This window comes from Lissotriton helveticus, chromosome 10, assembly GCF_964261635.1.
Source record: "Lissotriton helveticus chromosome 10, aLisHel1.1, whole genome shotgun sequence".
Classification (NCBI taxonomy): domain Eukaryota; kingdom Metazoa; phylum Chordata; class Amphibia; order Caudata; family Salamandridae; genus Lissotriton; species Lissotriton helveticus.
Genome location: NC_136071.1, coordinates 466,698,965 through 466,771,053, shown reverse-complemented (window position 1 = coordinate 466,771,053; position 72,089 = coordinate 466,698,965).

Genomic DNA, 72,089 nt, shown 5'->3' with positions numbered 1-72,089 from the left:
CATTTGGCTGGTGATGCAGCTAATCGGGCCGTGCCTTTAGTAAAGACTAATGAACCGTTGCTCTCCACCTGTAATGCTTTTCGCTGCGATTTCGAAAGAGTTTCGACAGACGAGCCACTACGTTCAGTGCTGATAGACAATTGTTGGAGTTAAGAGGGGGAAGCATGATTTAGTGACTTATCTAAATACTTTTAATCGTTTAGTAGCAAAAACAGCGTGGCCTGAACAGAAGAGGATGTCACAGGGACTGCAGGATGAAATGAATGACATACTAGCCCAAATTTAGCCTCAACCATCTCGTTGTGCAGATTTGATGAATCTAACATTATTTGGATCATCAATTAACTGAGAGAGGGAGGGGATAAAAAGAAAGGAGATAGTTTGTATGCAACATTTGACAGAGGTATTAGAAGACCATTAGTAAATAGCGAAATAGGTACAGAACCCATGGAAGTGGGGGGAATTAAAGCTCCTCTGTCGAGGGTAGAAAGAGAGAAGTGCCGGATACATGGCTTATGCATGTATTGCGGAAAGAAAGGCCATTTTGTAACAGAATGTTCTTCGAAACCAAAATGTCAAGGCCCCTTATTGTCTAGTAAAAATGTGGTGGTCTCTGTTTTGCATAAAGAACCAGACCCATCCGATGTCCAAAGGTCTTTACCTCTAATAGATCATGATTGGAAAATCCCTTTCCTATCCATACCGGATCTTAACTGCTTAACCGCGGTGCTAATTCTGCCACGGTGCGGCAGTTTGAACAACTGGGCAGGGCCGCGTCGACCAACAGACATGCGCAGCACTACCGAGGTAGTACTCGCGACGGCCGTTGGCGCAGTGAAGGGGTTAAGAATACTGAATCACACATCTTGCTTACCATGAGTCTTAAAAGTAACCATCAACAACATCAGGTGTAGGTTATGATTGATTTGGGAGCCTGTGGTAATTTTATTAATTGTGGTTTAGTCCAACAATTAGCTTTAAGGGACATTCCTTGAGAGGTTCCGTAAAAGCTTTTGGCCGTAGATGGCAAACCACTGAAAACTGTTCCCATCACCGAACAAACCGAACAGGTGGGGTTAACAGTGACAGATTACCAACAAAGCAAAATCAAAGGGGATGATAGACGAAGTGTTGAACATTGCAAGCACTCACCCCCAGTCAACTGATCTGGGTTTAATCCATCATCATTCTTTAGCTCACTCCGCCACCGCAGTTCAGACATGGCCATATGCAAATCAGTCTGACCCTGTGCCTCATGGTTACAGTCCAGCCCAAACTGCAAAGCCATGTCTTCCCTGGACCGGAAACAAGCATCATGTGGTTTCTGGCTAATCAGCCGTTATCAACCAGGCTAGCTTGAATCCAGTGGCAAAGTGAGCAAGGGACCCATGTCTGGGCATACCATGCCAACTTAGGGCAAACAAAGCAAAACCAAAGGGGATGATGGACAGAGTGTTGAACATTGCAAGCACTCGCCCCAGTCAACTGATCTAGGTTTAATCCAACATCATTCTTTAGCTCACTCCACCACCGCAGTTGAGACATGGCCATATGCAAATCAGTCTGACCCTGTGCCTCAGGGGAACAGTCCAGCCTGAACTGCCAAACCATGTCTTCCCTGGATGGGAAACAAGCATCCTGGGACCGGTTTCTAGCTAATCAGCCATCATCAGCCAGGCTAGCTTGAATCCAGTACCGTAACCAAAACTAGGTCTGGGCTCACGGGCAATAAGGACAAGCCTCACTTACTAGAACAAACCAAAAAGAGCACCAATATTGCCAACTTATTTCAACAAAGGGTTACATTTTCCCTCGCAACCAACTGAAATTGAACAGTGAGTCACAGGACTATATTTTACCTGAATAAATCAATTCTTTTTAATTTAATATTTCAACAACACATTTTAAGAAGATTTACATTATAGATGAACATTGCTTACTTCACTCGACATATACTCACAATCATGAATTTACAGACACTTCAATCATTCAATCAAACATCCACGAGATACAAAACATAAAGGTTTCATCAATTAATACAAAACATTATTTACAAACATAATTTCAAACAAAAGCATTGGGAATAATTTCAAATTCTGTCTATTTTTTGTTTTCACAATAATACTCCTAATGCGGTAAGAAAAGCAAGGTCTACGCGTTTCGAAATCCCTTAATTGAAGGGAGATCTCATCAGGACCACGTAGCTGTGAATGAAAAAACAGGCATGTGTCAGTCTGTTAGAAAGACCACCCCTGTGTCACTTCAAAATAAAGAAAAAAGGGGGGGAAACCTAGTCCTACCTCCCAAAGGTGCTTAACTTCTTTTGGTGTCGGCTCTGAAACATACAAAGCAACGTGGTGTCAAACCTTAGCCTCTACCATTAATGTCAGGCAAGTAAAACCAGTATTTCAATCAAAAAGTGTTCCACTACAAAGTACTGACATGCGCCGCTTTGACTCTGCACTTTGTTTCGTGTCAGAAGGTGGAGTGTACAGTCTGAATGAAAAGAAAGCCGTGTGTAAGTGTCAAACAGCCCTAATTTTGCCAATGCGTTAGAACATGAGTTAGAACCACACAATCCTTACTTTATCGTTGGCGTCGAAATCGTCCAACAAAAGATAAGGGGTACGGCAGGGGAAGATGAATTCCTGTCGGGTGCAAGAGAAAACGTGTCAGCTGACAAACGATATTGAGCCGGTTATTATATCGCGCTAGCTTAGTACGAACCAAGTCCGATGTTCAGTTTATGTTCTCACCCGCGTATTTCATTCGAGGAAGTTCTTCAAAGCACTCACACCGTCTCCTTCCGTCAATGTTTACGGAACGCTGGCGCCATTATCAAAGCTGCTGTTTTAAAGACGTGACGCGTGAAGTTACTTCCTGGCCCTCAGAGTTCTGGGAATTGTAGTGTCACAATCCACGATGTCCTTATTATCGTAGTTAAAAGTATCAACTACTTGGATTCGGAGAAGGTTTACTTTGCAAGGGTGGAGCATCATTTAAAAGGAGATGATTTTCCTCTTGGACTCTAAGCACCCAACTGGAGTGAACCTTGTAATGCATCCTAGGGGACTGAATGGATAGATGGCAATTGTCAAAGAAGTATGGAACAAAAATCCTGGGTTTGCGGATCGTAAAGCCAGTGGTCAATTGTGGTCCGTCTACAGGCGATATAATTGTGAAATTTCATTTAAGCCATCAAGGGCTGCATTGAATTTGATAATTAGCATCGCTTCACTGCGTGATAGTTTCTCCTCGATATCACCGCCTCTTCCATCTCTTTCAATTTTCGCAATTACAGTCCATTTCAGGTCGTTCAAACTATGGTTGCTGTTCTTCCAATGATTTACCAGAGGTGCAGAAATGACATTATTTTTTATCTGTGATTTATGCTGCGTGATACGGCATCTGACCTCTTGGTTGGTTTTCCCAATGTATAATTTTTCACATGGCCATTTTATGCCATAAACGCGATTCACAATTTGAAAACTTTTCATGTTTCCAGTACACCTGCTTATGTTGGAAAAGTACGCCTTCTTCTGTGCTCGAGCAACATACACACGAGCCGCACTTGTGGTGACCTTGTATGGGTGGTAACCCCAACAGTAAGCCCACTGTTGGGTGTTTTTTGTTTAGTGCTGCTCGTACTAGATGATTTGAAACACTTTAGTCCTTTTTAAAAGCAAAAAGCGGTTTTTCTTTGAGCGATACATCCACATTTTCAACCAGATGCCAATTTTGCAGTATTGTCTTTTTTAATTGGTTAGAATTTTGACAAAATGTAGATACACAAACCACTCTATTAAGTGGTGGTTTTTCTCTTTTTTCAAGGAGTGTATCCCTGGGGACCCACCAAGCTCTCTTCATTGCCCCCTTTAGAAGTTTTTTAGGGTAGCCTCTAGCTAGTAAATTTTCAGTGAGATTGTTAGCATGGAGGATATACTCGTCTTTGAAATGGCAATTTCTTTTAATCCGAAGATATTGAACAAAGGGCAGATTTTCTCTTAGATTACGTGGGTGGTTGCTCCGAAAGTGGAGGGCCTTATTCCGATCAGTCTTTTTCTTGTAGAGGGTGGTGACTAGGCCCTCTTCCATTGGATAAACTTCTACGTCCAAGAAAGCTATTTTTGTTTTGGAAAAGTTTAGGCTAAATTTTATCTCTTGGGTTCTGGCATTCAGCCAGTCATGGAATTTTTTGAGGGACTCCTCATTCCCCTTCCAAGTCATAAACACGTCGTCAATATAGCGACTCCAACTTGAAATTTGCTCTAAAAAGGGATTGTTCTGGTAAATAAATCTTTCCTCGTAGAGAGACATATAGAGTACCGCCAGCTCTGGGGCAAACGGGCATCCCATCCCTACGCCGCTTGTTTGAAAAAAGAATTCCCCATTGAAATTGAAATAATTTTTCTTTAGAGCAAATGATGCTAACTCCATTATAAACTCTGTTGGAACTCTTGTTGCTTTTTCTCTTTCCTCCAGGAAATATTGAATTGCTTCAAGTCCTTCGCTTTGTGGGATCTGTGTATATAGCGCCGTCACGTCTAAGGTGACTAAAAGATCTTGGTTTTCCTCAAAGGGGATAGTGGGGAGTTTGTTGATGAAGTCCGTCGTATCTCTTAGAAACAATTTTACTTTCGGGAGAAATGGTTTTAAAAAGAAGTCCAAGAATTTTGATATTGGTTCTAATAACGACCCACAGCCGGAGACTATGGGTCTCCCAGGTGGTATATTTGAGTCCTTATGGATTTTAGGAAGGAGATAGAATAGAGGGGTTCTTGGATTTTTGCATTTTAAAAATTCATGTTCTTTTTTACCAATCACTCCATCTTCAAATCCTTGGTCCAGAATCGCACTCAGTTGTAGTTGTAATTCAATGGTAGGGTCTTTTGGGATTTTGCAGTAGCATCTGATGTTATTTAATTGGCTCATCACTTCTGTGGTGTATTTTTGTGTCTCCCAAATCACGATTGAGCCACCCTTATCCGCTTGTTTTATGGTCACTGACATATCTTTTTTAAGATCCTCCAGTGCAGCCCTTTCTGGTTGTGATATATTAAATTTGGTCCATTTTCTTTTTTTCTCCATCTGAGCAATTGATGATAGAATGGTTTTCTCGAAGGTGAGAATTTGTTTTGCTACTTTATTGGCTGGTGGGCAAAATACTGATTTTTTTCTCTAGGCTAGTTACTTCAATCGGTGGATTATATGCGTTTTGGGAAAAGAAGGATTTTAATTTCAATTTTCTACAGAATTCCAATGCTTCTGTCTTCAACCTAACAAAGTTGGTATGTCTCACGGGAACAAAAGTAAGCCCTTTTTCAAAAATGCTTGTTTCAGCTGGAGTAAGGATTTTGTTTGAAAGGTTAAAGATTGGCGACAGTACCAATTCTTGTAGTTTTGCCTGCTCGTGGACATTTCCCATGGTTGGTTGTACCGCGGGTGTCCCCGAGTCTGTTGTTGACCTCTCCCTAAAAAAGGCGCAGAGAATGGGCCCGGTTGCTGTTGGAAGGATCCTCTCTTATTTAGATTTCTTCTCCTATCACCTCCCTCACCCTCACTGCCACTTGAAGATGATGAGGTGTCGGAAAACGTAATGAACTTAGTGCTAGATCTCCCTTGGTATTCCACTAGGTGAACATCTGAACATCGGACTTGGTTCGTACTAAGCTAGCGCGATATAATAACCGGTTCAATATCGTTTGTCAGCTGACACGTTTTCTCTTGCACCCAACAGGAATTCATCTTCCCCTGCCGTACCCCTTATCTTTTGTTGGACGATTTCGACGCCAACGATAAAGTAAGGATTGTGTGGTTCTAACTCATGTTCTAACGCATTGGCAAAATTAGGGCTGTTTGACACTTACACACGGCTTTCTTTTCATTCAGACTGTACACTCCCCCTTCTGACACGAAAAAAAGTGCAGAGTGAAAGCGGCGCATGTGAGTACTTTGTATTGGAACACTTTTTGATTGAAATACTGGTTTTACTTGCCTGACATTAATGGTAGAGGCTAAGGTTTGACACCAGGTTGCTTTGAATGTTTCAGAGCCGACACCAAAAAAAGTTGAGCACCTTTGGGAGGTAGGACTAGGTTCCCCCCCCTTTTTTCTTTATTTTGAAGTGACACAGGGGTGGTCTTTCTAACAGACTGACACATGCCTGTTTTTTCATTCACAGCTACGTGGTCCTGATGAGATCTCCCTTCAATTAAGGGATTTCGAAACGCGTAGACCTTGCTTTTCTTACAGCATTAGGAGTATTATTGTGAAAACAAAAAATAGACAGAATTTGAAATTATTCCCAATGCTTTTTTTTTAAAATTATGTTTGTAAATAATGTTTTGTATTAATTGATGAAACCTTTATGTTTTGTATGTCGTGGATGTTTGATTGAATGATTGAAGTGTCTGTAAATTCACGATTGTGAGTATATGTCGAGAGAAGTAAGCAATGTTCATCTATTATGTAAATCTTCTTAAAATATGTTGTTGAAATATTAAATTAAAAAGAATTGATTTATTCAGGTAAAATATAGTCCTGTGACTCACTGTTCAATTTCAGTTGGTTGCGACGGAAAATTTAACCCTTTGTTGAAATAAGTTGGCAATATTGGTGCTCGTTTTTGGTTTGTTCTAGTAAGTGAGGCTTGTCCTTATTGCCCGTGAGCCCAGACCTAGTTTTGGTTACGGTACTTTAGCAAAGGCCCCTCTGCAAGGTCTTTTGAGCGTCCTAGTGGAGCTGGTAGAGTTAGTTGTGGTTTGAAGTCAGTTAGGTTGATATAAGTAATTATTGTTGAGTGTTAAGTTGTGTACAGTATGTCAGAGAATCAAACATTTGCTTACAGTGAGGAACACATTCAAAAGTTGTTAGCAGCACCACCACTGTTCACTTCAACCACCTTAAGTGAGTCAGCAAGAAATCAAAATGAAACGGATAAATTATTAAGACTAAAGAAAAAACAAATCCGAACGGATTTACACGGTCACTTCCTACTCCAGCACTTAAGAGCTGGGACAATCCCTGGGGGATTACAAATTAAAAACGTACCTGTCATCTTTACGGAGGATCCCATCTATAAAAAAAGGTTATAGTTACATCGAGACCAAGTGCAGTCGAGACCTAATGGTCTTAACGGTAGAAACAGCCCAAAGGATTTCGATACAACAACTAGAGGAAATTAAAACGCTGGAACTGGAAATTCAACAAAATCAATTAATTACGGACGCAAAGTCACTACTGGAAAAAGTAGAAAAAGACATCTTGGAATTCAAGGACTTTACCATAAACCAAAAAGAAAACCAGTTCGAAAAAGATACAAAGAACTTTAATTTGGAGAAAATATATCCATATTTACAACCAGAGTTCTATTCACGACCAGACTCTAGAAAACACCTAGTGGAATACCAAGGGAGATCTAGCATTAGTTCATTACGTTTTCCGACACCTCATCATCTTCAAGTGGCAGTGAGGGTGAGGGAGGTGATAGGAGAAGAAATCTAAATAAGAGAGGATCCTTCCAACAGCAACCGGGCCCATCCTCTGCGCCTTTTTTATGGAGAGGCCAACAACAGACTCGGGGACGCCCGCGGTACAACCAACCATGGGAAATGTCCACGCGCAGGCAGAACTACAAGAATTGGTAGTGTCGCCAATCTTTAACCTTTCAAACAAAATCCTTACTCCAGCCGAAACAAGCATTTTGGAAAAAGGGCTTACTTTTGTTCCCGTGAGACATACCAACTTTGTTAGGTTGAAGACAGAAGCATTGGAATTCTGTAGAAAATTGAAATTAAAATCCTTCTTTTTCCCAAAACGCATATAATCCACCGATTGAAGTAACTGGCCTAAAGAAAAAATCAGTATTTTGCCCACCAGCCAATAAAGTAGCAAAATAAATTCTCACCTTCGAGAAAACCATTCTATCATCAATTGCTCAGATGGAGAAAAAAAGAAAATGGACCAAATTTAATATATCACAACCAGAAAGGGCTGCACTGGAGGATCTTAAAAAAGATATGTCAGTGACCATAAAACAAGCGGATAAGGGTGGCTCAATCGTGATTTGGGACACACAAAAATACACCACAGAAGTGATGAGCCAATTAAATAACATCAGATGCTACCGCAAAATCCCAAAAGACCCTACCATTGAATTACAACTACAAATGAGTGCGATTCTGGACAAAGGATTTGAAGATGGAGTGATTGGTAAAAAAGAACATGAATTTTTAAAATGCAAAAATCCAAGAACCCCTCTATTCTATGTCCTTCCTAAAATCCATAAGGACTCATATACACCACCTGGGAGACCCATAGTCTCCGGCTGTGGGTCGTTATTAGAACCAATATCAAAATTCGTGGACTTCTTTTTAAAACCATTTCTCCCGAAAGTAAAATCGTTTCTAAGAGATACGACGGACTTCATCAACAAACTCCCCACTATCCCCTTTGAGGAAAACCAATATCTTTTAGTCACCTTAGACGTGACGGCGCTATATACACAGATCCCACAAAGCGAAGGACTTGAAGCAGTTCAATATTTCCTGGAGGAAAGAGAAAAACCAACAAGAGTTCCAACGGAGTTTATAATGGAGTTAGCATCATTTGCTCTAAAGAAAAATTATTTCAATTTCAATGGGGAATTCTTTTTTCAAACAAGCGGCGTAGCGATGGGATGCCCGTTTGCCCCGGAGCTGGCGGTACTCTATATGTCTCTCTACGAGGAAAGATTTATTTACCAGACCAATCCCTTTTTAGAGCAAATTTCAAGTTGGAGTCGCTATATTGACGACGTGTTTATGACTTGGAAGGGGAATGAGGAGTCCCTCAAAAAATTCCATGCTGGCTGAATGGCAGAACCCAAGAGATAGAATGTAGCCTAAACTTTTCCAAAATAAAAATGGCTTTCTTGGACGTAGAAGTTTATCCATCGGAAGAGGGCCTAGTCACCACCCTCTACAAGAAAAAGACTGATCGGAATAAGGCCCTCCACTTTCGGAGCAACCACCCACGTAATCTAAGAGAAAATCTGCCCTTTGGTCAATATCTTCGAATTAAAAGAAATTGCCATTTCAAAGACGAGTATATCCTCCATGCTAACAATCTCACTGAAAATTTACTAACTAGAGGCTACCCTAAAAAACTTATAAAGAGGGCAATGAAGAGAGCTTGGTGGGTCCCCAGTGATACACTCCTTGAAAAAAGAGAAAAACCACCACTTAATAGAGTGGTTTGTGTATCTACATTTTGTCAAAATTCTAACCAATTAAAAAAGACAATACTGCAAAATTGGCATCTGGTTGAAAATGTGGATGTATCGCTCAAAGAAAAAACGCTTTTTGCTTTTAAAAAGGACCAAAGTGTTTCAAATCATTTAGTACGAGCAGCACTAAACAGTGGGCTCACTGTTGGGGTTACCACCCATACAAGGTCACCACAAGTGCGGCTCGTGTGTATGTTGCTCGAGCACAGAAGAAGGCGCACTTTTCCAACATAAGCAGGTGTACTGGAAACATGAAAAGTTTTCAAATTGTAAATCGCGTTATGTCATTTATGGCATGAAATGCCCATGTAAAAAATTATACATTGGGAAAACCAACCAAGAGGTCAGATGCCGTATCACGCAGCATAAATCATGGATAAAAAATAATGTCATTTCTGCACCTCTGGTAAATCATTGGAAGAACAGCAACCATAGTTTGAACGACCTGAAATGGACTGTAATTGCGAAAATTGAAAGGGATGGAAGAGGCGGAGATATCGAGGAGAAACTATCACGCAGTGAAGCGATGCTAATTATCAAATTCAATACAGCCCTTGATGGCTTAAATCAAATTTCAGAATTAAATCGCCTGTAGACGGACCACAATTGACCACTGGCTTTACGATCCGCAAACCCAGGATTCATGTTCCATACTTCTTTGACAATTGCCATCTATCCATTCAGTCCCCTAGGATGCATTACAAGGTTCACTCCAGTTGGGTGCTTAGAGTCCAAGAGGAAAATCATCTCCTTTTAAATGATGCTCCACCCTTGCAAAGTAAACCTTCTCCGAATCCAAGTAGTTGATACTTTTAACTACGATAATAAGGACATCGTGGATTGTGACACTACAATTCCCAGAACCCTTAGGACCAGGAAGTAACTTCACGCGTCACGTCTTTAATACAGCAGCTTTGATGATGGTGCCAGCGTTCCGTAAACATTGACGGAAGGAGACGGTGTGAGTGCTTTGAAGAACTTCCTCGAATGAAATACGCGGGTGAGAACATAAACTGAACATCGGACTTGGTTCGTACTAAGCTAGCGCGATATAATAACCGGCTCGATATCGTTTGTCAGCTGACACGTTTTCTCTTGCACCCGACAGGAATTCATCTTCCCCTGCCGTACCCCTTATCTTTTGTTGGACGATTTCGACGCCAACGATAAAGTAAGGATTGTGTGGTTCTAACTCATGTTCTAACGCATTGGCAAAATTAGGGCTGTTTGACACTTACACATGGCTTTCTTTTCATTCAGACTGTACACTCCACCTTCTGACACGAAACAAAGTGCAGAGTGAAAGCGGCGCATGTCAGTACTTTGTAGTGGAACACTTTTTGATTGAAATACTGGTTTTACTTGCCTGACATTAATGGTAGAGGCTAAGGTTTGACACCAGGTTGCTTTGTATGTTTCAGAGCCGACACCAAAAGAAGTTAAGCACCTTTGGGAGGTAGGACTAGGTTTCCCCCCCTTTTTTCTTTATTTTGAAGTGACACAGGGGTGGTCTTTCTAACAGACTGACACATGCCTGTTTTTTCATTCACAGCTACGTGGTCCTGATGAGATCTCCCTTCAATTAAGGGTTTTCGAAACGCGTAGACCTTGCTTTTCTTACAGCATTAGGAGTATTATTGTGAAAACAAAAAATAGACAGAATTTGAAATTATTCCCAATGCTTCTGTTTGAAATTATGTTTGTAAATAATGTTTTGTATTAATTGATGAAACCTTTATGTTTTGTATCTCGTGGATGTTTGATTGAATGATTGAAGTGTCTGTAAATTCATGATTGTGAGTATATGTCGAGTGAAGTAAGCAATGTTCATCTATAATGTAAATCTTCTTAAAATGTGTTGTTGAAATATTAAATTAAAAAGAATTGATTTATTCAGGTAAAATATGGTCTTGTGACTCACTGTTCAATTTCAGTTGGTTGCGAGGGAAAATTTAACCCTTTGTTGAAATAAGTTGGCAATATTGGTGCTCTTTTTGGTTTGTTCTAGCTTGAATCCAGTGGCACAGTGAGCAAGGGACCCACGTCTGGGCATACCCTGCCAACTTTGAGCGAACAAAGCAAAACCAAAGGGGAAGATGGATGGAGTGTTGAATATTGCAAGCACTCACCCCCAGTTAACTGAACTGGGTTTAATCCATTATCATTCTTCAGCTCACTCTGCCACCCCAGGTCAGACTTGGCCATATGCAAATCAGTCTGACCCTGTGCCTCATGGGAACAGTCCAGCCCGAACTGCCAAGCCATGTCTTCCCTGGACCTGAAACAAGCATCCTGGGAAAGGTTTTTAGCTAATCAGCCGTCATCAGCCAGGCTAGCTTGAATCCAGTGGATAAGTGAGCATGGGACCCACGTCTGGGCATATCCTAACAACTTAGGGTGAACAAAGCAAAACCAAAGGGGATGATGGACGGAGTGTTGAACATTGCAAGCACTCACCCCCAGTCAACTGATCTGGGTATAATCCATCATCATTCTTTAGCTCACTCCGCCACCACAGTTCAGACATGGCCATATGCAAATCAGACTGACCCTGTGCCTCATGGGAATAGGCTAGCCCGAACTGTCAAGCCAGGCCCTCTGGAGTAAGCTGAAGAATGATGATGCTTTTAACCCAGATCAGGGGGTGAGTGCTTGCAATGTTCAAACTGGCATATGGCATGGTGAGCAAAAAAACAATGGATTTAGACCCAGATCTCTCTTCTGGGGTGAATGTATGACATTGTTCTGCATTCTGTCCATCAACTGTTGTTTTTGCATTTGTCACCCTGAGTGGGACGGGTATGCCTAGACGTGGGTCTGTGTTCTCCGTGCCACTGGAATCAAGCTATCCTGGCTGAAGAGGGGTTAAACCCAGAAACCCGTCCCAGGATGCTTGTTTCCAATTCAGGGAGGACCTGGTTTGGAGTCCGGGCTGGACTGTTCCCATGAGGCACAGGGTCAAGACTGATTTGCATATGGCTGGGTTCACCCTGGAATGGCATTGTGAGCAAAACAATGATGGATTTAGGCCCAGATCTCGGTACTGGGGTGAATGTATGACATCGTTCTGCATTCTGTCCATCAACTGTTGTTTTTGCAGATTACAAACAAAGGCGTATTGAAAGTATCTCGCTAAAGATAATTGAGGCACCTCAATACGAGATAATTTTGGGAATGCATTGGCTATGGCAACAAAACCCTACCATAGAATGAAAGTACAAAACAGTGAGTTTCTTGTCAGATGATTGCAGGAAACACTGTTTGCAAGACGCCTTTTCTCAGGCATCAGAGTTAGCACATCCTTTTCACATTGCCTCTGCAGCTGAGAAAGATGTAGTCTTACCTTTGGTTTATGAACCATATTGCAATGTTTTTAGTGAAAGAGGCCCTATTTACACCAAATTATATCTAAGAGGGGTCTATCACCTGGTAAGAATAGGAGAGGGGGATAAGTGGAATCCAGCATTCAAAAAACTATATGGTCTTTTTGAACATACCTTAATGCCTTTTGGGCTATGCAATTCTTCTGCAGCCTTCCAGTATTTTCTGAATGACATGCTTAAGGCGTATTTGGACAAATTTGTGATAGTCTATGTAGACAACATTTTGATTTATTTCAGCAATAAAGAGATACATGAGAGTAATTTGTTCTACAAATTGAGAAAATGTGAGTTTCATGTCTATGAAGTTGAGTTTTTAGGTGTAATGTTGTGTCCCTCAAGGTTTGCTATGGCTGAAAGAAAGGTGCAAGAGGTAAAAGAATGGTAGATTCCGAAGAATGGGCAGGATGTACAATGATTTTTGGGTTTTGCCAATTACTACAGCAGATTCATAATACATTTTTCACAGGCAGTGGCTCCCATCACGAGACTGCTAAGAAAGAGAGTACCCTATGTTTGGACCAGTGATGCCATGGAAGCGTTTTCTTTCCTAAAAACAATGTTTACCACCGCTCGGGTATTGAAACACCCACAACTGGAAATCCCATTTATAGTAGAACCAGCTGCTTCGGATGTGGCTATTGGAGTTGTTCTTCCCCAAAGAGACAAACAAACCGGACAGCTACATCCAGGGGCGTATTTGTCTAAGAAATTTAATACTGCCGAGATGAACTACATCATCGCAGAAATATAACTGCTGGCTATTAAAAAAGCCTTCCAAGAGTGGAGGCAATATCTGTGGGGGGCTTCTCACCGAGTTACTGTGTACACTGACCACAGACATTTCCAATACATGAAAATAGCAAGACAGCTCTCACAAAGACAAATGAGATGGATGCTGTTCTTTGCTGAATTCGACTTTATCTTTACGTTCCATCCTGGAACAGAAAACAGAAAGGCGGGCACCTTATCCTGGCAAGACTCCAGTGATGGTCCAAAGAAAGGAGTCATTGAGACAATCATTAGTCCAACTAAGGTACTGTGTGTGAGAAAGGTGGAAAACGTCTTGGAGGAAGGAAAAAAGCACAGGCCAAAAACATTCTGGGAGAAATTGGCAGAACTAAATATCCACCGAATGCTGAAACAAAGATTACATTTTCATAAAACCAAGCTGTACTTGCCTTCTCAGGAACTCCGATTAAAGGCATTTCATTTTTGCCATGAATCCGTCCTTGCAGGTCACACAGGGTATTTAAAAACTAAACACTTACTACAACATCATTTCTGGTGGGATTTTTTACTGACCAACGTGAAAATGTGGGTGGCTCGGTGTGAAGTATGTGCCAGAGCTAAAGGAGAACAAACAAAGACAAAAGGGAAGCTCATACCTATGCCCGCCCCAGTTCAATGCTGTTCAGCATAGGTTTCATCACCTGTTTGCCCATGGATCAAGGCTATACTGCCATTCTAGTGGTGGTAGATAGCCTTACCAAACTGAGACACTTTGTACATTGCAAAACTACCCACAGCTGGTGAAACCACTCACTTGTTGTTGGCTCACGTAATTTGATTACATGGACTCCCAAAGGTATTTGTGTCTGACAGAGAACCTCAGTTCGATTCTGGAAAATGTGGTGTAAAGTCTTACAAATCAAAACTGCCCTGTCTACCAGCTTCCATCCACAGAAAGATGGACAAACTGAAAGACTCAATCAAACCCTCAAAAAATACTTAAGTTGCTACACAAAAGAAGCCAACAAATCATGGGTATCATTGTTATGGTTGGCAGACCTGGCATATAACAATGCTTGGCACATTTCCACTGGAGTGACCCCATTTTTGGCAAATTATGGTTTCCATGCAAAGTTAGTGGCCATATCTATATCTAGGGAAGTGGTGGACCAAACAAAAGTAATGAGGCACTTCAACTATATCCAAGCAGTGCATAAAAGAACATTTAAACCAGGCCAAACAGGATCAACATCACAAAGAAAATCCCCAATATCAACCTGGAGATCATGAATGGCTTTCAACTAGAAATATCCATTTTAGGTTACGCAGTATATTACATCCTAAATATATTGGTCCCTTATTGTGCTCAAGAGAATCAATCCAGTAACATACAAGTTAAAATTAGCTGCCAACCCCAGAATACAACGTGTGTTCCACTACACAGCATGTCGACTACAACTCCAAAAGCCTGACCGCACTCTCATGGAAACAACAAAAGCAATCTATGGCAGAGCTTCCGCCTACAACCCTTGTGACGGCAATGTGATACAGGCTGATAAATACAGACAAAACATAGAAGAAATGAACAAAACCTCCCCCTCTCCCCTGTTCATTCCTTTGATTTTATGAAAAAATGTTCAGTATAAAGGGCAACACTAAGCATATATGGGTGTAACTGGTGCACTGAATGGCAAGATTAGGCTACACTTCAGGGAGGGTTACACCAGGAATCAGACATAGGACCTGCAGCTATATATCAGGTATTTTAACTCTTAGAATTCAGAAGAAAAAATGTAAATAAAGGGGACCCATAGATCTGAGTAGGAGGGCTAGCCTGGAGTTGTTGCTAAGGAGAGCTCTCCATCTACAGGATGAACCATAGCTTATATAACTATAGGGTATGGCCTGGAGACTTGTTTGTGCACCAGAGAGAGAGTATTTGTTGATATGCGGCACCCAGAGCCAGGTTTACTGCCTCCCTCTGTTAGAACATATGGGCTAAGTCAGAGGGTACAGGGGTCCCAAAATTGTGCATCCTGGAAACCTTGAGATGGTTCGTGCTAAAAGCTGAATCAATGTCATCTAAGATTTGATTCCAGTATCTATAGAGCTTCGGGGAGTGCCACAGGAGATGAAGTAGGGTCCCTTTATTTCCTAGTATATACACAACCACCCAGCAATCCCTGGAGCATCTGCTGCTCCATCTACTGAGTCTCATCGGGGTGAGATACCAATAAAAGCAATTTCATAAGCAGTTTCACTACTGGCCATGGTGTGAGGTGTGTGATGTACCAGATAAAATATATCTTCTTATTCTTTGGCAGAAAGAAATCTCCCTATTTCAATATCCCACTTTAGCTCCCCAGGATTTAGCCTCGGACCTCTTGCCCTTCAACAAGGTGTAAAGTTCAGATATCATGCATCTATCATCCTCCTTAAGAAGTAGCTACTTCTCAAAAGAGGTCATCGGTCAGACTGCATTGCGCAGCATCCCTGAGCTCGTCAGCCAGTTTCACAATTGTAGATAGGCGACGTAGTCTGTGTCAGTCAAGAATGGTCAAACCTAAGTTGGACAAAGGGGATGAGATGGTGTATATCAAAAAGGCACCCACTTGCTTGCAGTCCCCATCTATCCATCGCTGGGAGAGAAGTCGGGATTGGCAAAAAGGGGAGTCAATGGGGATGGGAATGTGGTCAAGCCTACCTTAACTGGAACAGTGTTCCAGACCCTAAGCATAGTGCGTGTTACCCGTGAGGAATAAAGACCCTAGGACCTGCACTTATGGGGAAGTCAAACCTCGTTCCATATATGAGCACCTACCACAACTTGATCCATAAAGGACAAATATTTTCCCAGACAGTTGTCGGACTCTGGCCTCCATATCTGTAAGTTTGTCCTTCATGGCCATCAAAGTTTGAGGAACCTTTGTCAGCTCTCTCTCCATTATCATGACCCATTCTGCCAGCCATCTATGATCGTCTTTCAAGATCCCCCTATCATCCACCACAGTGTTGATTTTCGTTTCCAAGGCCTCCATAGAAGCATTTATGGCTTGGAGGATATAAAGGGAAGTAGGGCTCTCAGGGGGCCCCATCCAGGAAGCAGTTGCTCCTTCATCGTGGAGGGACTCGGAGTCCTCCCCTGGCATCAGACCCGCAAGCATCTATATCATTTTTCCAGGTGGTCTTCTCCATTTTGCCCAAGCAATCATGGAGAATGAAGCAAGTATGACAATACCCCCCCCCCCAAGATGGGTGCGTAATGAAAGGTTCCAAGAGGGCAAAGAATAGAGGGAGTGAACCTACTGAATCAAGAATCCACCAGCAGTGGGCTGTATGTCACAGGGTGTTGCGTTGCACTGATCAGAGCGGTTGCACCACTGGTGCACCCTCAGGAGCACAGAGTCCACAAGCAGCTGGTCGGCCTCCAGGTAAGTGGTTCCTAATGCTATAGCAAATCCCAGCAAATTATGAAGGAGGCTGCAGCTTGGTATAGAGGCATTGTCAATGTGGGGCATTAACCATCAAATCTCGGGTCAGGCAACAAGTTTAATGTCAAGTTTAGTGCTCACCCATGCCCCAGTGTCTTCCGGGGAGCTCCGGGCCCGAATATTCCCAGACGATGGATGGCCCAACCTAGGAAAGACAATGGTTTAAGTGTCTAGTATGCACTACCTTACCACTGGAAAGTTAGCACCTATCCTCAAGCTGTGAAATTCCTGGCCACAGTGCCCCAGTGCCGGGCTCTAAATGTGAGGTTAAGAACTCTGTGCAGCGTCAAGTCCCACAGCTCTTCCCTGGTGCACTGATAGCCAGCTACGGTAGTCTAATCTCCGGGTGAGACCGCCCAGTGGATGAGAATCAATGCTTGGGCCCTCCTGGTGAGCTGTGCAGGGTAAGTAGGCCACTTCAATGTGTTCTAATCTGAGGTACAACTCGATGTGCAGCGGAAGGGCATCTACACTCACCCAGGCAATGCAGTAGCTTTCAATGTCATCCGTTCATACCTCATCAGACATGGGCTCCCAGCCTGACTCTCAGGAACTTGGGGGAAGGTGGTGACACCAGCTCAAGGCCCTCTCTGTCAGGATTGCACTCCGCAGGATCCGTATGCAGCAACAATGCTCCACCTCCGGACCCTCCAAACACCCTGAGTTAATATCACAGGGTGTTCAGACGATACGGTGAGGGAAAAACCCCAAAAGGGGAAAAAACCCAAAAGAATAAAGGGAAGAAGGAAGGGACAGCAGGGGAAAAGAAGCTGCAAGAAAAATCATACCATGGTTAATACAATTCTTAACCCTACTCTCGTTACAATCTCACTAGGCAACAAACACTTCTATTCACCTGTAGGAAACCGTGTGCATACACCTTCATACTGCTGTTTCTTCTGACTTCCTTCTATCCTGCATAACACAAGAAACCGTATGAATAAATGTAGTGAAACCCCATCTGCCTATAACATTAGTTCTCACTAGAAACATACCCCATAGTCTGAAAACTGAAAGCTCTGAAGAATATTTCAATCCAAGGAAATAATTGCACAAAAGTAAAGTGCTGCAAGCCAGTGCTTGGAGATGAAAGGAGTCACAGCTAATGTCAGCAGAATTCTCCTTCGCTATGAAAGCGCAAAATGTCCCTTCACTGCACCAGAAGTAAACAAGGTTAAACCAAACACGGCATGGCGTAGTTCCTTCACTACTGCCATCCGCTTTGGCATTTATATTCCAATGAGGTACTGTACATTCAACGTCACGTATTCATGGCGGTAATGCGGAGGTCCTCCTCCCCCCCTGCACTCCGCCACTTGCTATGTGAACAAATCCCAAATAATGAGAACACCTCTGAGAGGCTCTTCCCAGAGCATGAACGAAACAAAACTTCGTAGCAATGAAGTCCTCACAGCCGCGAGGCAACAAAGAGCTCAGAACTTGCTCCGAGCCGAAAATGGTAAAGGAAACAAAAACGCGCTAGCCAGCGCGTGACCAAATACCGGATGCTTCTTCCTCTGAATGTTGGAGACCGAGATACAGTCCCCCTCGGAAATTCGAACAGGTTACCGGAACACTAGGGAACAGCCGCTCCCGCTACCAACCAGGAATCACGAGCCCCGATCACCCGGCTCCGCCCTGTGATATCCTGCAGTAACCGCCGGGAATCATGGGAACTGTAGTTTGAGCCCTAGGTATCATGGGAACTGTAGTTCTGGCAGGCGCGCGATGTTCTAAAACCTGACACTCTCCTGGTGTGACAGCAGCTCTCTCCACCTGACTCCAGGCTCCAATATGGGACACCTTGCTCCTCCACTTGGTCCTAAGTCCACTGTGGTGGTAACCCCACAGTTCTTTGCCAGAAGACCAGGTCCCCATGCAGGAAGCGGCCCAGCCCCCAGGGACTGAGACGCAGGTACTCAGCGGTAGTGGAGAGCTTGGTTAGGCGCTCATAGTATTTGTTTGATTTCCTAGAGACAGTCTGTTGCTGCCATTTCAGGAGCAGAACCGCACTGCTAACATTTGTCTTAGCTGTGGCTGCATCCTGACTTGCGACACAACAGGCTGTGCTGTAAGGTGCAACCAGGGTGTGGGGGGGGGCCCACCGCATATCTGGAAACCTCTGGACCAGTATATGAAGTCAGGATCGCACTGGATGGGGTTCGCCAGGCAGGAGCTCAGGTGATTGCTTCCTATGCCATCAGTACCTGGTCATGCCTCCCCTATGCTTATGTTTACTCCTGTAAGAACTCAATGAAAAAGGAGTGCTAGCAGGAGTAAATAAAAATCCTACTGTGGACACCACAATTGCATACATGTATGCATTAGTAATTCTAAGGCAAAGGGTGGTGAATGAGTGGATCAAGGTATGTGTTGATGTGAGAGTTTAGTTTGTTGGCATTCATAAACTCCTCTCCAACCATCCCAAACCCTGGGAAAGGTTTGAGAACTGTTCCAACAAGGGCTAGATTTCATCCACTTCCATACAAGTGCACAAACTTTGTGCACTTGTATGGAAAAGAGTTTCTTAATTTTGATAAAAAATAAAAAATGTAGAGTTGCACAAAGGGGATGCCTTTCCCCAATGTATAATTGTAATTTTAGCACAATCCACTTTGGGGAAATATCAATATTTAAAAAAAATGCATGACTTAGTTTTACTAGCTGAGACTTTCATAGACTCCAGCATTTTACTGATTCATAAAAACCCGTACAGGAGTAGTTTTACAGGTAAAGATTTAGGGCCTCATTTATGAGGTTTTGGTGCAGGGCAGTGCCACAAGGAAACTTGCTGCACTGCCCTGCATCAAAAGTAAAGTGCAGGAATGCGCAGTACCTGTAAGATACGGCGCATTCCTGCCCCTTTTCCCCTGCACTGGTGCATATTGGGCAGCCATGCGCCAACACCGGCACCCTTTTACCATGGTGCAAGGGTGCCTGTGTTGTGGGAGCTAATTTATTATGTGCAGGAAAGGACACCTTCCTACACAAAATCAATCAATCAATCAATAAAACTTTATTCGAATTCTTAAATAAGACATTCATAAAAGCACGTAATATATACAGTAAAAATTTCCATTCCTAAAAATATATAATGTATACAATGTCTGTAATTAATATTGATTAAGAACCATACCCTTTTTAGTTTGCCAAAATCGTGACTTATAATATAATAATTGTTTTTCTGAATTTAATAAAAAAAAAATTAAATACAGTAACAGAAGAGATAATGAATTAATTTGCTAGGCGTTGGAGGGCCAGGAGAGCGGGGTGGCAATGCCTAAAACCAAATGATCTTAAAATTGGAACTATCCATCGCATTCTGTGAATGAAATAAAATGTACAGAGGAAGAATAAATGCATTGTGGATTGAGTAGATACATCATCACCGAGGCATTTATACCTTGGTCTGAGCCAGTCGTTTAATTCAGGGAAACTTGTTGTGATGTGTATTATGCCTAGTCTGAAACGGGTTAACAAAAACCTGTCATAATCACCTGTGACAATCCTTATGTATGGTTGCATATAAAAAGCAGTTAAGATAAGATGATGGGTCTGTACAGTTGTTTTTATCAGTTCAAAGCTAATTCTCTTTTCATCCATCCAGCGTAGACTGCTGTTTTAAAGATCTTTTCTATTGATCACCCTCTTAGTTTTCAGATCCTTATAGTACTCTGAATGGCCATGATTATCAGTAAAAGTTTTTACATACTTTAACCAGGTAATTTGCATTGCCCCATCTAGCCCCCTACTGTCATTCAGAATTTGGCGGTTGAGAAGTGCATCTTCAGTGGTCCAGATTCTATGCCAGAGAATCAATCAAATCAGACAATTTCATCTTCTATGTCTTCTGCAGAATCCAGCACACATAGAAAAAGGAAAAAATGTGGAGAAATTAAAAAATGTCTTCTCATTGCGCTTCTTTACTGCCACCCCTGGGGTGGCATTAGAATCTGATGCATTCCCAGGTTTATGATTTGTAGTAAATCTAGGAATGCTACAGATACCATGGGTGTTGTGTGGTAACACCCACAGCAACATCCATGGAATACCCCTTTCCTATAGTATTCCGCTTGATAGGGACACATATTTACAAGGCCATGTCAATCCACTTAAAGTGCCTTTAAGTGGCCTTCTAAATATGCCCGGCTCATTGTATCACCGAAACGTCAAAAAGTGAAGATCCGGTGGCACAAAATGCTGCAATGGACCTCATAAATGAGGCCCATAATATTTTCTTTTTGAATTGGACGCAATATCTTGTCAGCATTGCTTGGAATAAGATTCACACTTCGCTTGCATCACAGGCACAGTGGAAAAAGGGCATAGAATTATGCAATGTGCTGAGCACCACTGTGATGAGAACCAGGTGCTTAGATTATGTTTCTCGTTAGAATGGTTTCACTTGCTGGAACCCAGCATAAAGTGACTGTAGTGACTATCTATTGTCAGAAATCCCAAGTAAGTGCAATTCATTGTGGAACAAAGCATGAGGACTGACAGGCAGAGCACATAAGATGCCACTAACTCCAACTCGGGTCAATGAGAAAGCCTATTCCCAAGTGAAAAGCCCTTCCTCCAAACGGCAGGGAGTGCTATAAGGCCATACTAACAGCAGCAGTAGTCTGTCTATGTGAAAGTTCATAACATAATATGACAGAGCATCACCAATTAAACATAGCACATTTCATTTATTCACTCTTAGCACCGAGCAGAGCTGCCAAGGAACAAGGAATTTGGTTTGGGCAGGGTGCCACTTTAATCTAGCAGTAACACTTTGTGATAGTAAATCTATTAATGAATAACGGATGAAGTTCCTGTGCTTTAACTTCACAGTAGGTGATATTAAAAGCTTGCAAAATTGTAGCATATGGCTCCAGTGCACCAGAAACAAACAAGATCAGTATAGGAACTCAGGGCCAGATTTATCATTCTTTAATGCGGCGCAAAGCAGCAAGCCACCTTGCTGCTCTGCGTGAAAGGAAAAGGGAAGAAATGCACAGGATTTACCAATCTATGGTGCATTCCTGTCCTTTCCTAGCGCTGGCACACTCTGGGCTGTCTAGCGCCAAAGCAGGCACCCTTGAGACATGATGCAAGGGTGCCTGCATTGTAGGCAGGATTGTTTTTGGCTGGAAAGCACACCTTCCTGTACACATAAAATCCTCAGAGGCATTTTCCTCTTTCTATGTGTACTGCACAATGCAAGAAAGAGGAAATAACAAGGAGAAAGAAAGATATTTCTCCGTGTTATGCCACACCTAGCGAGGTGTAGCATTTTGACACATTCCCAGGTCTACCTCTAATAGTAAATCTGGGAATGAGCCACAATCCATGGGTGGATGTGTAGAAATGCCCACACTCCACCCATGGGACGCTTTCTCAAGGCAGAGTAGCACAAGCCAGTGAATTGAGTTGCCCTTGATTTATCAAACCATGTAGGGCCAAGCAATGTTACTTTTGAGTGGCTTAATAAATCTCACTTAGTTTTTGTGTCGCTGTTGTGTCCCCATGCATGGCGAAAGGGCAACACAAAACCTTGATAAATCTGGCCCTCAGGTTTTTAGATGCACTCTGTTTACTAGTAGATCAACAGGAGGAACACAGCCCATTTAACATTCTGTAGGTTGCATCTGGAAAGCTGAGTAAGTGGCAGTTTTGTAGGCGGCATATTCTCAAGAACGTGTGATAACCATCGCAAAAAGTAGCTTAACGCAACAATGCAGTGTATCGCGGGAAAATTACACTGTGCTAATTTCCAACGGCTTTCGGGGTGTATCCATGTGGTGTGCATGTAGGCATGGGGGCCCAGGAACCTGCGATATCACATTCCTCAGGCCCGGAGGTGACATGATGGTGCCCACACCACGATACTCAATCATAGAGGGTCCATGACTAGTGGGGCACAGATTTGGTGGCACCGGATACACTGCGGCCGGCACAGGCCCAACGCATCGGGACAGTGACTTTCGGTGCACTGAGGTAGGGTGTGCAGCTTGCGATGATGCCCCCTCCCGGCGGTCCGGACAGCTCAGGTTTTGTTAGCCCTGCTCGACCGCAGTGTAGGCCTGAGCCAGTGGGCAGCGCGGGCCTACCGCCACGTGGCATCGCCTCCTGGATCACAGAGTTAGTGGTACCTATGAGGCTGAGTGGGTGTGCAGCCTGTGATGATGCCGGGTGCACTGATATGTCCTCTTCCATGGAGAAATCAAGAGCCAGCACCAAATGGGGGACCTGGTGGCCTGCAGAGTGGTTCTGCATGATGTGGAGGGTGCCATGTCTGCGGGCCCTGGGCTTGTGGCTTGTAGCGGCACATGGTGGGCCATCTTTTCTACACGCCGATGGGAGAAAGTGAGCAGTGAGGCCTGCGTGGGCAAGGGCGGGCATGCACCACTGGGTGGTGGGAGGGGCTGGGGTGCAGCTGCCTGGGTGCGTAGGGGCGGGCATGCACTGCTGGGTGGTGGGAGGGGCTAGGGTGCAGCTGCCTGGGTGTGCAGGTGTGAACAGGCAATGATGTTGTGTGCAATTGTATGTACTTTGCCATTCCTGTATCTGGACTCTGTTTCAGATGACGGGTCTGTCTCAGATGTAGGACCTGGTGAACTGCACTACATACCTGCACATGGTTGGAGACACACTGGTGTTAGCAGGTGAGTAGTGTGTCCTGGGTGCGCTGTGTCGGCACTCTCTCTCCTTGTCCCTCTCTTCTTTTCTCTGTGTCTCTCTCCCCCTCTCTGTCCGTCTATCACTCTCTCCCCCTCTCTGTCCATCTATCTCTCTCTTCCCCTCTCTGTCTGTCTATCTCTCTCCCCCTCTCTGCCCGTCTATTTCTCTCTCCCCCTCTCTGTCCGTCTATCTCTCTCTCCCCGTTTCTCTCTCCTTCGCTCTCTCTCTGTCCCTTGATGTGTGCAGGACACACCTTCTCATCATTGTTGCTTCGAAGGTGAACGTGTGATGCTCCTTTTTGTGTCAACACATGCATGTAACCAGATGTGATTGTGCGACATCAGGCGAAATGTTTGGTAAATGATTCCGTTTAATCGATGTGGCATGTCTTTGTCCGGGGGGGGCCCGCGGAGGGGGGGATCCTGGGGGTGGTGGTGGTGGGTGTTGTGGCCCTCTTGGGTGTCCAGTCTGCATGATCAGTGGCTCCATGGTATCTGTTATTCTTCAGGTGTGGCTCTGGGCTGGACTTCCGTTTGTGGTGCAGGCTGTGGTTCAACTTTACACCAGGTCAGAGCAGGTATTAGTTTCCTGCTACTAGTGCGCCTTATCGCATGTTTTGTGATCTTATTGCCGATCTGGCTGGTCTTTGAGAATGTTGCAGAGTGGTGTTGTTGCGGCTTTTTGCTCGGAAACGCCTACTCTGCATCTCATTAGCGATAGTTGCAGGGGTCATCTGTGGCGATGTTTTTTACAGGTGGTGCTATGGGCTGTTAGCAACAGCTTGGGATTGAGGCAATACATTTATCGCGACTTTTGCTGCAATAAAGTGCTGTTAATTTGGCGATGGCTCCTTGAGAATATGCCCCTAGGTGTATTGATACTTTTATGAACTACAATGCTGTCACTTTAGTATTTTTGCTGGCATTATTGAGCATGTTCTACAAATTCAGTGCGTGCCAACTCGTTTTCCATGTGGAAAAAATTACCCCCCCCCCCCCGACCTGCCACCTCAAACATTTGTGAACTTCTGTTCCTCTCTTCACACAAATGTGATTTAATCCTGACAATGACAGGAAAACATCTGCAAAGGACTTGAGAGGAGTTATTTGAAAACGCACATTTTTCTGAGTGTTCACAAACTCTGGCGACAAACCACACCTTGGGACTCCCAATCTTCACTCCTTGTGTGGGATTTACTCCCACGTAATAATAGACTATTGTGGTGTAAAATTGGCTTCCAAGCAGTAGACATTTGCAGTTGCTTTTAATTCGCGTTTGCAAAGTAGTGCCTTCGTTGGGTTCTTTACTTTTATTATCAGTTGCCTGCATAATTAAATCCTTTCCTATCAATTGTTGAATACATTGGTAATGCCCTAAGGTAACGAAAAAATAGCAATCGACACGCTCTCGCCATGAGCTTGTTTGGAAAACAAGTTTTCGTTTCCAGTATAGGCGTTTGGATAAGACGACCCAGGTGATGTTTGAGAGGATCCACCGAGCTCGACTTAGGGTGTTTCTTTAGAAGTCTACATGCATTTCACCTTCAGATTGCATTTAAACTCCATATTATTTTATTGCAGTGTCGAAGAATTTTTCAAGCAGAATAAACTTTAGGTTTTAAACTTTGCCGCTGGAAAATATTTATAAGAGCACAAATAAACTAATAAAACAAAGTACCTCACCAAATGAGTCTAATCATACCCTATAATCAGAAGCAAAACAGGTGTGATCTATCAGGACGCCCATCTATAACAGCCACTTGACTTTAAGACAAGGCCCTTTATCTTCTTCCATGGTTTGTTAAGAGCCACAACTCACTACAGTAATTTGTTGACAATTCAGTAATGCCCACAAGCCACCACATACAATCCCAGAAGGGTCCCTGGAAATCTTCGCCAGGCACAGTTATCCAAGAGTGTTTCTGGTCATGTTATGTGACATTTCCCAAAGGCTCCTATTCCCCTGAGGCAGAGTTCTCCACTGCGAAGCACGTTTCACAGAGGGTAGGGAGCCTACCGCACAAATGCACATTCTTTCTCTCAAAGGGAAACACAGTTTTCTGCATGGACAAAGTTCTTCCCTTAAACCTCAGCAAGTTTAGAGATGATCATGTCTCCTCCTCATCATGGTGGGGGAGTTAGGCTAGAGAAAATCTCCCGCTATTTCGAGAGTGGAAAAAAAATAGCGACTAGTTTGAGAATGCCCACATATGTTCATGCTTGGGAATGTTCCCAAACTACCTAGGCAAACCACGCCTAGGAATGCCCACTTACCACCACCTGAGTGGAATATACTACTGCACAATTTTCATCACTAATAAAACCAACAAATCTGCATTCATGAAAACATTACGCTATTCTTTGTGAATCCCTGGCAGGCGTGAAAAAGATACATTTATAAACTTACATTTATGATCTGTGCTACAGTGAGTACATGACTTAAGGACTGATTCACAAATGTAAATGTACACAGGTATATTTACTCATGTGCACCCCTGAAGCTGGGTGTAACTCCACACTATTTTGCATTTCGGCATTTGTGATTGAAGATTTGCTCCTAGGTTTACACTTACATGTCCATAGTCATTCAAATGAGGAGTGGAGCACTTATAACAGACTTTATGAGTGAGAAGTTACCACTAGGAACTTTTCACTTGCTAGTTGAGATCGACCCCACATGGGTGGAGACCTCCCTATAGGGAAATAAAGAGAATATTATTACAGTGTATTACTATTCTAAAAAGTTAAAAACATATATTAATATATATTATAAATGTTAAGTTAATTTAAATATTTAATATTAACCTACTAATAAAATAAACTTTTACAGCAAATCAATATTCTAATGAATACTCACCTGCACTTTAATCAATATTTTAATGAATACTCACTTGCACAATTTTTTTTTATTTGTTATTTAATATTCAGTAAAATTGGTAAAAGCTTATGTATTTAATTAATTTCTTTTTTGCATGTTTACAAACATTTATAAATGTGATTTATTTTTTAAATCTAAACAAAGATAACCAATAAATAATTACAATTGTACAAGTAAAACTAATTTAATTTTTATATCAATATTTCCTATGGGTTATTACTCTAATTCCTTACCTCAACTGATTTCTATGAAAGTGTCTTGTAGTACTGGTGACTGCCCGTTACTCACCGGTAATATTCATTACTCCGAGTCCTGGTCTCCCCGTCCCATTCCTTATACGTGAGCAGCTAGTCTGCTCCACAGAACCCCTAGCCTACCTGAGCTGTTTGCACTTCCCCCAATATGGCGCCACCAATCCGATGAGGATAAAGGGGGAAGTGCGTCATAGAACATCCTGAGAATACCAAAGAAAACCAGAACGAAACAGACAATCACCCAAAGAAAACCCAACCAGGGAGGGAGGGAAGGGCTCAGGAATGGGACGGGGAGACCAGGACTCAGAGTAATGGATATTACCGATGAGTAACCGGGCATTACCTCCTCGTCCTATCTCCCCGCACCTAAAAAGAGGCAGGAGCCGGAAAAAACACAGGGAGAACAACATCCCCCTGACAGTGAAAAGAAGACACCACCTGAGGGAGAAAGAACCGACTCGGGCGGAGAATCACCTCACCCTCGCAAAAGCGCCAGAAGGGGGGGAAGCCATCAGCGCCCCAATCTCAGCAACCCGCCGGCCATAAGGAAAGGCCACCAGGAATAAAAACACAGCCGAAAGGAACTACAGGGCCACGGAGTCCAAAGGCTCGAAAGGAGGACCCGCCAAAGCCTGCAGAACCAGGGGAAGACCCCAAGGAGGCACAGGAGAACGGGAGACAGGACGCCGAAGCAAGAAACTCCGCAGAAGGCGAGCCACCAACGTGGAGAAAGAGGCAACGGAGAAACCCCGAAAGCCAAAATGGCAGCCCACTGAGCCCGCAGGGAAGAAACAGCAAGCCCCAAGAGGAAACCATCCCGCAGGAAGTCCAACACCCTCACCGCCACACAGGAGGCAGAAGAGAGACCCTTCCCAAGGCACCAAGAAGAGAAACATAACCAGTGACGGGCATACGAGGACAAAGCGGAAGGACACCGAGAAAGCTGAAGACAATGGGCAACCTCCACCGAGCAACCCAGAACCAGCAAACGCAACCTCTCAAGTACCAAACCCCCAGCCGGAGGCGACACAGGGAGGCAAGGCCGAGAAGAGGAACCCTCAGAGGGGAGGGACACAGGGGAAAACGCCAACGAGGGCGAACAGAAAAGGTCAGCAGAAGGGGGTACCAAGACCGCCGAGACCACTCCGGAACAACCAGGAGAACCTCCGCCCGAGCCCAACGAATCTTCCGGAGGAACCACAGAAGTAAGGCAAACGGAGGGAAGGCAAACAGCAGACCCCTCGAGAGGGAACGATGCCGCAAAACCGAGGAAGAAGGGCAGAGACCACCGAGGCAAAAAAATTCAGCCAAGGAAGGTCGAACCGCAGGACAATCAGACCGAACAGATCCGGGGACAGACAGAAGGACACCGAGGACGGGAACACCAGGCCCAAAGAGTCCGCAGGCCCAATCTCCGTCCCCGGAAGAGAGACTGCCGTCAGAGACAAGAGAGTCGACTCGGCCCACAGGCCTACCGTCCGGGAAAGGAGAGACAGGGCACGACACATGCCCCCCTGGTGAGTCACATAAGCACCCGACAGCCGGTCTGCACAGAGACCACCTGACCCCGAAGGAGAGGAGCGAACCAACCAAACCACCCACAACACCTTCCAGCCCGACGACTGGAGGGACACGAAGCCGGACCACCGACCCTGAGCCGTGGAGGCACCCAGAACGGCACCCCACCCCAGAGCACTCGCATCCGTGGACAAACGACCACAGATTGAGGAGGAAGGAGATCGAACCCCGCGGGAAAAAGAGAGAGGGGACAACCACCACTGGAGATCCGCCCGAATCCCCGCAGTGACAGGGAACAGATTCTCGTAGACCAAGGAGGCAGGATCCCAGTGCGACAGGACATGACGCAACAGGGGGTACAGATGTAGCCTGGCCCAAGGAAGGAGAAGCAAAGCGGACGCCACCACCCCCAGACTCCGCAACCAGAGACGGGCAGACACCCGGGACTGGGACAGAAGCCAGGAGAGGGGACGAAACAAAGTCAACCGGCGTCCCCGTGAGAGAAGAACCATGACTATGCCCATGCGGAAGAGAGCCCCCAGGAACCACAGGGACAGGGAGGGCACCAGGGAGGACAACCTGCGGGTGAGAAGGAACCCAAAGGAACCCAGCAGAAGACACACCTGATCCACACCCGACAGAGCCCGTGAAAAAGAAGGAGAGACAAACAACCAGTCATCCAGGCATGGAAACACCAGCAAACCCCTGGAAGGAAGGAAACCCACCAGAGGGGCCAAGAGCTCGGCGAACAACCTGGGCGTCGAAAAAGGGCCGAAAAGGAGCACCCGGAACAGACAGTGCAGGGCCCCCACAGGAAACCTGAGAAAACTCAGGACTTCCGGGAGGACAGGAACGTGGAAATACGCATCCAACAGATCCAGGGATGCCAGGAAGCCCCCCGGCAGGACCAGAGGCAGGATGGACTGGAGCGCCACCATCCAGAACGGACGGAGGACAACGAAGCGAAAGACCCGCATCAGAACCAAAACAGGACGAAGATCCAAAGCGTCTTTCAAGGAGACTAGAAAGAGAATCAAATAGCAACCCCCGCCCCTCTCCAGAGGAGGAACCTCCACAATAGCCCCGTCACCAACAGGAGCCGCACACCTGCCAACAAAGCATCACTGCGCAGAGGAGGACGGGGCAGGGGAGTCCGAACAAAACCCGGAGGAGGAGGAGAGGAAAATTCGAGCCGGTAACCAACTGAAACAGTCTGAACCACCCAAGCAACCGGAATCAACAACCACAGGGCGCGGAAGGACCGGAGGCGACCGGCAAAGGCTCACTGGGAAGAAGAGGAAGCGGGGTGGCAACACCGGCAGAGGCCCGGGGCATGGCACTTCCAGGGGCCCCCCCGGTCACGACCCCAGCCACGAAAGGGCTGAGAAGCGACAAGAGCAGGAGGCCCAAAGGCGCGATGATAACCAAATCCACGACCCCGAGAAGGAGGGCGGACCGGAGACACGAGCCTGCGGTTCCCAGCAGAATGCTAGACCATACCCCCCAGCAGAGGACCAAACACCCTGGAACCTTTCAAAGGGCAACTGAAGGAGGACCGATTCCTGGGAAGAGCCGGCCTTCCAGGAACGCATCCAAAACATGACGACGGGCAGCAAGGAAAGCACCAGAAGCAGCCGCCGCCGCCTCTAACAGAGACAAAGAGGCGAGGCATCCTCGCCGTCGGACAGCAGAACCTATAGGGACTGGAAATCCACAATGAGCGACTGAACCATAAAGATAGAAAGCAGACGCCTGGACAGAAAAATCAGAAGCAGCATAGGAACGCTACACCACCCCTCCAACACGCTAAACCACAGCGTCCGCAGGAAGGGCGTCCCCAGAAACGACCAAACCCCGAGAGGAAAGGCCAGCCATCAAAAACCAACTGTCACAGCCTGAGGTAACACAGCAGCAAAACCCTCATGAGGGTAACGCCTGGACAGGAAACGAGGAAAAGCAGACTTGTCCACCTCCCACTAACCGCGAGACAGCACATGGCGTACCGTCCTGCGCAAAGGAAAAGAGCCAGGAGCAGGCAGGACATACCGCATAAAGCAGACATACTCCAAAACATCATCCGTAGGAGGAGAGCAGGCCAAAGTGGACCGCAAGTGGGTGGACAGTTCAGCGAGCTCAGCACCCTGAACAAATCGACCACGCACACCCCCAACAACATCATGACCATCGTCATCCACAGGAGCAACGTGCGCATCCAAAGAGACACGAGGCACCATGGGAGGAGGCCCAGCCGCGTCCCAAGCCAGGAAAAGCAGCAGCCACAGCCTCATGAAGAATGAGGCGCAAGGCAACAAGAGGGGAAGCAGAGGAAGAAGCCTCGGAATCCATGCCAGCAACCAGCGGAGTCCAAAACACCAAAACAGGCAGAAGCACGGCCAAAAATCCAGCCAGGAAGGACCCCAAATAAAGGACACAAAGTCCCGAGGACACGAAATCCCATGAGAGCTGTAAAATTGGGCCAGTACAAAAGGTACAGGTAGCAACCAAATTCACCCCCAAAAGCACCGTGTAAACATGAGCGCCGCGCCTCCACACACCGAAAACCCCAGCCCGCTAAAGCAGGGCACATGGGGAATCAAGAGAACCACCCAGAAACGGCTGCTGAAGCAAGCCGAGCAACCAGGCAAGAGCGGACAAAGGAAAACGGCCGCTAACGCGAACCGCGTGAGAAAAGGCAGACCGCTGGCAGAGGCAGGGCGGGGGGAACAAACAGCAAGAAACATGGGGCGGCCGCTAAAGCAGGCCGCCCAACAAGAAGAAAAAGCAAAAAGGAAATCACCAGAAGACGAGGCAAACTCCTAACAGCACAGCACAGCCAGGCAACAGGAACTGGTGCAGAAAAAAAAGAACAGGATGTTCTATGACGCACTTCCCCCTTTATCCTCACCGGATTGGTGGCGCCATATTGGGGGAAGTGCAAACAGCTCAGCTAGGCTAGGGGTTCTGTGGAGCAGACTAGCTGCTCACGTATAAGGAATGGGACGGGGAGACAGGACGAGGAGGTAATGGTCATGTGCAGTGTTATAATTACTGCAGTGCTGAGCTAGTATACATTTACCTTTATTTAAAGACCCCCAGGACTGTACTAATTTAAGAAGTGTATTTTGTGAATGGCAATTGTCTTATTCTTTTTTGGGTGTGTATTTTGCATTAGCATATTCTTTACATATATATTCATCAATTGCTCTTGACCCCTCCCATTCATTGCTAAATATTGTCCATTTTCCCACCACTCCTCTGGTCCCTCTCCAATTTACTACTAATCTCCAACAGAAGATGTAGGAAAGGCTGGGGCAGGGACATCCAGCCATAGATTTGTGAATTGCATTTTGTAGTACTTGAGTGGTCCAACTGTAGTGCTACCATACAAACAACAAAATGCAGTTTGTGAATTCGGTCTTGTACTTTTTAATGAGTGTACTGTACCATCAATGCCTGTGGCAAGTTATTTCTTTAGGAATACAGTAGAATGGCATACCACCTTTCACCGCACAACATTACTCAACTGTACCTTTGAAACGAGTTCTAGACTATGCTAGTCGCCTCTATATAATCATTCAGCTATGGCTCCGCGCAGCGGACGCGCTCAGCGGATACGCCGTCTACGCGCCGGAGTCAAGCCAGAGTCCAGCCCGTCTGCGCCTGTCCGCGACCGGACTAGGTTCGGGGCTGGACCCCTTGCCCTCCCTGATAGTGACTGTATAAATAGGGGTAGTATTCTCTATACCAAACAAAAACTACTATCTCTGTGTCCCACATTCAATGATAGCTGCCGCCACAACCTACGTGCGGACACTCCCTCTCTTCAGTGTGAGATCTGTGCCTTTACTACACACCCCCCGAACATCGAAAAACAAGAAACAGCCAAAATAAAGCTGATATTGCTCAACTGCAGATCTATGAAAAAGCACAAACAGGAGATACATGATCTGCTCACAGAGGAGGGCCCTGACGTCCTTTTTCTGACTGAAACTTGGTTAGATGACACGTCGGCGCCCGAAACCCTTGAAGCTATTCCCCCAGGCTACAGTCTGCTCAGAATTGACAGAATTCGCCAGAGAGGTGGGGGGTTAGCACTGATATATAAGGGAGACTTACAATGTACTTTAGAGAAAGCCACCCTATCTAACAGTGAATGTGGTTTTTTCACGATAAAAGTTTGCCCTAAAAATACCATCAATGGATTCCTTATATATCGTCCTCCCGGGGGGGCCACACAGTTCTGTGACCATCTGACAGAACTGATAACTCAACCTGCACTCCGTTATAAAAAATTACTCGTTTTGGGTGACTTAAACCTCCATTTTGAAGACAATGACTGTGGGGAGGCACAGGCGGTGGTTGAAGTTCTGAAAGCTCTAATGCTCAACTTACAATCATTGTCCCCATCGCATCAATTAGGGCATCTCTTGGACCCTGTTTTTGCTAATTGGGATGGTATTAAGGTCTCCACTCCGATTAGAATCACTTGGTCTGACCATTACATTATTCCCTTTGTGGTAAATGGTACTCCTCAGGAAATCAGGAATACTAAGCCCATCTCCCACAAACGCAGAAATTGGAAAAACTTTAGCCTAGATTCTTTTAATCTTGCCCTGCTAAAGGAACCCCCTCCCCGTGGTGACACCCTTCTAGAAGCATGGCATGACTATGAGAGTTGGATGTCCAAAGCCCTGGATACAGTAGCGCCTTGGACACTGAAACTCCCCGTAAGAAATACTAAAACCGCTCCTTGGTTCTCCAATGAGCTCAAGGAGAGCAAAGCGAAATGTAAAAAGCTTGAACGCTCGTGGAGAAAAAACTATGATTCAGAAAGCAAGCTTAATTACAGAGCAGAACAAAAAAAATATCATAAACTCTTGAGAGCTACTAAAGGCAATTATCTCAGGGAAAGAATAGAACTGGCAGACAGCCCCACCAAAGAACTCTTCTCGGTATATAAAGAACTTACGGTACCCACTAGACTAGAGGCCCAGGACATCTACTCCAATGAGCTATGTGACTCTATTGCAGACTACTTTGTAAGCAAAGTTGAAAAAATACACACCACCTTTACGAGTGGCACTGAGCCACCGTCTGATCACAGTGCAACAGTGGATATTTCAGATAATAAACCTTGCCTGTCGTGTTTTAAAGTCCCTGACAGACAAGACCTGCTTAGCATCGCTAATAGCATTCAGTCCGGCTCACCCATGGATGTCATCCCTCCAAAACGTTGTAAGGGAATTTTAGAGAGCACTATTGATCATATTGGTCATATGATAACTCTATCCTTCCAAGAGTGCCATGTGCTGGATGCATGGAAAATGGCCCAAGTCATCCCATTAAAAAAGAAACCCAATGTGCAAATTTCCCAGTTTCAGAATCTCCGCCCTATCTCCCTCCTCCCCTTCTGTATGAAAGTGGTAGAGAAGATAGCCAACATTCAACTCATGAAACATCTTGAAGATGAGTCTCTCCTTCACTCCACACAGTCAGGGTTCAGAGCCTGTTACTCTACTGAGTCAGCCCTTCTCTTCTCTACAGAATGTCTGAGGCAAATGGCGGATGAGGGGCAGACAGCAGCGTTGATACTTCTAGATCTTAGTGCAGCTTTTGACACCGTGCTGCACACAACGCTGCTGACTCGCCTCTCGGATATGAGAGTGGTAGGATCTGCCTTTGAATGGATTAAATCTTTTCTTGAAAACAGGAGTTTTCAAATGCATTGTCCTCCATTCAAATCCTCCCCCAGGAAGCTGAAACATGGGGTTCCACAGGGCTCCAGTTTGAGCCCTACCTTGTTCAATCTCTATATGGAACCCCTGGCCCACATTGTGCAATCTTTCGGAGTGGATATTGTCACGTATGCTGACGATACCCAACTCATGATTAAACTCACGCACAATCAGGAAGATGCCACCAATTTCTCCAACTGCCTTCTGTCAGTAGCAGGCTGGATGAATAACAACTGCCTACGCCTTAATGGCGACAAGACGGAGCTTTTAGTCATCGGTAAATCCTTTTGTGACTGGTCACCTGAGTGGTGGCCAACTGAACTGGGCGCAATTCCTTCTCCATCGGAATCAGTCAGGAATCTCGGAGTTATGCTTGATGCTGATCTCTCTTTTAAACACCAGGTCAGCAAAGTCACGGGTAGATGCTACAGCATACTCAAAACTCTTCGCAAAATCCTCGACCTTCTTCCCATCAACGCTAGGAGAAGCCTCATCCACGCATTAGTCACACCCCATCTTGACTACGGTAATGCCCTGCTTTTAGGTTTAAGTAAGAAAGGCTTACACCAAATGCAGTGTGTACAAAACGCTGCTGCACGCCTGGTTCTCAATCTACCCCGCAGAGCATCTGGGAAGTTGGCTCTGTCAAGACTTCACTGGCTCCCCATCAGGGAGCGTATTAAGTTCAAAGCGCTCTGCTTTGCCCACTGCATTGCCCAAGGAAAGGGCCCAAGATACCTGCAAAATCTCCTTACCGTCCATCGCCCCATCCGGAACCTGAGATCGGCCGGAGCAATGCTGTTTAAACTCCCTCGCATTCGCAAGGCCAGGATGGGAGGCCGTTCCTTTAGGTTTTTGGCAAGTAAACACTGGAACGAACTGCCCATAGATCTTCGTATGGAGCCCTCAGAAACAAGATTCCGTTCAAAACTTAAAACCCATCTTTTCCCTGCCAATTACAATTATTGTTTCTAGCTTAACTTTCCCCCTGCCTCCGATCTTCTGCCTTCTAGGGTCTTACAGCAATTTACAGCGCGGGGACACACTGTTTTAGTGTAACCAGGCGCTCTATAAATGGCAATATTATTATTATTATTATGTATGTATTAAAAGTGATGTTGCCAATGTATGAAATTCGCGAGGGATGTGGAGTGAGTTGTGCACAGTAAGAGAGGGGAGCAGATCTTTGTTATGTCTCAATGGTGTGTTGGTATACAATTGAGAATAATACTTTAGGAAAAGTGTTTAGAGAGAATCTGCAGTTGTGAGGTCATATTGGTAACTGATGTGGAACAGTGTAATATACAAAGATAGAAATATGAGGTAGATCCTGGAATGCAACAACCCAGATAGTAATAAAATAAGGACCATGCGTATATATAATTGAAACCTGTCAAGCATTCAGGCATGACTGGTTACATAAATGCAGAAAATGCACATTTCAGCTTCCTTATTTCACAAAACCTAGAATAAATATGGATAAATACAGATAAACTTTGCAAAAAACAGATATGGATAAATACAGACAGAAATGACAAAAAAATATAAAAACCATACAACTGGGGGCCCTAACTACAACATAAAAGAAAATGTATGAAAAAAACAATAACAATGTAATAAAATACCAGAAAACGCCAATGCAGTACAACACAACAGTGCACCATTACAATGCAATAGCTATATCATTATGCTATAGTGTTGTCTTTAGCTGTGGTATATTTCATTGGGCTGAATTGTATTGTGCTACTGTGTTATTATTCTGGTTTGTTATTCTGTAGTGATTGCATGTTGTGCTACTTGGGCTGATGCATGTTCGTTTTGTGATTTATTTTTTTGGAGTTTGTCATTGTTTTCTGTTGTGTTCTGTGGTGGTTTTGTTTGTTTCAGTGTGTTGTTTTGCTATTTAGTTTTGGTGCTGTTGAGTTATGTTGTTTCGTTCTCCTTTATTTTTGTGTTCTATGTGGTTGTGCTATTGTGTTGTCATTGCATTGTGATTTTTTTGTCTGGTGAAATTGTATTTTGTACTCTGTTCTGCTGCTGGGTTTTGTTGCATTGATTTTCTACTGATGTGCTGCTGCATTGCATTCTTGTGTTTTGTGGAGTTTAAATATTTTAGTCGGTTTTTTTCAATTTTGTTGTCAGCTTCGTTAACAACCATCAACAAATACTTATCCATTGCTCGACAAAAAGATCAGATATCATTGCAAGACGATTACACGTATAAAAGATGCTTAAGTGCCACCATCAAGCTTTCCATATATATATTATATCAAAACGTCAAAATAGTGACACAGAACATGCCTTCAACTAGCACTTTACAAACTTACTTCATGTGCTCCATCCCAAAATATATGTATACACACACAGCTAGGTCACCACCACTCCATTGGTAATGAATACACACAGATGGAAATCGACAATAGAAAATGAACTGTAAGTTTCACAGTTATAAATAACCTTAAATATGTGCACAATCCAAGACTTCAAAGGCAAGTGGCAGCATTGGCACCAGTATTTCACAGATGCCAGCAAATATCGCATCAGCACATTACACAACTGTATAAAATATAAACCCAATTCATTTAAAGGACCAGAGGACAAACAGCCCAATGACTGCTTCATTTAATTCCATCTATATCAAACAGTACCCTTTCAAATGGCAACACTAATTGGAAATAAAATTGGGTCATCAAAAATATCTCAGTCCGACAGAAAGCGAATACTCCTCATCCAGAAACAGGCCACGGAAACTCTAAGTGGTCGGGCTTAATGTGATAACTCAAGCAAACATAGGCATGCACAAATGCTGTTTACATTTGCTAGCTCATTAAATAACACATCTTTTGAAAGAAAGAGAAGAATTGTTCACATTGACCTATGCACTACTGATAAAAAAAGGAAACACTGAGAGCTTGTCAAACTTCACAGAAAATGTCACATCGTATTTTGAAAACCCATAAAACTATTTCAATACATGTCATAATCTTTCATTACCTTAAAGCTCTGCGGTAATTTTAAAGGAAGCATGTAGGTTTATACAAGGATCATAATGAGCCTTTTATTTCAGTTCATAACTAATCAGATCAAGGAACATGCAGTTTTCTCGGAGAAGGGAAAGGGAAGGATTTCAGATCTGTGCAAAGGTTGTTGTGCTCCAGTACCACAAGCCATTCCTAGAAGCCCAAGTTCAGTCGGAAACAAGTTCTTGAAGATACGTGCCCTGAGGTGCATTAACGCAAGCCATTGCTAGATGTCCCTCTTCAGACAGGAAGATTCGTGAAGATTCTTTTAAAAAGGGCGGCACTGCAAACCATCATTGCATGTCCCTCTTGACTAAGCAGAGATCCTTGAAATTTCTTTCACAAGCATGCAGTATCTCACGCTGGTATTAGATTTTCCTCTTTTGTAAAGCACAAGTCACTTACGATTCCTTAATGAAGGTGCAGTATCAAAATCCATTATCAAAATGTCTTTTTTGTAATCAGGTGGCCAGACAGAAGTCTTTGCTGTAGTAGGTTCAGTACCTGAAACCTGAAGGCCTCAAAAGCTTCCACAGTTAAAAGAAACACGACAGCCCCTCAATTTCATGTATACCAGAGAATTCTGTAAAGAGCTGGTCCCTCTGAGCATGTTTTGTTTAAAATTAAATAGAACACTATAAACAAATTAATATGTACTTTGAGCAGGGCAGATCACGGTGAGGGTATAGATTCAACAAAGAATTAAACTAGAACAGCATTTCTTTATGACGGTTTAATGTTTTTTGCTTCTTTACAATGAGATGTAAAATTATGACAATACTACATCTGGTCACCTCAGATTTTGCATCTTTTTCTGGACAATGTTTTTACGAGCCTTAGAACCCTGTGCACTGTTACCCTTGCGAAAGTGGAGTATGTGTTAGTGCTCCCCTTTCTAAACATGGTTGTAATGGTTTACCCCCAGTTGACTTACTTAACTTTCCTTTATTAAACGTGCATGTATGTGACTAGTATATGGTATAGAGAATGTGACCAGGGCCTGGGATTAAAGTGCCACCTGTGGACTGACGCACCTGTTGTACAATCCACTACAATAGCAGAGAAAACTTGGCTTCAGGTCTACTCAGTGTGAACCCTGCCACACAGTCCTGTCAAAATCACCCTTTTGACATGTAGAAAACCCGATGTTGATCATTTTATTAGACACCACTAGCACACCTTGCTTCCCTCAAGGTATGGGAATATTTAAGAGTAGCCAAATGAAAAGCCTTACTCTCTATAACTCTATAACTCTATATAGCCTCTACTTTATAACTACATTTAAGAGTAGAACATTAGTGACATTAGAAATGGCATGTTCTTCAAGTAACTAGAGCCAATATGACATTGTCTTTGGTCAGGTTGTAGCTGTGAATGGTCAAGGTCAAGATTATACAGTTGGATCTATAACTTTTGACCAGTGTCAGGTATTAACTTCATTTGAAGACTTATAATTATATTTAGAAAAATCCAGTCTAATGATGGGTTCACATTTTTATTAAATATATGGGAAATTTAACTTTTAGAAAATTCCCTTTCCCACGCCTGAAGCTTTCGGAGGCATTTGTTCTCCAGCTACTGCCCAGCCTGTGCTTGACCTGTTTCAATCTGACATTCAGTTCCACTGGTGTGGCTCCAGTTTCAGCGGCAGCCTGCTCAGAAAGGATTGTTTGTCTAAAATGGGACCTTTGTGCATTGGGACAAAGGAGAAATTTCAAAGTTTTTCATAAAACAAAAGTGACAAAGTCCTCTTCTGAAGTGGAATATAGAAACTTTTTTCAAGTTTTTTCAACTTTTCGACTTCTAAACTTTTCACTGGGACCAGTCCACTTGTTATATCGAGCCAGAGTTCCCTCGCAGTCAGCTTCAAATCACACCTAGGTATCGGTGTATTCCTTGTACAGACTATCATTGGTGCAGGGTGTGCTTTTTTGGCACTATTTCTTTAAAAAAAATATATCCGGGACCACGCACACAATTCAGCGAAGACATCACGGACTTCATCAGCCCGCACGCCCTCCCCTCCGCCGACTACATCCTCCTTGGAGACCTCAACTTTCACCTGGAGAACAACAAGGACCGCAACACCGCCGCCCTGCTGGACAACCTCGCCAACCTCGGACTCAAGCAACTGGTCAACACCCCCACCCACTACGCCGGCCACACGCTTGATCCCGTCTTTTCATCCAGCAAGCACATCACCTTCAGCCACTCCACCGGACTCCACTGGACCGACCACAGCTGCGTCTACTTCAGCTTCAGAAGAACCACGACCCACCACCACCCGCTTCAGATTCCCCACAGAAGCTGGAGTAAGATCACCACCGAGCAGCTCACCACCTCTCTCAGCCAGAACCGACTCGCCAGCGCAACGGACCCCAACGAAGCAGCCCGGAACTTCACACAGTGGCTGACCGCCTGCGCTGACGACCTCGCACCACTGAAGAACCCTCCCAGCAGACCCAGAAGCAAGAAGGCATCCTGGTTCACCGACGAACTCAAGGACTCCAAGAAGACCTGCCGCACTCTCGAGAAAGCCTGGCTCCTCGACCGGACCACCGACAACATGACCGCCCTCAAACACGCCACCCGCAAGCACCACCAGCTTATCCGCACCACCAAGAAGAAATCCCTGAAGGAACGACTGGACAACAATACCCACGACAGCAAGGAACTCTTCAGCATCGTCAAGGAGTTCTCCAACCCCAGCACCGGCACCAACGACATCACTCCGTCACAAGACCTCTGTGACTCCCTCGCCTCGTTCTTCCACCGCAAGATCGCCGACATCCACAACAGCTTCAGCGCTCCATCCATGCACCCCACCGTCGAACCAACACCCCCCACCACCACCACCACCCTCCGCACCTGGACCACGGTGACCACCGAGGACACAGCCCGCACGATGAACACCATCCACTCCGGATCACCGACCGACCCCTGCCCACACCACATCTTCAACAAGGCCGACTCCACCATCGCACCCCAACTCCGGAACATCATCAACACCTCCTTCAACACCGCCACCTTCCCGGAGAGCTGGAAGCACGCCGAGCTCAGCGCCCTCCTGAAGAAACCAACAGCGGACCCCACCGACCTCAAAAACTTCCGCCCTATCTCGCTCCTCCCTTTTCCTGCCAAAGCCACCGAGAAGATCGTCAACAGACAGCTGGCCGCCTTCCTCGAGACGAACGGATCCCTCGACCCCTCACAGTCCGGCTTCAGAGCCAACCACAGCACCGAGACCGCCCTCATCGCAGCCACCGATGACATCCGGGCCCTGCTCGACAAGGGGGAAACAGTGGCCCTCATCCTCCTGGACCTCCCTGCTGCGTTCGACACTGTCTGACACCGCACCCTAGTCCAGCGCCTCAGCAACATCGGTATCCAGGAGAAGGCACTGGAGTGGATCATCTCGTTCCTCGCCGGAAGAACACAGAGAGTCCGCCTCCCCCCGTTTCGATCCGAGGCCACCGAAGTCATCTGCGGCGTTCCGCAAGGATCCTCACTCAGCCCCACCCTCTTCAACGTATACATGAGACCTCTTGCAGCCATCGCATGCCAGCACAACCTGAACATCATCTCTTACGCCGACGACACCCAGCTGATCCTCTCCCTCACCAGAGACCCCGACACCGCCAAAACCTGCCTACACGAAGGGATGAAAGACGTCGCCGAGTGGATGAAGGACAGCCGCCTAAAACTGAACTCGGACAAGACGGAAGTCCTCATCCTGGGATCTTCGCCCTCCGCCTGGGACGACTCCTGGTGGCCCCCGGCCCTGGGCACCGCACCCAAGCCAACCGACCACGCACGCAACCTGGGCTTCATCCTGGACTCCTCCCTCTCGATGACCAGACAAGTCAACGCCGTCTCCTCATCGTGCTTCAACACCCTGCGTATGCTTCGCAAGATCTTCCGCTGGATCCCGACCGAGACCAGGAAGACAGTCACCCAGGCACTCGTCACCAGCCGACTGGACTACGGAAACGCCCTCTACGCCGGAACCACAGCCAAGCTACAGAAAAGACTCCAGCGCATCCAGAACGCCTCCGCTCGACTCATCCTGGATGTCCCCCGACGCTGCCACATCTCCAGCCACCTGAGGAACCTGCACTGGCTCCCCGTCAACAAGAGGATCACGTTCCGGCTCCTCACCCACGCACACAAGTCTCTCCACGACCTGGGCCCCAAGTACCTCAACGACCGCATGACCTTCTACACGCCCACCCGCCAGCTACGGTCCACCAGCCTCGCCCTCGCCGCCGTACCACGCATCCGAAGAGCCACCGCCGGAGGCAGATCCTTCTCTTACCTGGCTGCCAAGACATGGAACTCCCTCCCCATCCACCTTCGGCTGACCCAGGACCATCTCGCCTTCAGGAGACAACTCAAGACCTGGCTGTTCGAGCAGTAGCATACCCCTTCCCCTAAGCGCCTTGAGACCCTCCCGGGTGAGTAGTGCGCTATACAAATGGTATGATTGATTGATTGATTGATCTTTATTGTAAAAAAAAGAGATACACATATAATTCCAAAAATATACAAATTAAAATGAACTTGCAGCAATAAAAAGAAAAGAAAAAAGAAAAGCGGTGGAAGAACATAAACAGCACTAGTCATAATAAGCTAGTAATACATTTTCTTCTGAGGAGTTTTTGGCACTATTTCTACATAACACTTTAGAAAATAATCTATGGCTCCTTTTATGGGATTTTTGTTATTTTGATGTCTTTTGTTTATTATAGTGTTCCAATTCAGTTTGGGATTTTTATGAAATGGTGTTTGACTTTATTACTCTTTTGGTACTACATAAGCACTTTACACATTGCCCTAAGTTAAGCTTGTCTGCTTTGTGCCTTTGACACAGGGGGTTGAGCTGGGATTGAGCTAGTTTAATTTAGTGATCTTTAGGGTTCACCTTGACAAGACCTGTTATTGTTCCCTGAAGTGGGTATTCACCTATTGCAAATAATAATCCAAATATCCTACAATGACCCACCAATGTTGTTCTTAAACAATTAGTGCTGTGTAGAGCAGCCATTTAGTATGTAAATACCACTTCACCTGCACACCAAGCAAAATAATTAACCAAAGTAAAAATTCCTTAATTTCCCCCTTTTTACAATGTAGACAGCTGATACGAAAAGCACACAGTAGGTATATCCCATCTCCGTGGACTTCATCTCATTTAAATGACCATCAGACATGCAGATGCCTTATACTCTCCACTATACCTCAGCTCCAATAAATGAAATGGCCAATGCTATTTACAATTATCGAAGTGATAAAAAAAGCCCAAATGCATCTAAGCATGCATGTATGAAAAATATCTGGTTTAAATACCCCCATTTGAGAGAAAGGTAACTATAAATACATGCCTTATAGTAATAGGATGGATTAATTGGTAAAATTATACCTTAAATTACATCTCATGAACTGCAACACAAAGCTGATGTGGTAGCATCCTTTCTACAATATATCCAGCCATACTCATCCAAAGTGTCAGTAGATACGGGCCAATTGCTCCTACTCCATAACACTACAAAACTAAATATATTATGATTAAATAGGTATAGACAATGCTTTCACATGACGTTTTTAAAGCATACATGCTGCATCTTATACTTGGGGCAAAAAAATAGACTTAGGCTCAAAAGCATTATCTGGACGTCTGGAATGGATTTCTGGTTCCTCTATGTCTAAATTGCATTCAGCCTTTACCTCCTATCTAGAAACAAATCCAGCCTTATAGGCTACCACATTACTTATTGACAGGTTGTGGAGTTTCCTATCTTCTGCTTGATTAGTAATTGAGCTGGTATTTTCTCTCAAAGTACTTGAACAATATATATTGATGTGTGAATCTAAATAGATTCACTCTAAACTATGGGATAAAATAGATATTTCTAATGCAGTAAGTGCTTCATTTGACTAAATAATATTCTGCACTACATTCACTTCTTCATCAACCCCTTTTAGGGTCTATGTATTCTCTTGGGATATATGTCTTTTCCTTCTCTCTTATTTTCATCTACCTCATTTTCCTCTGCACCCACACCTTTGCCTCATCCTTTTCTCTGCCATGTTCTCCTTCGAATAACTGCGAAGCAAATGTGCATTTCACTTACAAATCAGGTGTTTTCTTTTTTAGGCATACTCTGTTCCTCAGTGTTTGAGAAGTCCACTTCATATGTGCTATGTTAAACTTAATTCATCCTGATATTATTAGTTAATAAATATTTTTGTGTATAATCAATAATGCTTTGGTACAACATTTAAACGGTAGTGTTCTCTCCCAGTTGTTTTTATCTGAATGTCTAATTTGTCCCTATCAATGCCAGCCTGCTGTATCAATTTGTCATGAGATTTCAAAGGAAAGATTTGCCATTCTTTAAATATTGCAGATTTTGAGTTAGCATATTTGTGAGATATTAACTGATTGATGCCATATTTATCATTTAATTGTGTCCAAGCAAGGTAACTACAGATATTTAAAAATGTATTTACATTTCTATTTCTTTAACGTGGTCAGTTGATATTGTGAAAAGTCTTGCCTCAAAATGTTCGTTATCACCAATTCTTGTCCACAATTTCTGTTTCAACCTGGTTGTACAAGTAGGAGATGACAGTTGCACTATGACATCTTCTTGGAGTAGGTTGCACAGATTTTCATTGCTGGCTCTTCTAAGCCACTACTTTATGTAAACAGTTATGTAAAAAATGTGTGTAGATTTTTCATAAAAGTGCAATAAGTTGGGCACACCTGGAAGATTTTTTCACAAAAGTGAAGTTATGCAAGACAGTACTTAACTATTTGCAGCTTTTCAGTCAGACTTGTTTGGCTGTATTCCTCAAAATGAGCACAGGAGGTGCACAGGAGCAGCCACCCACCTCCTAGCTTAACAAAGTGACATATTCAAGAAAAAGACTACTACCTACTTCAATGTCAAGATTTCCTAGATTTGAAACACATTAGACCACCATACAATTGAGTTTAATCCTTTTCTGTGCTCTTCACAATTGTCAAAGCGATATTGGCAGAAAGTATGCCTATTGGCTAGCTATGGCCACCTACCTTTCATGACCTAAACTTTGATCCCCGTGAACATATCTATTTGCTATTTCAGTCTGAACACAGAGCTTGTAAGTCTCAGCAGTTCAAACTCTAAAAATGCCTCTGATCTACCGTCTGCAGCTTGAGATTCTCATTTCAAATAAGCAAATGTGATTACTTATGCTGTCCTGCTTTATCCAGTACAATGGGGAATTTAGATGATCCAAGTTATGAGCCCCTAATACACCAATGGGCATGGAGCCAAAAGAACCTTGCAAGGCTACCCTTTGCTACGTATGAGGGCAAGAGACTCTGCATGTTAATCTCTAGCATTGCAGACAAACCAATGGAAACTGCCACCGGATGTAGGGAGCCTGGGCTTGAGTTTTCAGGAGTGGCGTCTTTACTTCCCTCTGTGGGCATATTTGCCATGGCAGTGTTGTCAGCTGCAGTTTCCCAACCCCAGCGAGCCACCCCAAATTGCCATCTAATGGCAAAGAGATGATAAAATAAATGGTGTGTTGCCTCAAACATGTTTAGTACATCTATGATTGGGCTCTCTCTTTCCACTTGTGTTGTTGAGGAGAGGGGACCAAAGACCAAATCCCAATGATTAATGGTAACGTGCAGAGTTTAAGATTGGACTTATAGAAGGGTGCCAAGCTCATCTTTTCCTGAAGGTAAGTGTCCCTGTTATCAAAATATTTAATGCAACCCTCATAGTTTCCACTCTGAGTGATCCTCTACTGTCACAGGATGACACCAATAAACAGTTGAATGTAATCAATGTAAATAGTATCTCAACCATAGCATTCTTTAACTGTTAATCAGATTGTTCTAGACAACTAATACAAAATAGTGGGATGGCTTTCCTGTTACAACTTTTCCCTCAACCAGTTCTAGCCTGGTGAGAATCAATATTGGGCAAATAACTGATGGTATGATGCAGGTAAATACTCTGGAGATTAAGGCATTAAACAGTTATCAAACATATGTCACTGATTAAGTACAAAAAAGAACCACTCTCCTCTGTCACATTCTATGCTTTGTTTGAGCAATTAAACCCAAGCCATGTGGTGAACTGAAAGACGTAAATCAAGGGCCCTCAATAGATTAGATGATGAATTGCATTCTTGGAGACTGGTCACTCACATGGAATTGTGAAGGCAGTAATAGGTTAAAAGTAGTTAGTGAGGTTTCTTTTTCTTTGGTATTTGCACCACAAGGGAAGAGAAAAGAGCTGGCATGGGTTCATACAGATTTTACTATGAGCCACAGTAAACTTAAGATAGATGTGAGAAAAATATGCAGGAGCAAACTTCCCTCAGCACAGACAAAAGGATACATGTGCACTAGAAAATGAGGCAAAAATAAACTCTTATTTTACACAAGTAAAACATTGTATTTTTCTCCTCATTTGAATGATATAGCGAGACTATGATATAGTGAGACAGTTGTTTCGTGTGAGTGGTAGTACGAACACATAAAACAGTTGTGCATGTTTAATCTTGATCCTGCCCACATATTTCACTGGATTAAGCAATGCTAATTAAGCAAATGGAGACCAATAGAATCAATTTGGATAATCTTTTTATTATTTTGCTGAGATGAGACTGCCAATTTGGCTTTGATGATCAGCCCCCCTGAAAATGTCTTGAGTATTAGAAATTAAGCATGGGTGCAAAATCCGTTCCGCTCGCGGATTTTGCGGATTTTCGGCAAATTCGCGATCCACGAATTCCCGCGAATTTGCCGAAAATCCGCGAATCCGCGAAAGTTCAAGCTTCAAGCTCGAGCACCTGCTTTATTTTATCTATTAGTGCTTCCTGATGAAGCTAACTTAGTAACTATTTTAGAATGGCGCTGGCAGCTTGCCGGCGCCATTCTAAAATAAAACAGGAGTGGGGCAGAGGGCAGAAGATCACAGAGTGGGGCAGAGGGCAGAAGGGCACAGCAACAAGTGGGGCAGAGGGCAGAAGGGCACAAAAACGAGTGGAGCAAGGGGCACAAGGGCACAACAACGAGTGGGGCAGAGGGCAGAATGGCACAAAAACGAGTGGGGCAAGGGGCACAAGGGCACAACAACGAGTGGGGCAGAGGGCAGAATGGCACAAAAACGAGTGGGGCAAGGGGCACAAGGGCACAACAACGAGTGGGGCAAAGGGCAGAATGGCACAAAAACTAGTGGGGCAAGGGGCACAAGGGCACAACAACGAGTGGGGCAGAGGGCAGAAGGGCACAAAAATGAGTGGGGCAAGGGGCACAAGGGCACAACAACGATTGGGGCAGAGGGCAGAATGGCACAAAAACGAGTGGGGCAAGGGGCACAAGGGCACAACAACGATTGGGGCAGAGGGCAGAATGGCACAAAAACGAGTGGGGCAGAGGGCAGAAGGGCACAAAAACGAGTGGGGCAGCGGGCAGAAGGGCACAAAAAAAATGAGAGGGTGGCAGTGATGAACCAGAGGGCGCATCGCAGTCTCGCACAAAAAAAAACGAACACGCAAAGCACCCCGCGAACACGCCAAGAGCCCCGCGAACATGCAAAAATAAAAAAATCCACAAATTCGCAAATCCGCAAATTCGCGGATCGCGAATTCGCAAAATTCACCCATGCTTATTAGAAATTCACAGCTAGCTACCCCTTTTAGATAGCACCACACACACTAAAAGTCAAAAAAGTCAGAAGTGGAGAAAAAAGGATGCAAGTTGGCTAGTCTACATAGGTGTCAATTTTGTAGGCTATGGAAAAAGGTAGATTAACACACTAAGGGCCAGATGTAGGTAGGCCAGTAACAACCGAAAATCGGTATTTTCGGCCGTTACCGACCGGTATTGAGCAATTGGGATGTAGGAAGGCGAAAATCCTCAGATTCGGTAAATTTACCGAATCGGTAAAGTTACCGAATAGGTAAAATACCGAATTGGAATATTTACCGAATCGGTACATTTACCGAATCGCAACGGTTTGCGAATCAGTAAATTTACCGATTCGGTAAAGTTACCGATTCGGTAAAATACCGAATCGGTAAATAAGAATTCTTAAAAGGGAAGATTGAGATGTAGGGAAGCTCTTAAATACCGAATTTGCCTGAAATTCGGTATTTAAGAGTCGGTATTTACCATGGATTGAAATCAGGTGGTAACCAGGTGCAACCTATAAAAATGGACCCAAAATGCAATTCTTCTTGCACAATGGCGGCATTTTATGTCATTGCAAGACGGCTACAGCTACAGGAGGAAGGAGAGAGGGAATGGCAGAGAGAGGAGCAGGTCTACAGACAGAGGATCACCCTGTTCATGCTCACAGAGGCAGAGATACTCCAGAGGTACAGGTTGTCCCCAGACACCATAACGGAACTCATCAGGGACCTCCACCCACTGTTGGAGCATACTGCCCCAAGGGCACAAGCTATTCCACCCCACGTGCAGGTGCTGTGCAGCCTACACCTGCTAGCATCTGGGAGCTACCAGAGTGTGGTAGCTGCAGTAGGTGGGGTGACCCAGAGCAGCCTGTCAAGGTTTTTCCACAAATTCCTTGACACCATGTTACAAAGGATGGAGCATTATATATCATTTCCTGCAACCCATGCTGAACTGGTCCAAACAAAATCTGACTTTTACCAGATGGCACGATTCCCCAATATAATTGGCTGCATTGATGGCACGCACATTCCCATTTGTCCCCATGCTGCCACAGAATACATCTACAGGAAAAGAAAGTCAACGCACACCATCAATGTGCAGGTGATTTGCAATGCAAAGTGCGCCATCACTGACCTTGTTGCAAAATTCCCTGGGAGTACCCACGACTCCTATATATTTCAAAACAGCGGCATCTATGCACGGCTGACTGCAGGGGAATTTGGAGAAGGATACCTCTTAGGTGAGACACAGTGTGCGATCCCCATAACACCTATTGCAGTAAGAAGTACAAGTATGCATGTGAGTAATGTATTTCCATTTCATTTTAGGCGACAGTGCATATGCCCTCCGCTCCTTCATACTCTCCCCTTACCTCAACCCCGCAACACCCAGCCAAAGGAGATACAACCGGGCCCACAAGAGCATAAGGAATGTCATGGAGCGGACCTTTGGTATCTGGAAAAGCAGGTTCAGATGCTTGCACAAGAGCGGAGGTGCAAGGCAGTATACCCCCATCACCTGCTGTAAGATCATTGCTGTGTGTGCTATGTTGCACAACCCAGCTGTGAAGAAGGGTACTGAGGTGGAGTTGTCAGACTATGAGGATCATGACGATGACATTGCTGTGCCAGAAACTCAACCTGCTGGAGTCTCAACACCAAGTGATGGCAGATACAGACGTGAGGAGATTACACGCAACTATTTCTGAGTAAGTAATGAGACACAGACAGGTTGTGAATGAGAAGAACGTATTTTAATGTTGCCACAACGTCCATGCACTGAAGTGCAACAAAATAAACATAATGAACGTGGGGACTGTATGTCCCGGGTTACTTCACCCACACCGGCAATGTCATTTGCGCCCGTGCTTCCCTGAGCCACTGGGATGTTGGTCACTGCTTTCCGCATGGCCTGCAGCCTCAGCTGGGGGCCTGCTACTCCTACGTGGCTCAACTACAGCACTTGCCAAACTGCTGTGGCTACTGCTGTCGTCTGCCTCTGCCACATCCAGGGCAGGATTCAGTGCAGTGTGTGATATGGTCATAGCCTCTAGGGCACTAGTGATCCTGGCCATGCCCCTGGTGACCGCTGCCGTATTCTGTGTGAGGCTCTCCTGCATATTAATGCCTCTACGGCATAGCTGGGATGTGGCAGTGGCCAGACGATTCATGGCCCTATTGTGGACATGGGCATCCCTGCGCCTTGTGTGTTCCAGGCTGTCCAGTTTTGAGCAGAGCTGGGTGATAGAGTTGCTCATTTGCTGCATTCCTGATGCAATGTCTGCATTTGTTTTTGCTACCTCCCTATTAGTTTCTACAATGTCTCTGATGTCCTTCCCCATGTCTCCTATTTGTTCATTTAGGATTCGAAATTGGCGGTGGCAGGCCTGTATGGATTTCCCCTGCATCCGTTGTATGCGCACCATACTGCCCTCCAGCCCACGGAACACAGTGCCATCTCCAGGTCCACCTGCACTGCTGGGTCTGCGTTGCCGTCTGCGCGAGGTCAATGACTCATTGGAGGACTGCAGTACAGCAGGAGTCACATGTACAGTGGCTTGAGCCTCACCCTCTGCTGCCACCATTACTGGCATTGGGGCCACGACTCTCCTTCTGGCTGGGGAGGTTGCAGGTGCTGACAGGGACAATGATGGGGAGGTGTCAGGTGAGAAAACCAATGGAGGGGATTGTGAAAGGTGTGGGGAGTGCGGAAACTCGGGGGTCTGTACTGTCTCATCTTCCTGGGTGATGGCAGTCGTGTCTTCTTCCTCCTGCGAGGCTTGTACATGGCTTGGCCCTGCCTCCTCACTCTCCTCCCTCGCTGGTGCAGTCCCTTCTGTTGCTGTGGCTCGACTGCCTGATGTTGCCGCTAGGTATAAATAAGCGTATGTCAACTGAGTGCTACTGTGTCACAGTCACTACAATAAATGCTTTACACATTTGACTTTCATTTTCTGATTTACTTTCAGTGCCTTGCTGATGTCTGTGCAGTTACACATGGTCTTACATCACCTGACTACATTTCCCATAATGCATTGCTCCTGTATAGTGCTAGCAGTACTGGACTTGGGTTGGCCTGTACACAAAAGCTAAAGGGAAGCAGGTTGGTATGGGGTGTCATGCTGCGCATGCGTCTTACCTTTTCTTGAAGCTCTGGCTGAGCTGTCCACGTCTCCAAGTCCCACAACACTGTCTGGCTCGATGGTTGAGGCCACCAACTCCTCTAGGTCAGTCTTGGGGGGCGCTGGGTTCCTGCCTCCACGGGTGACACCAGCCTGCTTATGTATTTCTGACATCTTTTTTTTTGTGAGGCTCCTGATGTCATAAAAGCGTTTCTTCAGGTCCTCAATGTTCCTGCTTGTGACTCCCACTGCATTGACCTTTTCTCCAATTGCAAGCCACATTTTCCTTTTTGCAGACTCAGGTACAGTGAGGGAGTGCCTGCCAAATAGTTGCTTGTGGACTGTCACAACCTCCTCCACCAGTACCTGCAGCACCATGCTGCTGAACTTAATTTTTCTTTTCCTCTCTGCCTTCTGGCTCTCACTGCTGCTTGCCATTTTTCTTGTGGAAAACTCCCAAAAAACTCTCCCTGCTGCTCTGTGTCTCTGCTCAGCTCTGACTGCCTCTCCAGAACCTTCTAATGAGTTGCAGCTGCCTGGGTAGCCACTTCCTGGTAGGGAGGGGGAGGGTGGTAGCACCTGATTGTCTGTTTTCATTACTTTCACTTTTGCTTGCTTTCCGATTCGGAATTTACCGATTCGGTATTTACCGATTCGGTATTTCCAATGCATTCCTATGGGCCTTTTGGCCCATAGGGATGAATGGGAATTACCGATTCGGTAATTACCGATTCGGTAAATTCCGAAAGTCCGATACCGATTTTTACCGAATCGGTAAAAAATACCGATTTTTTCCCTACATCTCATTTACCGATTCTTGAATACCGAATCGGTAAAATTCGGTATTTAAGAATCGGTAAATGACATTTACCTACATCTGGCCCTAAGATTCATCATTGGACTAGACCACAGGGAGCTTACATCAGTCCCTTCCATGGCAAGCTAGAAAATGTTGCCAGGCTAATGAATGTTTTGTGGGTAATAAAAACAGAGACTAGGGCCAGGTGTATGACCATTTCATTTTGCGGGTCACAAATTGCAATTTTTGGGGATTTGCAAAACTAATGTGTCTCAGACACTTAGGTATAGATGCATCAACAATGCCATTTGCGATTCCTTATTAGCGAAAAATAAGGATTCGCTAATAAGGAATAGAAAAAGGCTATGCATGTAGAAATTGCAAAAATACAAGCGATTTCTAAACATTCCTTAATTGCGACTTGCAAATTGCGAGTCGCAATTAAGGAATACCTCCCCATTTATTCCTTTGGGCCTTGAGGCCCATAGGAATGAATAAGAAGACATTCTCAATTTGCAATTCTCAATTAGAGAATCGCAAATTGAGAATGCAATTTCAAGGGTGCCAGGGTGTCAAAAGGACACCCTGTTGCACCCCTGAAATCTGCATATGAGAACATCTTGCACACACACATGCAAAAGGGCATGTGTGTGTGTAAAATGGAAGTTTAAAAATGCACTTTAGTGCATTTTTCAAAGTTTTTGCAAATTACCATGAAGTTTAACTTCATGGTAATTTGCTCCCCCTAATAGCGAAATCGTTAATTCTTTTTACTTTGATGCATTGCATTTAAGGAATCTCAATTTGAGATTCCTTAAATGCAGTTGCAATTTAAGTAATCGCAATTTTGCGATTTCTTCAATTGCGATGTTTGCATTTGAGATGATGCATCCCAAAAGCAAAAATACTAGTTGCAAAGGGGCAGATTCTGAGAATCTGCCAGTTTGCGACCGGCTTTTCTTTTGATGCATCTATATCCTAGAGATTCCCAATAGGGTCGCAAATTGCAACCTGCTCCATTAATATTCATAAGGCAGGTTGCAATTTGTGACCCATTGGAATGGGCTACAATCAAAGGGATGGTGGCCTGCTGGGGACAGCAGACCACCATGTCTGTGTTTGTGTTTTAAATAAAGCAATGTTTCTTTTTTTCAAATGCAGCCAGTTTTCCTTTAAGGAAAACAGGATGCATTTGAAAGCAAAAAAATGAAACATTGTCTTTCAATTGTTTCAAGGCAGGCCCCTGCCTGCTCTAAAAAAATATTTTCACTGTCAAACATAAAGGGGAAGGAGTCACCTTCTTGTTTGCGACTGGCTTACACCCAACTTCAGATTGGTGGCAACTGCGATTGTTTTGCAGCCGTATTTGCGGTCACAAAACAGTCATATATCCTACTGCGAATTGCTGTTAGGAAGGGATACCCTTGGCACACCCCTTCCTAATAGTGACTCACAAACCTTATATTGCGATTCAGTAATGAGTTACCAACTCGCCACATAGAGTTTGTTCATGCTACACCCCTTTTTAGCAGTCGCAAATGGCCCCATTTTCTGTTTGCGATTGCTAAAAATGGTCATACATCTGGCCCTAAATGCTAGGTGTTCTATTCCCTTTAAAGACTTCATATATTCTTCATAATGCCCTGGCAAGTTTTTGAATTCACTATCTCATCTAGTGTAGTAGTTAAACAGTGGTAGTCAATGTACTAACATTAGGAACAGCCATTTCCTAATTTCCTCAATCCTAATGTTTGAATCTTTTTATTTCTAAATAGAGATTCCTTGTGAGTTGCAAATCGACTTGCCTCATGAATATTAATGAGGTAGGTCACAATTTGCGACCCACTGGGAATCGCCACCTTCAAAGGGATGGTGGCCTGCTTGGGTCAGCAGGCCACTAGGTCTGTGATATTTTTCAAAAAAGAAAATGTAATGTTTGTTTTATTTTTTTAAGAGTAGGCAGTGGTCTGTCAGACCATTTTCTGCTCTTGAATTTTTTTTTAACATTCTCAAAAGAGGAGAGATCCCGTGGGACTTTCCATTTGTGAAGGGGTTACTACAAATTTTGAATTGGTGATAAAGTATTACTGTTTTGCAACCAGAATTTGGTAGCAAAATATTAATACATACCAACCATACCTCTGTGATTCTGTATTTTCAAGGGACGCCAAAAGCACATCCCTTCCAAATATTGAAGTGGATTTGGGTCGCAAATGCGAATTGTAATTACGTTACGGAATCACAATCTGTTGTTTGTGCACTTCCAAAAACGTTTTATACCTGGTCCTAAATTTTAGCAGGTAGGCGCTGACACTCTTGATTATTTGTCAGTGCAAAATTTTGAGATCTTATTGTCTGGGTACTTATCACTCTTCTTGCTCCAGACCTTACTTGTGAGAGTCGCTCACATGTACTGCCACTACCATTTCTGTCTTCTCGAAGCTCCGATGAGGTGGCCTGTAGAATACCGTTGTTTTCTTTCTCTTTTCACTATTTCCCTTTTTCCCCACAGAGGTCCCCTCATGGCCCCGACTTCAACAGGATTTTGGTTTTACCTTACTAGAAAGAGAGTGGGACTACCATCTGCTTCCAAAGCTACGGCAGAGTTCATTCAGAACTGGTCAGTCGCTTTGTATGAACTGGTGATGATTGTGCTAAACTCCATCCAGGGTGGTGGCTCTCAATCTCAGAGCCTGTTTTAGTGCAGTAATGATGATTTTCAAAACTAACCTTGAATGGAAGTTTCTGTTCTATACCATTTTTTTAGAAAGGGGAACACAGTGGATTAAAGCAATTACAGAATACCCAATAATCCCAGCAACGTGGTAGCAACATTTTTGCATCAAAATATTTGTTAATGGTTTAGGTTTAACAGAATTCATGTGAAAATGCGTATTGACATTGGTAAAGGCTACTCCATGCTATATGATGCTCAAGCGATCTCTAGCGTCGCCCACATTGGCAGTAATAAAGGGAATCCTCTCCACTATACTCCCTATTTATTGATCTGGACAAACACGTTGATTTTGATCTATTTTACACTTTTATAGTCAAAATGATGGACCTTGTCATTACCAGTTCTGAAAGTTTCTGTATTGACATATTCGTTTGTTGTTCGATTTCATATTGGAGTGTCTGTATCACAAAAATGTGTTGCACTATGAGGGGTCAAGTAAAATTTTGCCCTTGCTTTGCCATTCTTCCCTTTACTTATTGCTGATCTCCACGAGGACCAGCAATTAATAGATACTCACTCTCGTATTCAGTGGAGACAATGCTTTCTGCTTAGCTTTATGAATTCAGACTATTGTAAGATCAACCAACTCAGAGTTAATTATAATAACAATGTGATGGTGGTGGTGGGAAAAGCTGGAGCTAGAGAGAGAATTCTGAGTTCATAATTGGCTGGGAAATCGTTTACTGGTTGAGAAGCTTTATACACAATGTTATGGAAGTTCAATAGCGTACTTGCTCAAGAAAAGCATGATGTGAGACCAAAAGGTCTCAACAATGAGTGCTGAGGGTGGTGAACATATAATGAATTCTTTAATCATTCCTATATTAACAAATCGGCTCCCCCTCTTTGGATGCTTCCAGAATGGTGAATGATTGTGACATCATTGAAGGGTTTTCTTTTGAGGGAGAATTTGGCCACAGACATTTGATTAGCACATTGGGATTTCGACAAGATTATGCTTTTTCTCTGCAAGCATTCATATTGTTAATAGTAGACAATTACAATTCAGAGAATAATCTGTTTTCACTTAAGCAAAGGGATGCGAGTAGTACAGCTTTACAACAGCTAAATCGGAATGATGGGCTGAGACCCTGATCCAAGCTTTGAGTGTGAGTGATAGACTGTTCAAGAGCAGTAACTTAGGTCATTTCTAAATCAGCTGAGTCACCCAAGCTTTGAATATGAATTTGAGAACTGATTGATGAAGGCTTACTGGGGTTAGCCTCTTGTTGCTGAAACAGTTCAAAACTATATGAAGGGCTCAGGCCTGAACATAGGAGATTATCAACCATTGTGCCTGGTACAGAATCAACAGGACCACACATGAATGTCATTTGTTTTATCCTGATTGGAAGACTGTCACTCATCTTTGCTATGGATGTTCTCAACTGAAAACGTAGTTATAGTCTATATGAATTGCATCTATGAAAGATACTAATGAGACATGTTTATTTAACTCTACCAGAAATAAGTTAAGGTTAAAGAGTCTGAAATTCAATCATTTAATATTGCAGTTTTACATTTTGACTAAATACTTGCGATGATCTGTGTATTTATTTAATGTCATGGTGTGTCCAGTTGTGTTGTGTTATGCCATTTCATGGTTTGTTACTATACAGATTTCTCAGAGACTCGACTATGAAACCTAAGGGTTCATGAGGCTGTTTTGCATAAATAATTTAATTTTGGCCATCACACATTCTTTAAAAAAATAATTTTAAACGTTATGTCATATAGGGCACACTATTACTGTAGAATCTAGGATTTTCAAAGGGTCTGTGACACTGTATCAAGTTTGATAATATTAACATACAACAATGTTGAATCCATGGCATCTGCTACCACATCACAGGGGTAAGTATAGATTTACTTTTCTTAGTTTCAAATCTATTTTCCAAGACTAATATTGTGATTTTGTTGATAGGTCAATATAGTGGATACTTGTAGGATGCTGGCTCTATAAGTGATATAGCAATACATTGACATACAGTGATAAGAGTCCAGGGTTCCCTTATTAGTAGACAGGGGCATGCTAAGCGAGCCCAGCATGCTCTATTAGGGCGCAGTGTGGTTGTGCAGCCTTAGGCTTAACACAGAGGACTTCAAGACATTTGTAAAATACACACAATGATCAATAAATGACAACACCACTCAAGAAGGAGATCCACACCACTTTTTACAACATGATTCAGAAAAGGGGGTGGTGATGAACAGAGTGCCTGAATTAAGCAGACCACTCTTACCCAGTCCAAAGATCAGGGCTTGATCCATCACCGTTTTTTAGCTCACTGCACCATCCCAGCTCAGAACTTGGCTATATGCAAATTAGTCTGTTCCTGTCCCAGTGCATGATGGGAACAGGGCAAACCAAACTACCAAGCCAATTCTTATACTGGGAAGGAAACAAGCTTCCGGGGACCGGTTTCTGCCATTTCAGGCGTCGTCGGCCCGGCTTGCTTGAATCCTGATGGTGTAATGAGCAAGGGACTCACATCTGAGTATACCCTTCCACGCTTATGGTGGACAAAATGATTCAGAAAAGGGGGTGGTGATGAACAGAGTGCCTGAATTAAGCAGACCACTCTTACCCAGTCCAAAGATCAGGGCTTGATCCATCACCGTTTTTTAGCTCACTACACCATCCCAGCTCAGAACTTGGCTATATGCAAATTAGTCTGTTCCTGTCCCAGTGCATGATGGGAACAGGGCTAACCAAACTACCAAGCCAATTCTTATACTGGGAAGGAAACAAGCTTCCGGGGACCGGTTTCTGCCATTTCAGGCGTCGTCGGCCCGGCTTGCTTGAATCCTGATGGTGTAATGAGCAAGGGACTCACATCTGAGTATACCCTTCCACGCTTATGGTGGACAAAATGATTCAGAAAAGGGGGTGGTGATGAACGGAGTGCCTGAATTAAGCAGACCACTCTTACCCAGTCCAAAGATCAGGGCTTGATCCATCACAGTTTTTTAGCTCACTGCACCATCCCAGCTCAGAACTTGGCTATATGCAAATTAGTCTGTTCCTGTCCCAGTGCATGATGGGAACAGGGCAAACCAAACTACCATCACCACCCCCTTTTCTGAATCATTTTGTCCACCATAAGCGTGGAAGGGTATACTCAGACATGAGTCCCTTGCTCACTGCTCCATCAGGATTCAAGCAAGCCGGGCCGACGACGCCTGAAATGGCAGAAACCGGTCCCCGGAAGCTTGTCTCCTTTCTGGTGAAGAATTGGCTTGGTAGTTTGGTCTGCCCTGTTCCCATGATGCACTGGGCCAGGGACAGACTAATTTGCATATAGCCAGGTTCTGAACTGGGATGGGGCAGTGAGCTAAATAACGGTGATGGATCAAGCCCTGATCTTTGGACTGGGTAAGAGTGGTCTGCTTAATTCAGACACTCTGTTCATCACCACCCCCTTTTCTGAATCATTTTGTCCACCATAAGCGTGGAAGGGTATACTCAGACATGAGTCCCTTGCTCACTGCTCCATCAGGATTCAAGCAAGCCGGGCCGACGACGCCTGAAATGGCAGAAACCGGTCCCCGGAAGCTTGTCTCCTTTCTGGTGAAGAATTAGCTTGGTAGTTTGGTCTGCCCTGTTCCCATGATGCACTGGGCCAGGGACAGACTAATTTGCATATAGCCAGGTTCTGAGCTGGGATGGGGCAGTGAGCTAAATAACAGTGATGGATCAAGCCCTGATCTTTGGACTGGGTAAGAGTGGTCTGCTTAATTCAGACACTCTGTTCATCACCACCCCCTTTTCTGAATCATTTTGTCCACCATAAGCGTGGAAGGGTATACTCAGACATGAGTCCCTTGCTCACTGCTCCATCAGGATTCAAGCAAGCCGGGCCGACGACGCCTGAAATGGCAGAAACCGGTCCCCGGAAGCTTGTCTCCTTTCTGGTGAAGAATTGGCTTGGTAGTTTGGTCTGCCCTGTTCCCATGATGCACTGGGCCAGGGACAGACTAATTTGCATATAGCCAGGTTCTGAGCTGGGATGGGGCAGTGAGCTAAATAACGGTGATGGATCAAGCCCTGATCTTTGGACTGGGTAAGAGTGGTCTGCTTAATTCAGACACTCTGTTCATCACCACCCCCTTTTCTGAATCATTTTGTCCATCATAAGCGTGGAAGGGTATACTCAGACATGAGTCCCTTGCTCACTGCTCCATCAGGATTCAAGCAAGCCGGGCCGACGACGCCTGAAATGGCAGAAACCGGTCCCTGGAAGCTTGTCTCCTTTCTGGTGAAGAATTGGCTTGGTAGTTTGGTCTGCCCTGTTCCCATGATGCACTGGGCCAGGGACAGACTAATTTGCATATAGCCAGGTTCTGAGCTGGGATGGGGCAGTGAGCTAAATAACGGTGATGGATCAAGCCCTGATCTTTGGACTGGGTAAGAGTGGTCTGCTTAATTCAGACACTCTGTTCATCACCACCCCCTTTTCTGAATCAATTTTTACAACAAGCAAGTATCTTTATATATGTTTAGGCATCAGAGAAGAATCGTTCAGTTAAGTACATTTTATTTTCAAATATAAATTATTTTCACTTTAGAAAGTGAGAGCTCTGCAATGTTATCCTATGGAAGGAAGAACACATTCTGCAAACGGGTATAGTGCAATGACTCACAGGACCAATCTTCAGGAGTTGGGGTGAGTGGCAGGCATGTCCAAGGCAGCACCAACAGTACACCACCAGTGGCAGGGGGCGGGCAGGTCCAAAATAGCTTCTGGAGCACAATAGGTTTCATTTGGTATCTGTCACTGTAAAAAGAGGCTGCAGGTTATGGGTAGGAAGCCAGTTGGGGTGAATCAACATGGGGGGGGTCAAGGCTTGTGTAGCTCGGAGACACCTGGAACCCTCTGCTCACAGCCATTGGGCAACAGATGTAAATGTTGTGTTTTGTCGTCGGGTTTCTCTTACTGGGTGCAATCATGTCGAGGGGGACTGTGTGCAGAAGCTGCAGATGACATCAGGGAGTCCACAAGAGGTGAGACCATGATGGGTTCAGCTCTGGAGGGCTGGGGAGCCTTGATGGCACTCATGGCCCACTTCAACTGAGACCGGAAGTGAGGTGTGCAGTGGTGGCTTTGGGTGGCTTCTTTTGGCAGATCAGGAGGCCTCAAAGTCTTCTCCTTTGGAGTTATTTGGAGCAAGTTTACTGTTCATCAGAATCCCTGGTCTTTATTGAAGGCAGGCACTCTTCCCAGGTTTTAAAGGCACTAAGCTGCAGGAGGAGTCAATTTTGGTGCAGGTTCTACATAGAACAGCAGCCAGGACAGCAGGGCTGGGGCCAAGTCAGGTGTTCTCTTTAGTCTTCTGCTTTTGCGTATCTTCCTGTCCTTTTTTTCGTAGGTCATCAGGATCTGCTTCTCTGGTGCAAGTGGCTCCCCTAAATACTGAATTTAGGGGTGTTAGGGGAGTGTGGGGTAGTAGCCAATGGACTACTGACCCATGGGGTCACAATGCCCTTAAATGACCACTTCCTGTGGAACGTGGGCATAACCCTGTACCAGAATTCCTAAAGTATGCCACCACAAAGATGGCTACTTTTGAAACATCATGTGCACCTCACATTGCACTGCAACTCACAGTAGCCCACCTTAGAGATTGTACTATCCTGTCATTTTCCTGTCTGTCCAGGTGCAAAAGGGGTCCTAGAAAAGATGTCGACTTCCTCTCCTGTGAGGGGGAGCCAAATTTGCCTTTCAAAGGTGGCAGACCTTTGAGACTTGCCACACAAGAAAGGCTAATCCGCAGGCCATCCTGTAGGAGGGGGTGTTACACCATCATCCCAGACAGGAATTTGTTCTGGGTGTCCTGAGAGAAGGGGTTCTCACTCTAGGAAGTTAGAACAGCATCTCAGTGGCTGCTGGCAGAAACCAGTAAGCAAGAATGTCAGAGTCTGGTAGGTTTTCAGGGGGCACCTCTAAGGTGACCTCTGAGGGAATGTATTGGTAAATCTGACACTGGCATCAATGCGGGTTTACAAATACGAGATGTCTGATACTGAACAGCCCTACTTTCAGTAAAATTATCATGTAGCTGGTGAACTCGTTGTCAAGCATATGTTTTCAAATGGCTTCCCTGGTCACTTGTACTAGCAGTAATGGAACTGACCAGCACAGGGGCATATCTGCTCATGCAGGTATGCCATCACATGTAGTTCTAACCACCCTGCCGTAGGGCTGTAAGGCCTGCTGAAGGGGTGACATCTAAGTATCACATGCAGTGGTAGGAGACATGGCACACAGGGATGTCTATTATGTTGTGTTTCCAGCTTTGTATGCACCAAGGCATGCATCCTGCAAAGGCAGCCCTGCTTGTGCTTGGCGAGGGGTCCTTAGGGCGGCATAATTCATGCTGCTGCCCTTGGGGACCCACTTTTGTACCTCAAGTCATAGGTACCAAGGGAATGATTTACTAGGGACTTACAGAGGGTGTTAAATGTTTTGAAAATTGGGTAATCAATGGTACATTTTTAGGGAAAGAATACTGGGAACTTGGGTAGCAGGGACCCAGTACACTTAGGTCAAAGTTGCATCAAAAACAGGCAAAAAGTTGGGGGGCGGGGTACTGCAACAAAAACCCAGTTTCCTTCAATACTATATGTGTCATAAGATATAAAGCATTTAATATAGTTGTCTGTAAGCCTTTCCAAAGTATAAAAATATATGCCAGTTTTGGCAACAGTAATCACACAATTTGTTAAGGATTCCAAGAACTGGAACCTGGAAATTGTGGACATTTAGAATTTAAAATTTCTATAGAAAAATGAGTCTCTTAGATATTCTAAGGACCTTGCAGGACAATATAATTGAGCAGTCTGGTTCCTTGTCCTGCTGGAGATTTTGACTTCCTACATGGCGGTCATCCTTAACTTTTGACTTTGGCCCAGTCTTGTGCGGCCAGATACCCACAGTTGTCTCTTTGATCTTTTAGGCACTAACATTCATAGTGCAGGTTCTACTGATTTATGTTTGTGTAAGTTTATTGATTAAAATGTTCTAAATTGGTGTGGGATTTTTCTTGTGTTGTGTTTTCACTTTATTACAGTTTGTGCGGTGCAGAAATATGTTTGACATTTCCTCGAAGTTAAGCCTGACTGTATTAGTGGCAAGCTTCAAGATGATTAAGTACAGGTTAAATTAGTGACTTCTGTGGTTCACCCTGGCAGGGAATACTGCCCTCAATCAAAAACTCATTTTCCTCCACTCACTCTCACTCTCATCAGATCTCTTTTTCACTTATTTTCCCCATCGTTCTTTTGGAAATAATTTCCCAATTGTACCCCAATCCTAAGAGAGGGCATGGGTCCTCTGTAGTTGTTGCACACTACTGAAACTCGCTTGCCATTTATCTTATACTAGCTCAGACTCTTTGATAAACAGTAAATTACTCAAAGCTTGACTGTGCAGTACATTTTAAATTGAATTGTTCTCTGGTTAATCATCCTAGCTCCAGGACAGTGTAAATGATAACAGTGCACTGTAAAAATGCAAACAATTGAAATACATGAATAAATACAAAATCTTGTAAGTCTAATGAACTGAGCTACACCTATTACTAGACAGAACAGAATTATGGGGGCACTTGGAATGAGACCATCACCGTTGAAATGTATGAATATCCACAGCTCAATAAACATCTTTCTAACTGTGACTCCTCATGACCTCACTAAAGTATCAACAATATGGTTTGCTAGATTGTGTATTAATTGCCAAAATGACTTTCTCACCAAAGATTTCATTTTTAGATAGGAATGTTTATTCAGTTAGATTAGGACTGCAAATAAATGGCCTCTAATATTTACTTAACTTCCGAATATATATTTAAGGCCAAGAAGCACATCTACTTTACTTGTCTGCATTCATGTAGGGCAAACTAAGCTGAATACAGCAAAGTGAAGCAGTTCCTGAACAATACATTTATACCTTTGGACTAAATATGTAGGTTCTCTCTCAGCATATATGTGTTCAAACGTTTTTGACTTGACCCGAGCGTGGAAGAATTTCCTCATGAATTTATGACTGTGCAAATCCACGATGTTGCTGATTACAGCTCTTGTAAATGTGCATATCAATAATCAATTCAGACAACCTATCTGTTTCCAAACCTCATGGGCAGAGTTTATTGAATGTTATTATTATCAAGAACATTGCACATCCTGAGCCATAAGTTGTGGCTTTCTATTCAGTCTGGTATGGTAAATATCAGATTCTCAATGATCAAATAGGTAGGTGTTGAAATGGGCATATATTTTCATGATCCCCCCTCTCCAAATTTTTCTTCTCCGATTTTGCCGACTTTAGGACTCTAGGGCAGATTTGGAGTTCGACAGACTAAGTTGTACATAGATAAAATCTGCCATCCTTAGGGTACTCCAGCCGCCAAATTTAGAGCTGTCTGTCCTTGGCTGTTCCTTTCAATTTACAGAGTGGTCTTATGGGTAAGACAACTCTGTAAATTGAAAGGAACAGCCAAGGAACCACCATCGTGGTGCTGCCTTTCAATCTTATGAAAAGATAGGCATACATCCACCATCAGCTTTGAAGAATGTACAACAAACTTTTCAAAACTTCTTGTTTAAAAAATAAAAAACTCCCAAGTTGGGAGTTTGTTTTTGAAAAACAAAAATATCTAATGGCTCCCACACCCTGTGAGTTTTTTTTTATGGTATGGAGGTCATTATAATTTATTTCCTGGTGGTCACAGGCAGTAAAATAAAGACCTTACATCATCCACCCTAAATAGAGCGGATGGTGTTATGTGCTTCCCCTGACAGTCCCTACTCCGTTGGGCTATCCGACAAAGATTTCCATTGACAAAGTCAACAGATGCTCCGTTGATGAAAATCTGACTCTAAATGAGGTTGGCGGACTGGTGGTTTTGTGGATAATGTACTTGTCACATTATTGATGGAGTACTGTACCTGCCAAGCTATAATCAGGCCATCTGTGCACTAGGTCGCCAGGGCCGGACTGACTGTAGCAGGCGCTGGGCATTTCCCTGGTGGGACGCCAGTGTGGGGGTTATTTTTGGGCCCCTGAAGAGCAGTTCATGTTACTGGTAGACAGCAATATCAGCCCCTTGTAACAAAATCATCCGAAACCGGCCCTAGCACACACCTCAGTCACAAACCCCATCACCCATCCGCCAGGGGCAGGCAGAGCAGTGAGTCAGGGCAGGTTTCAATTCCCAGTCCAGCCCTGTAGGTCACTACATATCAGTGTTATAGCACCTGTACTTTCCCCTAAAACATGTACTGTGCATTGAATATCTTTTGAAGGCCTTTGACTGTGTGGACCAAAATAAACTTTGGATAATTTTAAAGGGTATAGAAGTAGATGATGCCATTATAAATTTTATAAGAGAGCTCTACAGGGACGCCACCACTATGGTCCGATACGGGAGTCTGGGCGAATGTACCACCTCATTCAAAATTGAAAGGGGAGTCAGACAAGGATATGTGCTGGCCCCTTTCGTGTTTGCCCTATATACTAATGATCTTAATGACACCCTGGCCAACATTGTGAAGGATACTGCAATAGCTTTGTGGTTCCCCTCTCCTTATCCTTTTATATGCGGACGACGCAGTCTTATTGGCAAGGACCCTTCTAGCACGGCAAAGCCTTATTACACAATATGCAGCTTTTATGTGTAACTTGGAGTTATATGTAATAAAAACCAAATCATATACTATGGTAATAGGAAGTCAGCAAAAGAAAATTATGTGTTTATATTTAGAGGGAAGCAAAACTGAGCATGTACAACATTTTAATTATTTAGGCATTGTTTTTGCTACAAATAAAAACTGGAAAGAGATGCGGCAATTCCGTCCTAATCTAATGCTCCATAGTATTAATGCAATTTTTAGATTTGCCCAAAAGCTGGGTTGTAGCCAATCCCCGAGATGGTTAAAATTTACCTGGCTGAAACTTTACCAATGGCGACATATGGGGCAGCAACCTGTGGGATAATAAATGTGACCTAAACTTCAAGTTTTGGAAGATACATTCATCAAAAGCTTCCTGGCAGTTCCACATACTTGTAATACCCCTCGTGGCCCATATGGAAGTTGGCATGCCTTTTGTTACCGATGCCATAAAATTACCCCCGCTTTCACTCTGGGATACTGTGAACTTGAATCAGAAAATTTTGAAAGACATTATGAATATGACTCGTGCCCCCAAAGTCCTGTAGCTTTCGTATGTTATGCAAACCCTCATATCCTTGGGCCTTGCTTATTTATGCGACACCCCTACTCTCTGCTTACACTTCCCTAAATCTAGACTGAAGAACATCTATTTACAGAAAGTTACCCAAGACTGTGGGAAAGCCAAAGAGATAAGCAGTCTGTGAAGTTCTTTGAGAACATACTTCAGTTGCCAAATAATTCATACCGGTATTTAGGTTTTGTTGAGCATCATCATCAGCATCATTTTATTTTGACTAGATTTCATCTTAGTTTTATTCCTTTAATGCTGGGACGCCCACACAATTTATATTTGATTCATCTTTTACCACCTTGCCGTTGTAATAACAGAGCAACACAATCAACTGCACATGTATTGTTCTTTTGCCATCTGTACAGCCAAGAAAGGACGATTTGTATTATTCCCCTTTAAAATAAATTTTCCATTCGTAACCCAGCTTCAGCTCTCTTTCTATTTTATCAATTTGAAACCCCATTGGTCTGTTATGTACTTGCTTCCTTCTTATTGGCCATTGTGAGATCTTGTAAGGCCTTTAATAATTTATCCATATAATCCTAAGAGTCACTGTTTTAATTGTTGGTACTTATTGTAACTCATGAATACTGCTACTGGTTAAAGGTTATGTCCCTGTATTGTTTTACATTGTGATTATTATTTGCACTGTAATGTTTTTATTGGTTTATTTTTATGATCGTGCCATTCCAGTTATTTGATTGCAATTTGCACTGTTATTTAACTTATATTTATCATCTGTATTGAAATGTTTCATCTGTGTACTTTTATGCACCCAAGTGGTCCGAAATAAAGTGGATGATGATGATGATGATGAATAGATCTCACTGACCTTTTAAACTTTCCTGACATGTAAAAGTAGATGATGCAGCAATTGCACCAATGATATGTATATTAAGTGTTTTATACATGTTACAGGTTATCACAAATATCAAAAGCTGCCAGAAACACCCTTTGTGTTCTGGCTGGGAAGCAGTTCGAAAGCACTGCATTGACACATTGCAGGGAAAAATACCTTTGGACATTGGAAAGCACTTTTGACATATTACTCAACACACAAATAAAGCATACCTTGTCATCCCACAGGGATGGGTACTTGATATATACAAAACTGACATACATCATATGAACAGTAATACACCCTTGCAGTTAAACTACACATAATTATTTTTACTGTGTTGCTACTTCTTGAACGGCCCTATGATTAACTATACTCCTTATTTTATATATGTGGTTGGGAAAATGCTCACCAAATAAAAAAATGAATTCGAAGTTATGTTCTACTCATTTTCAAAAGTTTAATTCAATTGTCTAACATTATTGGAAAAGTAAATTTAAAAAAAGTTTTTTTGTGCAGACTGACAGAAATCTGATTTCAAACCAGTTTGTCTCTCAGCTCACTCCAGATGCTCCATACACATTTTTCCTGAGGGCTACAGAGGAAAATGGCTTGGCCACTGGGCCGAAGAAGGCAATACCCAACTGGCATCTTAACAGGGATTAACAATATGGGAGAGGTTAGGGCCTCTTGGCAGAATACAAGACAATGTTCACACTTCTTCCTTTGACATGGTGATGACAAATGGGGCTGGCTAGAACAGCTCTCTTTCATTCTCAAGTTTTTGACCCTGATAGAGGAGAGGGCACATCGTCTAAATATGGAAGTGGGTAGGAGATTTAGAGCTCCTTAAGATGGCGGAAGAGGTGTAACTTGCATTGGTGTCTTCTGGAAATGTTTGAAGTAAAACACAGAGAAAGTGCTCTAACTGATGTTCAAGATAAGATGAGTGAGTAAATAGAAGTAGATGTGGGAAACTCTCCAGCCATTGGCTAGTACACAGGGCATGACTGGCATAACACCTCCACAGAACACCTATGAACCTAAAATGACAGCATTAGAAGAATGGAGACCCCGCAGGAAGTAAAGGACACAAGTACTCCTGCCTCCTGATGGCATGCAGGGACTGGAACTGCTTTTCATGGCTCAAGAGGTTGACTTCCTGTTTGCCTGCTCCAGAGATAAAAAAGACAAAATGTCTCCTGACTGTAGTATGTTCCAGCAGACCACTAAGGAACTGGACCCTGACACAGCCCTGGATAGAGAGATACCTAATGCCTCAATGCCTTCCCTAGTACCTTGAGGGTTGAATCAGTGACAAGGAGGAATTGTTACACCAGTTGGGGAAACATAAGACTTATTAGTCACAAACGTTGCAGATATCCTGTGCTCTGTATAACAAGTTCAATATAGCCAATGGCATTTGTAATATGGCCATCGGGATATCTGCCACATTTATTAAAGAGTATCCTGTCGGACAAACTCTAAATAAGGCTATTAGTAATATGTTCTACCACCCAGGATGAGGACAAGGTGTGGAGGCATCCACAGGAAGTTCCCACTGGTAAGTGAGAAAAACCTGATTGTTCTGCTTAGAGCTTTTTACCACATTGAGAACTCTTTCTGCATGAACTCCTGGTGAAGAAACATCACCTCATTGAATTGTGCCATGCAAATGCTTACAGCCCTTTCCAACAGGTGAAATTTGTAGATGAACCAAATAAGTGACTTAAGTACAAAGTTAAATTCTTGGTTTCAGGTGACAAATCAGTTTCAGCGGTGAAGTGACCTAATGTGCTAAAAGAAATGAGATTTGCTCAGTTCTGAAGTTTTTGGTTCCAAAATAAACAGCTACAGTGAGAGAATGAAGAGGACATATCCTGTTTGGAGGAACCATCTGGAGTTTGAGCCTTAGACCATTCTCTGCTGGTAAACTTAGATCCCCAAAAAGTTGAAAAAAGTGCAGCTTTGACTAGGGTGAACACACTTTGTGAACCTGATCTCTGCTCCATCATGGGTTAGCCTGAAATCACACCTAGGTCCTGGGCAAATGCAAACTGCTATCTTACCTTGCCATTTTACTTCGTCCTGATGCTTTTCCATCATTTCCACCTATTTGATTTTACGTATTTGAGTGCATATTGTTTTTTCTACTTTTCTAAACTGTTTTTGTAATTATTATTATTGTTTTCTGAGTTAATGTTCATGGTGTTTTTATTTGGAGGTGGAGATTTGTGACTTGACATGTGATGTGAGCGATGGAAGCAGTCCGGGGGCAGTCCGTGCTCACTGCTGCTGGCCACCAACTCTTGGATTTTTGCTTGCAGCACCAACTTGCTAGTCTGCCTCTCTGCATCTCTCCATACACCGTTTCAGGCTCCCCCCCCCCAAGCAGGAGTGAAAGATCCGGCTCTGGAGAGCGTGTTGAGTGAAGAGAACTCAGAGAAAGAGCTGTAGAAAAAGAAGCTGGGCATGATACAGTGCAGAGCTGTGAAGTCTGATTAAACCGCACCAGGGTCAGCGGCCATGGGTTACCTGCTACAGATCTCCCTGTGCCATACTGTTCTCTCAGCCAACTCAGCAAAACCAGGAAACCAGGCTACAAAAAGGCTATAAAAACATGGCAGGACACTCAGCAACCACTGACTCGACTTGACCTTACCTGACTTGGCTGCAACCTGGGGAGAAGTGCCGAAAGTGCCTAAAGAAGCTGGAGCCATGGAAAGCTGTTCAAAATGGCCATTAGGGGCCAGATGTGAGAGGAATGCAATGAGCCGGGTGTGCTTTATGTGCTGCAAATGCTGAAAAGTCCTTTAAGTGCTACAAGTGCTGCAAAGTGCTGTAAATCCCTGGTGACAGCCTCTTAAAGTGAGGGGTACCAAGAGCTATGGAAGAGGATGTGGCTCCTGTCCTCACAGCCTGCCCACAGCCAGATGCTTGGTGGACCCTTGTCACACCTGAAAACGGTGAAGGAGGATCACTATCCAGGGTTGCCTTCGGACTAGGTTTTTGGATAGGCTAGGAGAAGGCGGCAGCTGATTCAGTCATTGGCCAACCTAGCACAAATAACACAGCCCAAAAGAAGCTTAAACATACTTTAGTCCCACTTGCCAGTGGTTTAAGGAAAACAAACCACATAAAGAAGCATTAAAAGGTCTTTATTCCTTACTTACTCTAACTCAGTTACAGAGATGTTATCTGGACAACACTACGTCATGTGTGGCAGCGGCATTAGTGGCTGCAACCTAAGGGTTAAGCTGGGAAGGAGCAGAGGAGGCCAGGCTAGGCCTTGGTGTGGCTTGCTCCCTTTGGAAGCTCCCCCACCCATCCAGATATAAACCAAACGGCGGTCATTCCTTGACTCTAACTCAGTTACAGAAATGTTATCTGGACAACACTACGTCATGTGTGGCAGCGGCATTAGTGGCTGCAACCTAAGGGTTAAGCTGAGTAGGAGCAGAGGATGCCAGGCTAGGCCTTGGTGTGGCTTGCTCCCTATGGAAGCTCCCCCACCCATCCAGATATAAACCAAACGGCGGTCATTCCTTGACTCTAACTCAGTTACAGAAATGTTATCTGGACAACACTACGTCATGTGTGGCAGCGGCATTAGTGGCTGCAACCTAAGGGTTAAGCTGGGTAGGAGCAGAGGATGCCAGGCTAGGCCTTGGTGTGGCTTGCTCCCTATGGAAGCTCCCCCACCCATCCAGATATAAACCAAACGGCGGTCATTCCTTGCTGGTTGCTGCTTCCCCGCTAGCACTACACCAGCAGTGCACTATTCAGCTACTCAGTCAAAATGAGATCAGGGATGACCAGGCAACCTCTAGCCCAGAACACTCAGCAACATTCAATCAGGAAGAAAATAAATCAAGTTAGTAAATTAATAAAATCACCTGAATCAAGCACAAGGGAAGCTGTCCTCTGACACCACCAACAGTGATTTTTTTTTTTTATAAAAGGGAACTTAAATCACAAATTCGCTTTTCTTAAAGACCTTATATAGGCAATATATTCAACACGTAAGGACATACCAGGGCTGCTGATCCCCTTAACTCCTCAAAAGATGGAACAAAGGAATAAACAGGGCCAGGTTGGTTTATTAGGTGCATCAAGATTAACTGATGTTTCCCTAGTAATTCCAATTCAAACAAATGCCTACTCCTATGCAAAGTCCCTTAGGCTGGTGGCATATTCCAAACCTAACACCATCTCAGTAGAAGCACAGGTTCTTGCATCAAACCAATTGCACTCCACTTCGCAAACAGCCTATTACAAGATTTCAAATCAAGTAACACCAACAATGTAATTATGTCTGGAGAGGAGGAGGTGGACAGTTCATGGCTGCACTTGATCTCAGTTTCAAATATTATGGATCTAGCACAGGCGTGAAAGTGAGGATGATAACTCTGGAGAACAAGATCAATCCAGAGCTCAGTAAAATAAATAAAACCAGCAATAATACTAACATCACAACTCAAAGGATTTGTCAAGGGACATAGGAAAAACAGTCCTAAATTCAAGTACAATAATATATGCATCCCAGGAAGACTCAGAGGGCAAAGAAAAAAAACTTCTGACTCCTGTAGAAGGAGAAATAGTGGAACTGCACCTAAGACCTCACCAGCAGTGGGGAATTCACACTGCAAGAACTTGGGCACACAAGGATACAATATCCCTGGACTAAGGGAGTCCCTTTTATCAATGATGTAAACCTCAATCAATGCCCTTAATATTTAATCAGACTAAACTGAATGTCCAGATCAACCTCATGAACTTAATCGACTCAGAAATCTCCAGCATTGACACACAGCTGGAAAACGTAACCTTTTTAATAACTCGGTTCAGATCATCTATTTGCCACCTCCTGTAAATTGCTCATGTGGCTGAATAATTGACAAATTAACCAGCCTCCCTAAAATTCTGCAGCTTCTTACTCAGTGGATGAACTGTAGAGACGTTTCCTCTAGGCTCTGCATGTTGCACTATACCAATCAACAACTCATTTACTGATTATTCGGTCTTTACATAACTCTTGGAAGTTTAACATATCTTTTCCTGGATAGGTTGAGTTGTTATCATCCTCATGTTTAATGGGACTTCCGAGTCCCATGTGGACAACATTGTACCACGTTCGTTAGTGATTCTAGAACTGCGAAATGTATAGATTGGTTATTTTATAAGACGTTTTGCCCTGTTCTAACAGCTTTATTGAGATTGCTGTTTTTATATTGTGAATGTTTTACATAACTTGATACAATAAAAAATGTATCTATCTATCTGAAATGCTATCAAACCTTTGGGAAATGTAACAATCATCTCTGGTAAATGAGCTAGCCACTGGCATCCGAAAGAGGGACTTAACTGGGTATGAGCAAGAGGGGAAAGCTGAACGAACCACCTGAAATAGTACAGATAAATGATCTACAAGATGATCTTACAAAAGTTACTAGAAAGCTGACCAGAGACCTCAAGCCCAGACCATGCAATTGACACAACCACACTTTAAACAAACAAAAAGACAAATAAAACATGTCAGAAAGGCAAGGAACAAAGTCCAGTCGACCAAGAAGTTAGAGAATAAGGGAATCTACCCAAAGGTTGGCATACAATGAAATAGAGGTGAAGGTAGAACCTCAAACAGATTAATAGACAGTCACTGTATAGAACCATTTCACCTTAGCCCCACAGTACATACATGAGCATGCAAAATCTGAGCCACAGGATATTGTGAAACCTGTACACTATGATTATTAACAGCCATGGCCATGAACTGAAGATCACAATAAGACATACTGAACAGGATAAGGGGAACATCAAAAACCCCAAACAGAGGCAGGCAGGCAGAACTCCCTTTGGATTAAGCAACATTTCCCAAAAGGCAAGGTGGTACACCCCAATCATTAGCTGCAAATTGGCTGCTGAACCTGCTAACAGCATACCCCCAATGCAGTCCCTTGAAGTCTTCCCACAACATGAACATTCTCCTAAGTCAGAAGAGTAAACACCACCAAAACCCAGATTATATCTTCCAAGGTCCGCAAGACCCCCTCAACAAGGAAATATTTTGAGGCTACTTACAAAGATTCCAGAATTTAAAAATATAGCCTTGCCAAACTTACTATATGTGGAATTTATTGCTACAAACAACCTGAACTAACTCTAACAACTGCAATTTTCAGGATACCTTGCTAAAAGCACAGTCCAAAAATGGTTCACATTTCACCTTCAACACCTATCTCATCAAATTAAAATTAACTCCTGTCTCTCCAAACCCACACTATTTACTTTTGGTGTACCCCGTGGCTCAATTGTTTCCCCTTCTTTTTTCAATCTTACAATCATCTGAAGCAAGCAGGGGTCAAATATCACCTATATGCCGATCAAACAACTCTGCTGCAAAATCAAATCACCCAGTGATATCCTACCTCTCAACGCCACACTAATCAAGATACAAACTTGGTTAAATTCCAACCACTTAAAGTTGAACCTCAACAAACCTGAACTTATTCTGTTCTCCCCTAAAAGTAGCCCTATACCAACCCATGACTAGCTCAAGAACCTGGATGCCCTAAATTGCTGCCTCACTTTTTCCAACTCTGTAATGTCCAGAGGCATCACCCTGGACAAAAATATGTCAATGAAGGATCCCATAAAACAATCAGACAAGGCAGCGCTTTACACAGTAAAACACCTCAAGAAAATTAAACCATTGATTCCTCATGATGATTTCAAGACAGTAGTACAATTGCTAGTCCTCTCTAAACTGGACTATGGGAACACCATCTTAACAGTGGAGGTGGATTTTGACTTTGCCCTCTAAGATCAGTTCTAAAAATGGCGGCCCTGCTCACAACACTTGTCAATTGGTTTGAACACAACACACCGACTCTTAAAGCTCTCAACTGGCTTCCCATTGAAGGAAAACAAGACTGCTTGCATCACCTACTAAGCCTTTTACACACATATTCCCAACTAGTTAGAAAACAAACTTTACAAAGCAGGAAGAACGAGAACTCTGAAAAGCCCTAACACATTTCTTCTCATACCTCCCAAACTGAAAAGGAAATTTACCTTGACTCGCTCTTTTTCTGGAAATGCACCTAGGATATGGAACTCACTCCCTAGAAATCTCTGATGCAACCCCTACTTCTCCTCATTCAAAAGTGACTCCTTCTCCTCAACAAAAAGTTTAACACACAACATATCAACCATGTTTCAATATCTCACTCTCCCTTTGAATAGACCCTTTGTGACAGTAGGTATTCTGTTTCTGCTGTCTAATATGTCATTTATTCCTTGAACTCATGCTGTTCCAAATGTCCGTATACTGTAACCTCCCTAATAACCTCCCTAATTGCCAAAGAATTCTCTTTGTCTCTATTTATGCTTGTACTTGAACCTATGTGTCTTGCATTTTCTTTAAACCAATTTTCTTTTTTCTTTTTATGTAAAGTCCTATGACATTTTAGGGTCTAACTAGCACCATGTAAAACCTAAAAATAAATAAATAAGCAAATGAATCCATCATGGGACATACTATTGACAAGGGGACTTTAACTCAAATATAATCTATACCTGAGAAAAAGAAGATTTGTTGACTGCTGAGAATCTATAGTGGAGCGCCCCACCCCAATCAAGTCTTGTAGTTAAACTGTATGTTTTAAAAAGGGAAATATTTGTGACCACTCTGGAATTTGTGCCATGAG